We start from the raw sequence: 72,089 nt of genomic DNA, 5'->3' as shown, positions 1-72,089 counted from the left end.
AAACTGAAGCCCACTGGAAAAGTGAAGAGAATCTCTGCACTAAAGGCAACAAGACCACCATACTTGGCAAGTTGGAGGCATCCTCACCTCCCATCAGAACCTGGACTATCTTCAGGGAAAGGGCAGCTGGAACCTGCAGTAGAACCTTGCAGAGTTCAACCCTGCAGGAGGACAGGGAGCTCAACTTGGGACTTGCATCAGAAATCTACCTGAATCTCACGGGTCTGTGACTGGCTTACTGAGACTCATTCACTTATATCTGCACATGGCTGCCCACATTGTCTACTGTGACAGCAGAGACATACCCTGAAGGAGGCCCTTCATTTTTATTTTTTGTTATTTGCAATTTTTTTTTCTTTTGTTAAATTTTTATTTTTTTTCTACTCTTTTCAAATTTTTATTTTTCTCTTCTTTTTTTTCTTTCATTTCTCTTTTCTTTCTCTCTCTCACTCATTCTCTCACTGTCCCACATTGTTCTTCATATCTTTCTTTGTTCCTGTTCTGGACCTAATTCAGATTTCTTCTTTACTTTTTTTTCTTCTCTTTTTCCTTCTCTCAGTTATCATTAATTTTAAAGGAAAGTAAATACAATACCTAGACTCCCTATTGCTGTTAGATGGTTCTGTTCTCATCTTTGTTCTTTCATTCTATATTTTCTGCTTGTCTTCAACAGTGTCTTAGAGTTTACATCATCTTCCTATGTCCTCTGGCCTCACTGCTATCCTTCCCCTATCCTTCACCCTATCTATCCCTCCCTCCCCAACTCCTTCTAACTCCCCATCCCAAAGGGTAAAGTTGCTATATTGAAGAGTTTATTCACTATAAACATATGTTTGGCTGGTTCTCAATTTTGATGTAATTCACACAGTTAAAGGTGATAGATTAATAACTACCACAAATTGTCATTTTCTAAGCTGTGCTTGATGCTATGGTGTTGCAGATTGTATCATTTGGGCAAAGATGTTGTAATTGCCTTCCTGGTATAATGAAAATGAAATAGGCTCAGAGTCATTAGAGACTCAAAACCTAAAGACCAGCTATGTCTAGAAGACACCTCTGAAAAGCAATCATTCCACAAGGGTTCTAAACACAAGCAACAAAGATACTTACAATAAGCAATTTCAAGTATCAACTCAGGAATTAAACCAAAGAGAGTAGCAAAAACAAAAATAAGAAGACATTTAAGCAAGGCACAAACTCTGACTTCCACCCCACCAAAGGCAAATTCCAGGGGAAACAAGGTGGAAAAGTCTGATAATCAACCACCTGGACACCCTGAAATGATAGCACAGGAAGTAACAAAACAGATGAATGAGGCTCTAGAAAAATTCAAAACAGAAATAATTTCCCAGATAACTGCAGAGATGGTGAGCAGAGTGAAAGACATGATTAGAGGCTCTAGAATAGAAACAGATAAAAAATATAGATGAGCTCAGAACTGTGCTGGAAGCCATGAATGTACAGTATGAGAAAGAAATGGAAACCATGATCTCCCAACATAAGAAAGAAATGGAATTCATGAAACAGATTCAAACGTATATCCAGGAGATTAAAAACTTCATTGAAAGTATTCACAGCAGAGTAAGAGAATGTGAAGATAGAATATCAGATATAGAAGACAGGATTGTGGTTAAGGACCATGAAAACAGAGATTTCTTAAAAATAGTAAGGGACCATGAGAAATCAATCCAGCAGCTGCTAGATGATGCAAAGAAGAATAGCATAAGACTGTCAGGAGTCCACAAAAAAGTAGGAGAAAGTACAATTGACATAAAAAAAAAAATGTTCACAGAAGTAATAGTGGAAAACATCCCAGACAGAGGTAGGGAATTAGACATGCAGATAAGTGAGGCATATAGAACTCCAACTAGCCATGATCAAAAAAAGCTACACCTAGACATATAATAGTCAAGATCTCAGAAATGCAACAGAAGAACAAAATCCTGCAAGCAGAGAAAAGAAACAAATCACCTACAAAGGAAAGCCCATTGGAATCACAGTAGACTTCTCAAAACAAACCCTCAAGTCAAATAGAGCCTGGAGTGAAGTATTTCAAGCCCTAAAAGAAAATAACTTCCAACCTAGACTGTTGTATCCTGCAAAATTATCTTTCAAAACTGATGGGAAAAGTAGACACTTCCATGACAAAGAACACCTGAGAAATTTCGTGAACACCAAACCAGCAGTCCAAACAATTCTAAACAATATCCTAGAAAAAGACAATGAAGGTCACAGCTCCATGAGGCCCAACAGAGGGAAACCACCAGGCAAGGTAAGACACTAAAGGGAAAGGGGGGAAAATAAAAAATAAAAGAGCCAACAACAGTAAAACATCAAGACAAGGATGAGTCAATATCTATCAAGTATAACCATCAATGTTAGTGGCCTCAATTCACCAATCAAAAGAAATAAACTGGCAGAATGGATTAAGAAGCAAAATCCAACAATATGCTGTATACACACACCTAACTCAAAAAGAAATTCACAGACTGAAAGTAAAAGGATGAAAAACAGTTCTCTATGTGACAGAAACCTGGAAAAAAGCAGGGGTAGCAATCTTATTTTCAGACAAAGTAGGTTTCAAACCAAAACTAATTAAGGGAGACAAACATGGTCACTACATCCTTGTGAAGGGAACAGTCCAAGAAGAGATGACAATATATATGCACCAAATATGAATGCCCCCCAGCTATACAAAACAAATATTAACGGGCATGAAAAACCAAATAAGCACTAATACAATTGTAGTGGGGGACCTCAATACCCCACTATCACAAATAGACAGATCATCTAGACAAAAAATCAACAATGAAATTCTTGAACTGAGCCAAGCTATTGAAGAAATGTACTTAATAGATGTTTACAGAGTGTTCCATCCCACAAAATCAGAAAACACATTCTTTTCGGCTGAACATGGGTCACTTTACAAAACAGACCACATGCAAGCTCATGGGACATGTTTAAGTATATGTAAAAGAATTGAAATTAACCCCTGTATATTATCAGACCATAGTGCAATAAAATTGGAGATCAATAGGATAAGAAACCGCAAAACCCTCACAAACACATGAAAATTGTATAACACCCTCCTGAACAGGAAATTAAAGAAGAAATTAGACAGTTTCTACAAGTAAATGATAATCCCAGTACAACATACAGGAATCTATGGGACACAGTGAAAGCCGTTATATGAGGGAAATACATAGCAGTTAATCCCCATATTAGGAAAACAGAGAGAGCTCAAATAAACAACCTAATGCTGCACCTCAAGCTCCTAGAAAAACAAAAGCATGACAAACCCAAGGCTTATACAAGAGGAAATTGTAAAGATCAGAGATAGAGAAGCCCGGATGTTGCGCTGTGGTTGGTAGGCTGCTGCGGGAGGCGGTGGCGGTCGGAAGCCGAAGGAGGAGGGGGACTGAGGTGGAAAGTATTTAACTCTCAACAAATGAATTCTACACTTGAACTCTGCTGCATTCCTGTGCCACCTCCTCCTTCAGAAAACTGATCCAGAACAGAGATAGACAAATAGAAGGTAGAAGATGCTGGGATCTGAACGTGGTGTTGTGGAAGAATGGTTATCAGAATTCAAGGTATTACCTGACACTCAAATCACCAATTCTGCAGCAACTTTACACCGGAAAAAAACACTTGTACCAGCCCTTTATAAGGTTATTCAAGATTCAAATAATGAGGTTTGAAGTCCTGAGTTTTCTCATGCTGTGTTACAATTCTGCTATCGTGTATATGCCCGCCTCATCTTACCAGTCCGTTTGTCGGATGGGCTCCAGGGTTTGTGTGAGTGGGTTTCCACAGCAACATGAGAAACACTGGACAGAACCCTGTGGTCGAATAGCACTGGAGCCTGGATTTATACAGCAGCTTCTCACAGGGGTTTACTACGCCGTGTATAATGGACAGTGGGACCTTGACCAGGAAGTTCTTGATGATATCATTTACAGAGCTCAACTAGAACTCTTTTCTCAGCCACTACTGGTTGCCAATGCCATGGAAAACTCACTACCATTTGATGCTCCTGATCCCTCGTAAGAAGGCCAGAAAGTCCTGAAAGAGGAAGTCACCCCAACAGTGCCGAGGATTTCTCGGACTGCAATCACAACAGCTTCAATCCGTCGGCACAGATGGAGAAGAGAAGGTGCTAAAAGTATAAATGGAGGAGAAGAGTCTGTAAACCTGAATGATCCAGATGAAGGGTTTTCATCAGGGGCCTCCCTCAGCAGCCAGCCAGTTGGGACCAAAGCATCCTCCTCTTCTCAGAGGGGAAGCTTGTGCAAAGTAGCAACTGGGCGTTCAGCCAAAGATAAAGAAGCAACTTCCACCACCAGATCCAGTGCGAGCCCTCGAGAGTCAGTAGTGCGCAAACAGTATGGACAGCAGCCAACTGACCTTAGTGTAGATTCAGTTGAGCTGACACCAATGAAGAAACACCTGAGCCTGCCTGCTGGCCAGGTGGTGCCAAAAACCAGTAGTCTGAGTCTAATCTGGACAGCCAGTGCTTCCTCAAGTAAATCTTTTGACTATGTAAATGACAGTCAAGCAGGTACCAGCATCGGGTCGGCACAGAGGGAGTCACCAATCTAGCAGCTAACAGTGCTAACCGATACTCAACCATCAGCCTCCAAGAAGACCGGTTGGGTCAAGCTGGTGATGGGAAAGAGCTCCTCAGCCCAGGAGCCCCCTTAACCAAGCAGTCTCGCTCCCCAAGTTTCAACATGCAGCTGATATCCCAGGTGTAGCTTCAACAACCTCTCTGCTCTTTCTGCTTTCCTTGTAACTGAACGTTTCATTGTGCAAGAAGACACTTCATCCTGCGTTGTGAAAATACTGGTCATCACAATCAGATTTGAATTGGTTTAGTTAGATATTCATACTGTATTTTGTATGGAAACAGCAATAAGGTTTATTTTCTCTCCTTCCCATGTGTCCTGTGCCTGTTCCTTGTAAGTGTGTCGTGAAGAGGTGTAAAATGTTTGCCTTTCCATGCCTTCTCTTCTCCTTGGGTGATGTGCAATCCATCACAGGTGGATCAGTCCCATTTCAACACTGTGAGACTGAGGGTACGTTAGAGGAAATACTGGATATGATCCCTATGAAATGATTCTTTGGCTTTTGTTTAAAAACAAAACAAAAACGGGTTTATTCACATACGCTATAGAACTATGAAGATGACTGGATCATATTTTTTCTCTTAACCAGGAGTGTCTCAGAGATTCTTCTGTGACTTTGGACTTCTCTGAGTCTGTGCAATCCTTTTCTCAAGAAGCATGGGAAGGTGGTGGACTGTTGCACTTTTTCATTAAAATGAGGGTGGCACTTTTTTCTCCCATTTTCTTTATCCCAATGATATAAATGTTCAATTACTAAGACATTTAAATCAATTTGAGCCCCACCTCCTTTGAGGGTGGGGCTCTTAAGTTGATTGTGTAATTGATATGCACTTTCTCAATGGCTCTGTAGTCATTAACATGTCTTCCCTCTTCCCACAAAGGTTTAAGGTCATTTTTCTCCTTAAAGTTTGAACAGCTGACAAATCAGAATCCAAGGGGCATGTTCTGCTTCCAGGAATAATTGACTAGGTTTTGTGGAGGGACAGGGTTTTGTTTAGTGTGTGAGGGGAGGTTTTGATTGTTTTGCTTTTTTCTCTTTTGTGAGCTGATGATGACTGAAGTAGAATTGTACATCTTCAGGTAAAGAGAGGGATTTCTCAGTCCATTTTCTGTGATGTCAGACAATTGGAGAAACTCTTTCAGCTGCTTTCTAGATGTACCTAAATTCAGTCAAATATTTTGGATTAAGAAACTGAAGGTCCTGAAAGATCATATGTTCCAAGGAAATATATCAGGGACAGATAATTGGCTGAAAACACTGATGCTTCACTGTGACACATTTTTATAGAACATTTCTACCAGGGGGTACTGACTTGATTTCTCCTGTAAAGACCACACTGCCTTTGTGTTTAATGTGATGCAATCTGTGTATCTTCTACTCATATAGCTGCAGAGTTTCTTGTTTTTATAAAACTTGGAAATCATGCCAGGAAGCTAGATATCGAATGTATGTGAGTAGCATTGGTACCTGCTAAGAAGCTCTGAAGTACATTACTGGTTAAAAAAGTTTTAATTTTGATTTGGGTAGATAGCACTTTATTTATGAGACTCTTCTGAGTCTCAGGCTCTAATGTTTGGAAAAAGAAGGGAATATATTATACTTTGGGATATCAGTATTTAACTTGAACTTCTGTAAATTATCCTTCCACAAATTACAATGGAGTGCTTTGTACACTTAACAGTTTCACTTTATTATTGTGAAAGAAAAAGTGTATAGAAAGCAAGTATTCTAATAAAGTTTAAATTTTTATCTCTACCAATTAAACTTAGAGTAGGCTTTGGTAATAAAATAACCAGAAAAATGTTTTTTGCCTTTTCATACTTAAAAAAAAAAAAAAAGATCAGAGCCAAAATCAATGCAATGGAGACTAAAAGAATGATACAAAAAAATCAGTGAATCAAAGGGTTGGTTTTTCAAAAGAATAAATAAAATTGATAAACCTTTAGCCAACCTTATCAAAAAAAGGAAAGCAAAGTCTCAAATCCATGCAATAAAGAATGAAAAAGGTGAAGTCACAGCAGATCCAACAGAAATCCAGAGGATCATCAATACCTACTTCGAGGACGTGTAGTCTAATAAAATGGAAAACACAGAAGAAATGGACAGATTCCTAGATACATATGAAATGCCAAAGTTAAATGAAGAAGATATAGAAATTCTAAACACCCCAATTGCAGTGAATGAAATCGAAAATGTAATTAAAAATTTACCAACAAAGAAAAGCCCAAGTCCTGATGGCTTCACTGCTGAATTCTGCAAGACATTTAAAGAGGAACTATTGCCATACTCTTTAAGCTCATCAAAAAAATTGAAAGGCAAACAATATTTCCAAATTCATTCCTGGAAGCAAGTGTTACTTTCATTCCTAAACCAGGGAAAGACCCAACAAAAAAAGAGAACTACAGGACAATCTCTGAAATGATCACAGATGCAAGAATCCTCAACAAGGTACTGGCAAACAGAATACAGAGGATCATCACGAAGATCATACAACCTGATCAAGTTGGATTTATCCCAGGGATGCAGGGATGGTTCAACATACATAAATCAATAAATGTAATACACTATATTAACAGAGCCAAGGACAAAAACCATACAATCATCTCAATGGATGCAGAAAAAGCATTTGACAAAATCCAACACCCATTCATGATAAAAACCTTACAGAAAATTAGAATGGAAAGTCTTTATCTCAACCTGATTAAGGCTATCTATGAAAAACCAATGGCCAACATCATACTAAATGGTGAAAAACTGAAAACTTTCATGCTAAAATCAGGAAAAATACAAGGATGCCCACTGTCACCACTCCTGTTCAATATTGTTCTGGAAACATTAGCCACAGCAATCAGACAAGAGAAAAAAAATAAAAGGAATAAAGATAGGAAAGGAAGACATTAAACTGTCATTATTTGCTGATGATATGATACTTTACATAGAAGATGCAAAAAACTCAGCCAAAAAACTTCTAGACTTAATTGACAGATTCAATAGAGTAGCTGGATACAAGATCAACACTCAAAAAACAATAGCCTTCTTTCTTTCTTTTCTTAAGATCTTTTATTGATACATTTTAGATATACAATTCATTTACATTTATCACTGGGTGCTTGTACCTGTACATGATGTATCTTGGTTCTTATTTTTTCCCCATTACCTGTGCACCCTTCCCTATTTACAGAGGCATGATTTCCAGTTCTTTTTCTTTCCTCATAGTTTTTTCTTTCCCTCCTTTCCTTTCCCCTTCCCCTCCCTTCACCTCTTTCTCTTTGGACCTTTTCTCCTATTTCGAATTATCAATTATTCATTTCAATCATATTAACCCTTGTGTACCCTATCAGTTTCTCACACTAGAGAAACTATTCAGTATTTACACGTGAGTCTTATTTATTTCACTTTAGAGTATGGCCTCAATATGCATCCATTTAGCTATAAATAACTCTAGCTTTTCATTCTTTATGGTTGAGTAGTACTCCATTTTATAAAGAAAACCACATCTTCTTTATCCAGTTTCCAGTTGATGGGCACTTGGGCTGCTTCCAAGATTTAGCTATTACAAACTGTGCCGGTATGAACATGGGTGCACATATATCGCTGTGGTATGATTCTTTTGATTCTTTGGGGAAGATACCCAGCAGGGGAATAGCTGGGTCAAATGGGACCTCTAGTCCTAGTTCTTTGAGGTATCTCCATACTGATTTCCACAGTGGTCACACCAGCCTACACTCCCACCAGCAATAGAGAAGGGATCCTTTCTCTCCACATCCCCGCCAGCATTTGTTATTGGTTGATTTCTTGACAGCAGGCATTCTTTGTGGGGTGAGGTGAAATCTCAGTGTTGTTTTCATCTGCATCTCTTGAATGACCAGTGATGTTGAACATTTTTTCATATATCTGTTTGCTGCTTTTACTTCTTTGTGTGGGAAATGTCTGTTTATTTCAGATGCTCATTTTTGAATTGGGTCTTTGAATTTGGGGGGGTCTGATTTTTTTTAGTTCTTTATATATTCTCGATAGTAGTCCTTTGTCTGAGGTACAGCTGCTAAAAATTTTTTTCCCATATTGTAGGTTGTCTGTTATCTCTGTTAGTGGTTTCTTTTGCAGTGCAGAAGCTTTTTAATAAGATGAGATCCCAGTTGTTGATTCTTTGTGCTAGTTCCCGTGCTACTGAGGTTTTGTTCATGAAGTCTTTTCCTAAACCAATGTCTTCAAGAGTTCTACCTAATTTATCTTCCAGTAAATTTAGTGTTTCTGTTTTAATATTTAGATCTTTAATCCACTTTGATCTTAGTTTAGTGCATGGTGATAGGTATGGGTCTAGTTTTAATCTTTGGGAGGTTGAAATCCAGTTTTTCCAACACCATTTATTAACTAGGCTATCTTTCCTCCGATGATGGTGCTTGCTTCTTTTTCAAAGATGAGGTGGCTGAGTATGTCTGGAGTTGTTTCTGCATATTCTAATCTATTCCACTGATTCTCAGGTCTTTTCTTTTGCCAGTACCATGCTGTTTTGATCACAGTAGCTTTGTAGTATAGTTTCATGTTGGGGATTGTGATACTCCCAGCCATGTCTCTGTTGCTTAGAATTGCTATAGCTATTCTAGGTCTCTTATGTTTCCAATTGAATTTTTGGATTGTTTTCTCTCATTCTGTGAAGTATATTGTTGGAATTTCAATTGGCATTGCATTGAATCTATACAGCAGTTTTGGAGGTATGGCCATTTTCACTATATTTGTTCTTCCTACCCAGGAGCAAGGGATATCTTTCCATTTTCTTGTATCCTCTTTGATCTCTTTTTTCAGAGTGCTGTAGTTTTCAGTGTAGAGGTCTTTTGCTTCCTTTGTTAGATTGATTCCTAGATATTTCATTTTTTTGGATGCTATTGTAAAAGGAATTGTTTCCCCTGTGGGGGAAGAGGAACCCTGCTCCACTGCTGGTGGGAGTGTAGACTGGTGCAACCACTGTGGAAATCAGTATGGAGATACCTCAAAGAACTAGAATTAGAGGTCCCATTTGACCCAGCTATTCCCCTGCTGGGTATCTTCCTCAAAGAATTAAAAGAATCATACCACAGCGATATATGTGCACCCATGTTTACAGCAGCACAGTTTGTAATGGCTAAAGCTTAGAAGCAGCCCAAGTGCCCATCAACTGGAAACTGGATAAAGAAGATGTGTGTTTTTTTATAAAATGGAGTACTTTTCAACCATAAAGAATGAGAAACTAGAGACATTTATAGCAAATGGATGCATATTGAGGCCATACTCTTAAGTGAAATAAATAGGACACACATGTGTAAATACCGAATGAATAGTTTCTCTAGTGTGAGAAACTGAAAGTGTAAGTATGGATTCAATCGATTAAAACAAATAATTGATAATTTGAAATAGGAAGAAAAGGTCCAAAGGGGTAGGGGTGGTGGAGGGGAAGGGGAAAGGAAAGACGGGAAAGGAAAAATTATGAGAAAAGAAAAAAATGGAAATAAAGTCTTTGTAAATAGGGAAAGGTGGAGTGGGTGAAGGGAGGTCAGAAAATGAGGAAAAAACAAGAACCAAGATATATCATGTACAGGTACAAGTTCCTAATGATAAGTGTAAACATACTGTATACCTAAAATGTACCAATAAAAGAATTTAAGGGAAAAAAAGAAAAAAAAGAATAACAGGGTTCAAAGAGAATATTGACGTACAGGCTAGTGCCCTAAAAAATCTATTTACTGAATTTGTTGCAGAAAATTCCCCCAAGTCTGGAGGATGATATGGATACCCAGGTAAAGGATGGATTTACAATCTCAAATAGACATGATCTCGAAAGAACCTCTCCTTGAAACCTCATAATCAAAATGTCAAAAACTCAAAACAAGGGAGAATATTAAAATGGGTTAAAAAATACCAAATCACTTCTAAGGACGTAAAGTAATGCACTCAAAATTCACTGTTGCCTGCTCATTGCCACTAAGCTGGCACAGCGAGTCTCAAGAGCTTCCTGCCCTTCAAGTCCTGGCAGGAGAATATGGATGTGTGTCACACTGACGGACTGCTACCCTGGGAGAATTGAGTATCTCAAATGTAAGGCCTTGGACTCAACCACCTGGTCTCAATTTCAAAACCTTCAAGTTAGTAACTGAAAACAAAAGCAGAGTTTCAGACAATGAACCATACAGACTGAGCTACAGAAAAGAAATTAAAAAAGGGAAAAATTCATTCATTTAATATTTACAGAGCTTTATTAGCATAGAAATAGTGCTCACATATAAGCCTTAAGTGCATCTCATCTCATAAGATTTTCACTTTGCTCAATTTTTAATATTTGTTATTATATTCTTCTGATTACATGCCAGTAATTTCCACTTAGGTTGAAATAGAATTGTATGATTATATCCTGTGTCCAGGACAAATTTGGAAATCAAGAAGTAATAAATCCATAGAAGTGAAATTTTCACAGGCCAAAGAGTGAAGGAGCATTCTTCCCATTAAGAGGCAGCACAGTAATTCTGCACTAGATATGCAGATTGCCTTAGAGGTCAGAGCAAGACCTTGCAGGCAATCTCACAAACTGAGAAGAGCAGAACCTAGCTTCCCTACAGTTACTTCGCTACAAGTCTCTGCGGTATTCAGAGAAATATCAGAGCTGACATCATGAAGCTAGAAGGCTCAGGATGGCAATGTTACCTTGGAGTATCAAGACTGCAAGAGTGCTTTGGAGAAATGCATTCCCCATCTGTCTCCCAGCACACAAGAGACATGATCGAGCACATTTTAAATTTCCTATTTAATGAGAAGAAAGAACTATTGCAAATTCAGATCATTACAACAGTGTATCATTCTAAAGTTTGTATCTCTTTAACCTTGTCAAATTCAGTTAATATTTTTAAAAATCTTCAAATTTAATTAACATGTGACTAGCCAAGAATTTCTGGTTAAGGAAGAGCCATTTATTGTATACTTCAGTGAAATTTGTAAGCAGAACTCAGTTTAAATGGTCCTGGTAATACAGAGAAAGTAAGATATTTTTCTCTCTTCAATAATTGCACATCCAGCAGGGGAGACACTGTCTGATCAAACAGTTGAACTGAAGAGTTATATATGCTGTAAAAGATATACTGTAAGACACAGTGGTCATGTAAAGACTGTGACCAGTGCTTCAGAGAGGACAGAAGAAAATTGAAGTGAGTGTTTAGGGCTGAACATGAGATTTCCAGACTGACATGAAGGATAGGATGTTCCCTCCAGCAAAAATAGCATATTTAAAAAGCATGAGGCATAGTATCCAAATGACACCTTCAGGAAACTAAATGTATAATGTACCTAGAGCAAGAGGGAAAGGGGGGAGGTGGAGAAATAGAGCATGCATCTCATCATGCAAATAGTGGGGATTGACTGAAAGATTTTTAAACAGGTAAAGACAAATTAATTTCTGATTTTAAACTAAGTATAAATTATGGATGGTATCTTAGTGTATTTTGTATTTCTATAAAAAGAAATACCATGAACTTGGTAATTTATGAAGAAAACAAACATTTTTCACAGTCTTAGAGGCTGGAGAGGCCAAGATTGAGGGGTTGCATCTTGTGAAGGCCTTCTTTTCTGCTTTATCAAATGGCTGTAGCCCTGGACAAGCAAGGATTGAGCAGTCGAACTCACCACCCAAATCCTTTTAGAATTGGTGTTAATCCCTTCCTAAGGACCTGCCTCATAGCCTAATCACCTCTCTGAGATCCCACCGCATAGCACTGTAGCAGTGGAGAGTAAATTGCTGTTACATGCTTTTGGAGCACAATTTCAAACTATAGCAGGCAGAAATATATGGTTACTAAAATTGAAATTTCCATAATGGCTCTTTCAGCAACTCCTTTTCTACTCAAAGGCCCAGTAAGGGCCCTGTGAAGGTTTAATTTCTCTTGAATCTTATTGCATCTAAGAATCTCTTCTAGTTCTATGTTCCAAACTTAAGTATCTCATTTGTCAACTTTTGCTTTAATATATTTCTTGTTCTCTTCTCCCTTTTTGTTTCTTTGTCTCCCAGACCATCAGAAAAGCAAGAAAAGCTGCTAAGATTGAGAGGGAGAAACCAGTTGGAAGTCTATCTGTCTAGCTGCAAACTAAAAACCCACCACTGCCAGAGTTATCAGAAGTACAAAAGTTTATATCAGGAGACTTTTCCTTCTCACCCAGCTTCCCGGGCTCCTAAGAGGTCAGAGTACCCCGTGCAGTTTCTGGTCTTTGAATTTAGCTTGGTCAAATCCTTATGTAGCCCAAAGTCTTCAGAGCCAAGCTTGAATCAATGGAAATCATATTGACCAGATAGCTAATATGGAGTAGCACATATGCTCACCTGGATAGTGTGTTCAGAGAGGAAAATAAATTGAATGGTAAATATAATACAACAGTAGATGGAAAGGAGCCCTTGAAAGTGTCTTGAGAAGAAAAAATATGAGCATTAGGAAGAATTCATAAAACAAGTCATCATAGTAAGCACATTGCCTATCAAAATTTCTTCCTCATGGGCTTCATGAAAAACCAAACAAGGATAAATATTCAAATGTGTGTAACGGTAGGCTGGGTGTTACATATCTTGGAGTTACAGAGATTCTATAATAGATCTCTTAATTATAGTGACTCTGAACAACACAGGTGCTTTATCCTCCTCACCTTAATATTCCCAGTACCTGACTACAGTTTAGACATGTATTTCTCACTATTTGTGGGATTGATTCCAAGGAGAATAAAGCCAGTAACATATTTTGGTTACATTTAGATCTACTTTTTCACACATATACAATCTGAAAAACAATCCAGAAGTGCACACACACACAAAACCAGAGTATAAACATTTCAGAGATTGATGGCACAGTAATCCCCATATACTAACTCATGATTTGCCTTATTCACATGGCGTTAATCAGAAGGCTTTTACACAGTCAGAGTCAAGGCACAGAGATAATCTCAGGAATTACGTTCCAACCGAAATCCTCCTTCTTTGTCGGAATTGGAGAACCCTGTTTGTCAACCTCTAAAAACGACAACGTATATGAGAATCAAGTTATAATTGGAATCTGTCAAGTTTGATTGAAGTTTGTGATGTTTTTAATATCTAAATCTTAAAAATGCATATGAAATATAATTTCTCTATATATTTATTTTTACATAAAGTTATCTCAATGGTCAGTGGTAGACAACAACATTTGTGTCTCAGAATTTCTCTGGGTCAGGAGTCTGAGTGTGGTTTTTCTGTCCTTTAGCTCAGGGTCTCTGACAGGGCTGCAATTAAGGTGACAGCCACAGCTCTGTTCTCATTTTAAGGGCCGAGTGGGGGTAAATCCACAAAAGCAGTTTTCAGCCAGACTCAGTGTTTCATAACTTTTGGCAGAAGATCTGCTTAGTTTCTGGCCATTGGGACCTCTCCACAGTGCAGGTCACAGTAGGATACCTGGTTTTCCTCAGAGTGAGTTAACAAAGGACAGGATAGAATGGGTGGGAACAAGACAGAACTTAGCTTTCTCACATCCTGTATGTACTCTTGGAAGGGATGTCTTAACAGTTTTACCATATTCTGGTCATATGAAGCCACACACAGAGGAAAGGATTACACAAAGGCATAAACACCAGTAGTGATGGGCAATTGGGAGCCATTTTAGATTCAACCTATCACATTATGGATAACAAAACCTCACTTATTGAATTTTAAAAGTAAAATTATTTCCACAGTATTTGCAACCTTCTTCTTGTAATTTGTAGAGGTTCTTTAAAGATTATTGACTTAGAATTCTGCACTTGGTTCCCAAGCCCAGGTAATCCTCTGGAATGTTCATCTATTCGGAATGTAGACTTTAGACTTCTTCCGGAGGCACTGCACTCTTTCTTCACATGGAATCATATCAAATGACACCTCAGAGTTGGGTGTAGTGGCACACACCTGCAATCTCAGTACCCTGGGAGGCTGAGGCAGGAAGGTTGCAAGTTCAACCCTACCCTGGCCAACTTAGTACAACTTCCCTCTATCTTCCTTCCTGCCTACTCTTTTCAGGTTCTGGTAGAAAAACAATAGCTAGAAGATAAGATTTTTAATGTATTCAGCACCAACTAATAATAAAACTATGAAGTAATAAATGTGCTAATTACCGATTTGACCGTTACTCAGTGTATACTTGAATCAAAATATCACACCAAGCCCCCCAAAAGTTACAGTTACTATGTGTCAGTCAAAATTAAATACAAAATTTTAAGGTATTATTGAACTGTTCTATCAGGTCAGAAGTTTCTGGGTGGTGTGGCATGTGACAAACCAGTAGATTCCTCGGTCCTCTGTGATTGCTGCACCTTGCTGAGTTTCTTAGCTTCTTAGTTTCTCTCATCTGATGTTCAGGACTTAGTGTCAGTTCAGAGTCTGTTGAGTCCTCACATGTGGTCCTGGCAGCAGAGGAAAATGAATCATGGAAGATTTGTCAATTTCAGTCAAGACAAACTGCTTCCAGGATAGCAGGGGTTGAAGAGTCAACTGCCACCAAATCGGCCTCCTCAAGATGTGCTACTGCCCCTGCTGGGTGAGTTATTCTACGGTGGTGAGTGGGATTCTTGGTGAAGGAGTGCACGCTGTTGGGTCTGTGTGCAGCCTCCATCTCCGTACCAACATCTACCGCATTCATTTCCCTAATTTGCTAGCGATGACTGGCCACTGACTCAGTTGACTGACTCTTTGATTATTTAGTGCTTATTTGAAATATGTATTGGAGACAAGGTAACTTTTTTTTGGACTGGGCCTTGAACTCAGGACCCCGTACTTGCGAGGGAGGCACGGTGCCACTGAGCTAAATCCCTGACCCAGGTGACACTGAATAAATATTCCCATTCAAAGAGAAGAAAAGGAAGCACATTGAGGTCATCATTCCATAGTCCATGGTTCTGTGGCAACTCAGAATTCAGTTATTCAGGTGTCGCTACATCCCCTTGCTCACTCACCAGGTAAGGAGGGTTTCTTGGTTAGGGCCCACCTCTGCTTTCTAGGAGTGGCTCTCAGTCCATGGCTTCCCATAGCTTGCATCTCAATACTCTGGGGAATTAATCATTTTAAATCAACTTTGTCCAGTTCTAAAATGGATTTTAGAGACTATGCCCTCTGTGGCAACCATGCAGTTGGTTTAGCCTAATTTCTACTGGAAAAAATTGTAAACTCTGAAGTCATTTCAGATATTAACCATCTCAGTCTCTTTTAGGCTAACTGATTGTGCTTTAGCTATGTATCCCAAAATTCCTGAAGGTCATATGCGCTTGATTATAGTCAACCACATTTACAAATGTGAAAAAAATATATTCTGTTCTTAACAACAATTATATATTTATAAAAGTCACAAATCTTTGGGTACTTTAAGTACTGTTGGCTCATCAAAATTCTGATGGGACCGTGGTTCCTAGAAACCCTTTAATCTCCTGCGAGCATGTAATAGGTGTCACCTTAATTCTTTCTAACATCTTCACAAAGCACAGGAAGATTATTCCTTGATTTGATGTATGGCCCTAAATTACATCTCGAAGACCCTTGATTTTCTCTTTGCTCTAACTCTATATCTTAATTTGATATTATTCTACTGACTGGAAAGATGAGAAAAGGAGAATTTTAAAAAGTCTTACTGCTCAGCACATTTTAGAAGCTCCCTATTGTTTCTCCATTCTTTTTACTAACTGGATAGTTTTCTGACCTCATCTCTCTCTTTTATTACCTTATTCAATCCAACTAAATGGAATTAGATCACTGGCCCTGTACTCTTCTTGGAATCCTCCTTACCCAAGTCCACGAATTAAATTCGATGTCAACCTTCAAGATGATCATCCGTGACAGTTTCTACAGATATTTCAAAACGACATCCTTAAGCTCTCATTTTCTGAGCCTCCTATATCAGCTCTATGCAGTTCTAACATTAATGCCACATAGTTTAGTTTTTGTTTTATTAGCAGTCCAAGTATAATTTTTGCTTCAGGTAACTTTTTCTGTACAACAACCACAAAAATCAATGACATACCTAAAGGAACATTTATTTCTCAGACATTTCCTCCCTGAGTGAACTGCTTTTGTCAGTTAGGCTCATTCTCATGTCTGTGGACCTACACAGTTGGTTGGGCTCATCTGAGTAACTCTTTTCAAACAGGTCTGTGGAGTTTTCAAGAAGCTGTTTTGGATTAGTCTTACAATATTCTCAGACCAGCAATCTAAACAGGCCATGATATTTTCATGTCAATAATAACTCTTTGAGACATGTCCACCACACACCAATTTCTGTCCCTTTATGCTGAAAAGAAGGCTAAAAAGCTTTTACTTTAAAAATCTTTTAACATCCTATTGGCCAAAGCAAGCAATCCCATTATCCAAGCCTGGAATCTAAAGATGGGAAGGCATACTTTGAGTTTTGTGGGAGAAATTGCACAATTAAACGGAAATAAATAATGAGGAAAAATGCAGTTTGCTTTACTAATAAAATATTCTTATGAAAATGATAACAAATTTGATGCATTTTATATTCAAAATTGTTTGTAAATACCCTCAGTAAAACCATGATACAACCGAGAATACAATATTAGTGATATGAAAGAGAGAATTAGATTTGGGCAACATTAGTATATAGTATGTAACAATTTGTCTGTCATATACTATGAAAAGGACAGAAAGAAATAACAACTTAGAATACATGCAACTGCATGGAGAGCAGAAAGCAGAAAAGAAGTCAGTAGAGGGGCTAAGAAGGAGCATTTATGTTTGAAGCAAAACATGACTGAGTCACATGGCAAATACCAAAAGAAAACAATCTGAAGGGCAAAGTAGTAGTAAAATGTGCAGAGAGGTCAATAAGGCTGAAACTTGAAAATAGATAATTACATGTGGCAATTAAGGGATCTTATATCCATGTCGTAGATATATGAAGCATTCATAAAATGTGTACATTGTTTAATGGGCTCTAAAGATCATGGATCATAGCATCTAACTCCAAAGTTACCAGCCTTCAAACCAATTTAATAAGAATGAAACCCTCACTGACAGGTTCCTAGGGGCAAATTAAATATTAAAAATTCTTTGATATCTACATCTAAGAAGTTCTTACAACTGGATGCATATGGAAGGAGAGTAATCCAAGTTACAAAAGCTAAAAGAAAAGTTAGTTTGGAAATGCCTCTTCAGTCTATCTCATTGACAGTATAGGTAATAAAAATATAATTAGAATAAAACACATTAAGAATAAATTTTCCAAGCCTACCTTACTGACTTTGACTTTGTGTTCTAGAAGAACTTAGCTAAATGAGAAAAGGAAAAATGCAACCCTTTGGAAACAATAAAATCATAAGTAGTATCAGTAAAGTTATCTTCTTCCCACAGCTAGGAGAGTGCCTAGCAGTTCAAGCTAGAATTCCATACATAGAAGATATAACAGTGTGAGATTCAAGCCCATTAGGAATAATTTGCTTTCTATCCAAATGTAATATTTTCAGATAGAGTAAGTGCATCGAGAAAATGCTACACGCGGACACATGGACTATACTTAGCTATTAGCACAGCTTTGCCCACATTTTCTAATAAACATGGCAAAACATTAATTGGTTTTAGGAGTTGAATTATATACCCATCAAAAATATATATTGAAGTCCCAGTGTACTGGTCTCCAGCATGTGACTTTATTTGGAAATAACACTGTTGCAGTTGTCATTAGTTAAAATTAGTTCATATTGGTATAGGGTGGGCCCCAATCCAATAGGGCTGAAGTGCTTAATAAGAGGATCACCGTGGAAACATGAAAATGCTCCCAAGGGAGAAAGGGTTACAGTGATGGATCTTCAACCATGGAGCAACAAGGCTTGCTAGCAAACCACCAGAGGCCAGGAGGAGTTAGGGAAGTTCTCCTATGCGTTCCAGAAGCAACATGGCCCTGCACCATCTCTCCTTCAGCTTCCTGTCTTCCAAAACTGTGAAAAAATAAACTTTTGTTGTTTGGAACCACTTGGCACATGGTCCTTCGCTCCAGCAGTCCTAGGAAACCAATGCAGCAAGTGACAACTTGACAGCATGTAATCAACTAAAATATATATTTGCATCCTGTATGAAAAAAATTTAGCAAGCTAAAGGTGCTCATTACACAAAATGATAATTAGCCAGATACAAATTAATTAAAAGGAGTTATCAAAGTTATTGGTGCCTATTCCAAAAATGAAGCTGTAGACTAGCAATCAATTGATTTAAATGAATTAAGAACAAAATGATTAAGTGGCAATTCTTAACAAGGTGTAATGCTTCGAATTCAGTCCACCTGACTTAAATTCCAGACTCACCATTAACTGTTTAACCTCTAGCAGTCCATTTGAGTTTTCTAAACTCCAGTTTCCTCATCTGTAAAAGGAAAATTATATGACATCTTCACTATAGAACTCTTGTAAAGACTAAAGCATGTTAAAAAGAAACTCATAGACTGTAAGTTAAGGGTGGAAAACAATACTCCATGTGACAGGAACCCCCCCCACCCAAACAAAAAGCAGGAGTAGCTACCTTCTTTGCAGATCAAGTGGATTTCAAATGAAAATCTGAAACACTCTCATCCCGAGAATGTCAGATAAGGGATAGTCAACTTGTATGTACAAATCTATTGTGAACATGTATTTTCACTCCTCTTAGGAACTTAAGAACAGAACTGCTGGTTCTTAACAGTAATACAAGAAATTTCTATATTGTTTTCCAAAATGTTTTTATCATTTTACATTCACATTAGCAGTACTAGTAAGTTCTAACTGGTTCATACCTAAGCTGCCATTTGTCCTTTTAAAACTTTCAACTTCATCTCCCTAATGAGTGTATAATTCTACCTTTTTATCGTAATGATTAGTATTTTTCTGATCCTAGTGTTGCACACCTTTCCTTATGCTATACTGGCTATTTATCATCTTCTTGTGTCTATTTTTTAATTGGGTTGTCTATTAATGGCCTGTAAGAGGTCTTTATATATTCTGGTCATAGGTTATATGCATTATAAATATGGTCTGTTTAAGGACTACTTTTCATTTTCTTAATGGTGTCATGTAAAGCTCCAAATTTTGATGGAATCTCATTTATCAATTGTTTTCTTTTATACATCATGTTTTTTATATCCTAGGAAATTCTTGCATACTCTAAATTCATGGACATTTTCCCTTATAACTTCTTCTTAAAGTTTTATAGTTTTAGTCTTTCATATTTAGGTTCATAGATACTTTCAAGTTATTTTTATGTATGGAAATAAAGGGTTGAGGTTAATTTTTTACATATGGATACCAGGTGTTCTAGTGCCATTTGCTGAAAACATTATCTTTTCCTCTGCTCTTAAATTGAGTTTATGTTCTATAAAATGTTAATGTTAAATAATCTTTCAAAACTCAGTGGATCATATATGTGTGGTTCTATTTAGAGATTCTCTGTTTTATTCAAACGATCTATATGTCTTTCCTTACACCAATACTGCCTTGATTACTGTAGCATTAGAGGAAGTCTTAAAATTAGTTACTAAATGTCTTCCAACATTGTTATTTTTTTCTTTTTACTTTTCTAGGTCCTTTGTACTCCTACATAACTTTCAAATTTCAATATCCAATTCTTCATTTATAACAAGTATACATAGACCTGAATTTTTATATATACCTTGTGTTTTTTAATCCTGCTAAATTCAAATACAAGTTCTAGGGGCTCCTAGAGATTTCTTAGTATTTTCTCTGCAGACGATCATTTCATCTACATATAATGATTTTACTTCTACTTTGCCAATCATATGCTAATTATGTCTTTTTATTGCCAGACTATTTTGGTTTGGGCCTATGTTTCAAAGTTTAATGGACAGATGAAGAGTAGGCATAGCTGCCCTTGTTCCGCACCTTAGGGAGGGAGCATTGTATCTTCTCCATTCATATAAGGTGTTTTTGCTGGAAGTATGGAGTACATGGCTTATCTGTTGAGAAGTTTCTGTTCTACTTCTAGTCTCCTGATAGCTTTTACCATGAACAGCTGTAGAATTTAGTCCAAAACTTTTTGTCCAGCTACTGACAGGATCATATGGCTTTTTCCTTTCCTCTGTCTAAATGATGAAATTGGGGGTGGATCTTCCAATGCTGAACCAACACTGCCGTCCCTATAATAAAACCACTTCTACATCCTGCCAGATCTGACTTCTAATAGTTTGTTTTGTTAAACAAATTTCTATCTATGTTCATACTTTTTTCTTCTATTATCTTTAACCAGTTTTAGGATTAGCACAATGTTGATTTCCTAAAATGAGGGAGAAGTGTTCCTCTTTTTTTTGCTTTAATTGTTTGATATAATTTATCAGTTAAAATGTATACGAGCCTGTTGTTGTCATATAGGTAGGTTTTCAAGCTATGAATATACTTTCTTTAATAGGTGCTATTCAAATTTCCTATTTCTTCCAGAGTTAGTTTCACTAATTTGTCTTCCAAGGTACTTCTTAGAAGTTGTCAAATTTATTTCAAAAAAGATATTTGTAATATGCTTTCTATATCCTTTTAAATTCTGAAAAATCTGGTAATGTCTCCTAGGTCTTGATATTGTAATTTAAAAAATGTATAATTGATATTGTGTAATAGGAAGAAAAGGTCTAAAGGAGTAGGGAAAGTGGGAGGGGTCGGGTAAAGGAAAGAAGGGAAAAGAAAAAATATGAGAAGAGGAAAAAAATGGAAGCAAAGTCTTTGCAAACAGGAAAAGGTAGAGGGGGTGAAGGGAGGGCAGGGGAAGGGGAAAAAAATAAGAACCAAGACACTCATGTAAAGGTACAAGATCCTAATGCTGAATGTAACTGTATTTTACACCTAAAAATGTGCCAATAAACTTCATGGGAAAAGAAAAAGACTAAAGCATGTTTTCCCAAGCATAATGCCAGTACAGAGTAGGAGTTGATAAATTATCTAAACTTGTGATTCTTATTCTATAATCAGATGAACTTCTGTGTCCCTTTGGAAATTTTTGTTTTCCACTATTTCAAAACAGCTTATTTTCATTTCGCTTTCTTTTGCCATACAAAGCAGTTGTGTGCCAGTCTTTCTTCCACCTTGGTCTCTAAGATGATGTGTATGCTATAACTTATCGCTCTGGAGATACGTGAAATGGTGGGAAAATGTGCACTCTCTCAGTAGAACTGATCTGGTATTCTTTACCTCATAGCACGAATGACTTAGACAATTTATTTAAGCTGCAGAAATATTTGTTTATTTTGCTGTAGAATGGAATTATAATGTTGACCTTATTGAAAATAAGTACAAAATACAGACAAAGTATCTGACACACAGGATAAACCCAGAACTTGCTGAGCTGGCCTCCCCAGTCCTTCAGTCGTACAGATACCAGGTTTAATCCATTGTCATGCCCACCCTATAGCTGATATTTTCACTTAAGTAGCTTTATAAGCTTGCTCCTCTGGGCTTTGATCTCTCATTCCAATTCTATGCAACCCATATATTGTTTATAGAGTGAACTTCATGATATTATTGTGCTTTTTAAAATTAATTTTATTGGTACATTTTAGGTATACAATATAATAACATTCATCATTGGAAATTTGCACCTTTACATAATCTCTCTTGGTTCTTAGTTTTCCCCATTTCCCTGCCGTCCCTTCAACCCCTCCATCCCTCCCTATTTACAAAGACTTTGTTTCCATTTTTTCATTTTCTCATAGTAATTCCATTCCCTTCTTTCCTTCCTCCTACCCCTACCACTTCCCCTTCCCCTTTGCCCCTTTTCTTCCTATTTCACATTATCTATTATACCTTTTAGTCCTTATTTACACTTTCAGTTTCTCACACTAGAGAAAAGATTTGATATTTGCACTTGTGTGTCCTATTTATTTCACTTAAGAGTATTGCCTCAATGTGCATCCATTTAGCTATAAATGTCTCTAATGTCTCATTTTTTATGGCTGAGTATACTCCATTTTATTTAAAAAAACACATTTTCTTTATCCAGTCTCCAGTTGATGGGCAATTGGGCTGCTTCCAAGTTTTAGCACTACAAATTGTGCTGCTTATGAACATGGGTGCACATGTATCACTGTGGTATGATTCTTTTAATTCTTTGGGGAAGATCCCCAGCAGGGGAATAGCTGGGTCAAATGGGACCTCCAGTCCTAGTTCTTTGAGGTATCTCCATACTGATTTCCACAGTGGTTGCACCAGTCTACACTACCACCAGCAGTGGAGCAGGGTTCCTCTTTCCCCACAGCCCCGTCAGCATTTGTTATTGTTTGATTTCATGATAGTAGTCATTCTTTCTGGGGTGAGGTGGGATCTCCATGTTGTTCTCACTTGTATCTCCCAAATGACCAGTGATGTTGAACATTTTTTCATGTATTTATTTGCTATTTCTACTTCTTTGTCTGAGAAATGTCTGTTCATTTCAGATGCCCATTTTTGGGCTGGATCTTTAAATTTGTGAGGTCTCATTTTTTTTAAGTTCTTTATAGATTCTAGATAGTAGACCTTTGTCTGAGGAACAACAGATGAAAAATTTTTCCCACATTGTGGGTTGTTTCTTCACACAGTTGGTGGTTTCTCTTGCAGTGCAGAAGCTTTTTAATAAGAAGACAGCCCACTTTTTGACTGTTGGTATGGCAGCCCGGAAGGTTCACCTCTATTGTGTTTTTATAAGGCTCACATATTCATGATTTATAATTTAAGTTACTTTCAACCCTCTTTTCTAAATTGCAGAGCCTTTATAGTCCAGTACCATTCTAAAATGGCAGGAACTTCAATGCCACACCTGACTCCATCAGTAAAGGACTTTTTTGGTTGGCTACAGTGAGTACTGACAGAAGGTCACCTTCCACAGCCAGAGCCTACAGAGATTGCCTTATCTGCCCACACTTCTTTCCAAAGGTCATGCCCCTGCTCAGGGTGTCCCGTGTCCAGTGATACATCAATATGAGCAGATGAAATTCTGACCAACTTGATCTGCAATGCTGAAAAATGTCCTTGTAGCTCCTGAGTTCTACACAGGATTGGCTGAGGCCATGCCTAGAATTACATTCTTACCTTCATTTTCTGCTTATTCCTACTTCATCTCTCTTCCGTGTTGATCCGAAGAACTATCCTTAATAAAGTCCTTGCTCATCCATCTCAGTCTATGTACTGGCAAATTGAACCTGCAACACCTACTTAGGCTAGCATTGGTTCATAGAAGTCATCATAAGTGTTTGTCAAAGCAAGGCTTTCCTCTCTTTAGCAAACTGCCAATCATGTGTTTATTCATTCATCCATTTTTAACGTTGAGTAAGGAATGCTCCCTTCCCCGTTGGCATCTTTCCTTACAAACTAGCAGTAAAATATATGCATTTTCAGTAAAGGTGAATAAAGCTACGTGTGGTGGGGCATGCCTGTAAACCTAGCACTTTGGGAGGCTAAGGCAGAATGATCATAAATTTTGCAACTTAGGGAACCCTATCTCAAAACAAAAAAGGGCTAATGTACCTTGGTGAAAAGGCTCTTGATTCAATTCCCATAGTGAAAGAAAGAAAGAAGGAGAGAGACAGAGAGAGAAATGTAAATAAAACAAGACAGTTGACCCTCTACAAGTAGGTCTGAGGCCTAAATGAGCACATATGAGGAAATAGAAATTTCTACTGAGGTGCCAAACCATAGGTAACTCTGCAGTCCTTTTTTTCTTCTCTCTCTGTATAAACCCTACAAATGACCAAGTCAAGGTTCAGCTCTTGTATGGAGCTTCTCCTTGCAAGTCCCACTTTATTTACATAGGCATTCACTGCCATTTATATAAATCTTTTTAACAAAAATAATTACCTTTACTTTTAATTCAAAATATATGACTGTAATAGCCAAAGTCTAAAGAATCCAATCTCACAGAATTAATTGGAAAGACAATAAGTATAAGCTAATTACTTCCCTGTACCTCCTAGTTGTCAATGTGCATAATTTCCTGGAATGTATAGGAATAGCAATAAGAGGTTTTGGGTTAAAAGAAGCAGATCTGCTTAGGACATCCTTCATTATTTTCCAAAAAAAAATATTGATTTCTAAAGTTCTATAAAATCATCTTCTCTCTTTCTCTCTTTCCATATCTCTGGGTAAAGGCAGGGAAGTAAAACTTGAGAAAAAAAGTAACAGTTAACTTATTTACCTGCAAATTTTCCACTGATTTTCCCATTACCAAATTGTTCTACTTGTATTAGAATGATAGGATATCACTTGCCCACAATCAGAGGAACCAATAAAAAGCCTACAAATATGTAAAATGAGCTACTTAGTGAATAAAAATAAAATTACTTGCAGTTTCTTTCCTAATAGAAATTCCAAAATTATACTCTTCCAAAAGCACATTTGCAAGTGTATACTATGAATGTAACACATTATAAAAAATTTCCTCTCAAATTTTAGGGTTAAAATAAGTAAAAAATAGAAATTGCTAAAACAAAACCAGATAGGCAAGTAATAGGACACATTTTTTTGTTCTATGGATTGCTAGCATACCCCAGCAAATTCTGCAATGTCTACAGAACTTCTATTTTGCATTTTCTTCCATGGATGATTGCATTTTTAGAAATTATTTAAAGTTATTCTCTACTATTATGTTTATAGAACAGCTCAGTGATAATTCTCAGTCATGTCTAAATCACCGATCCTGTACAAAGTTGCTCTAAAATTAATGTTATACTCAACAACTGTTCCTATGTTTTCTGGCAGCATTTCAACTCCATGATGTAGAAGATATTTGAGAAATGATAGATATTCTGTTTCTGATGAGCACAGAAACAATCAATTTCCCTTCCCAAGACACTTAAATATAACCTCAAATAAGTAAAAATTCTTGTCTTTTTTATTATAGGTGTGAGTAACATTAATAGCTTTGAAATATAAAATTATAGTGAGATGACTGTTCTACCACTATTAGATGACCATAAATTATAAGAAAGAGTGACTAAAGACTTAACCTCATGTACATTTCAACTGCAGTGAGGTTATTGCTGGTTGTCCTAAACCTTTAACAAAGCATTGATATCATAATCTTTAGACTGAGCTCAGCAGGATTCTGGAATAAATGGAGAAATTAGGCTGACTCAGCACAGCAGGATTTGGGATAAAGCAATGATAGGGATGATAGACTTAAATGTAATTCTACCATTTAAATTCAAATGTGATTCTGTACTAATCTCTTTTGCAGTTTACTGTTTACAGTTAAATTAACCTAGAAAATCAGTCATTAAATGAAGCCACAAAAAGGTGCATTTCTACAGATCCTGGACAAATTGGCAGTGGTTCAATTTTCCTCTTTTATTTACTTCATGTCTATCTTTCTTAGTATATTTGTATACACAGGGAAGAAATAGGATTTCTGAGAGCATCTTCAGATGATAGGATTGTAAGCCGGGTGAAAATATTTAATTTTCTGGTGTTTAATTCCAGAGACCTTGAAAGCAGTATGACAGAAAGAAACAACAAAAACAAAAAGGCAACCAAAATGTTCTTCTGAAAAAATCTTTGGTTCCTCTACATTTTTCAGTTCTAGAGGCTGGAACACTGTGTCTCATTCTTTGGTTAACCTTTTCCCATTAGTGACTAAGCAAGAAAGGTCTGCAGGATGTGTTTTATAGAATTAGAACAAAAACATGAGAAATGGAAGTTCAAACTTGTAAGGAATTCACTATTACCTATATTCCCAAGATTTGCCAATCCTGAAAATGAATACAAAGTTCTTGAAGTTTATAAATGCTTGATATTTGTCATCTCTTCATAGTGAAAGATTTTACTGAGCACAGTTACCTAAGATCTTTCTATGATTACTGTGCTGAAATGCAAATTTTGAATTAGTATAGTATGTGAGATTCTGTCTTGGCCATTTAGAATATATAGGTATGTATTTTATGTACATATAAATGTATATATACAGATATACACACTCCTGCGTGTGTGAGACAGAAAGAGAGAGAGAGTGAGAGAGAGAGAGAGAGAGAGAGAGAGAGAGAGAGAGTGAGATGTTTAAAGGAGAAATGGAGAGGAACACAGAAAAAAAATTGAAGGCACATTGTCCTTTCTCAGGTAATTATCATTATCACAGAAATGAAGACAGAAAGAAAGGTTTAGCTTCTGTATACAAAAAAAGTCTTTATACATTTTTTTTTGAGTTGCAAGATCTTATACACATTGAGAGCATCAAAACAAGAGCTCTTGATGTGATTATAGGAAAAGATGAAAAAGTAATCAATGAATAAATTATAACTTCAGGCACCTAAAACTTGTAAAGACTTTTGTGGGTTGGAAACACAGGAGGAAAGTCAGAGTTAGAGTCATGGAAGGACCTTGACTGTGAGACTGAACAACAGTTACTCCATTTTGTACTCCATTTTGTAATAGGGCCCCAACTTGTCTGCTTCTGTTACGGATCACCAGGTAGACATCGAGTTCCAGGGATGTGCTTGTTGTTGTGCCAGGAAGGTCTGTTGTGTGCGTAGTGTTCCGTCATGCTTGCCCAACTCCATATCTGAATATGTTATCTTAAGGACAATCTGTAAAAGATCTGTTTTATCTCTCTCCTCCGCTTTTGTATTTCTGCTTGCCAACTTCCCCTGCGACCCCCTATAAAAACAGCCTCGGACTCTGAGCCAGTTGCCTCTCTAAGCTTGGAGCTTGGAGAGTGCCATCTGGCCAGACTAATAAAGGTGTGTTTTACAACTTGTCCGGTGTGTTCCCTCCCAGGTGATCTTCGCTGTAGTCAGCTCCTCGGAGCGTTTGGTAAGGCCCACGGTCTTACATTCACCCATGCCTGTCTGGCATGAGTTCTAGAGTGTATCTTCCTCTGAAGGGTAGACTGATCCACAGATGTGTGTAAGATTTGTTGCTTCCATGGGGAGCAACCCCAGGCAGTGTCAGGAGCATCCTCACAAGCTCAGGTAGAACACAGGGAGTAACCAACCTTTACCCCACTCCATGCTCACTGGCCAATAGCGTCAAAGATATGACACCTGGAACTGGTAGGCCTAAAACTGCCCTGTGAGAGTTCTAAAGAAATGCCTTGGTGGACCAAAGAAATCAGTGCAATTGGAGAATGTCCCAGATGGGAAGGCTCTGTTAATAAGCTAACAGGAAAGATGCTAATATTGGTTACTAGAAGATTCCACTTCTCGCTGAATGACAGGATATGTAAGGAACATGAAAGAAAAATGCCCCTAAGAAGACACAGGATTCAAGAAGAATCCTCAATTCATTACTTTTCTTTATTGAATATTAAAAAATCTGAGTGTATATAAATTGATTAAAATTATGTTTTCTCCCACCAAGTGACACAAAAATGTTTGTATTGAAAAAAAAGTAAAGGTTCCCATTTGGGACACCTGAATCATAGCCTGGATCTGTGACCATACTACATAGTTTCTCTTTTTTATGTGGCATTAATCATTTGCTCAGATCACTTTTGAGGAAACTCCAGTAGTCTCCACCTTGTGCAATTTACCTGTCCTTGTGCCTGTGGAATTCAGTTAGCACTCTACAAACAATTATTTAAGGAAGGAAGAGAGGGAAGAGGGGAAGAAAGGGAGAAAGGAAAAGGAATGAAGGAAGGAAGGAAGAAAAGAAGGGAAGGAGAGAAATAGAGGAGGGAGAAAAAATTCCCTTGACTATGCTCCCTTGCAGCATTCTTCCTAAAATAAAAAAAAAAAGGTTCAAATCCTATTCCTACCAGTTAAATTACTTTAACACTCTAAGTCTTATTTTCTTACCTGTAAAGTGAAGATAATGCTGTCTCTCTCACTGAAGTCTTACAAGAATTTAAATAATTCTTGTACAATGTTTGGTGGGGTATGAAATAAAAAATCAGCCCTCAATATCCAGAGGTTGTTATTACTATTGTTACTGCTAATAGCACACACTATTAATAATGCATCACTTATATTTATTATTTTCTATTTCACATTTATTTATTTGCTAGCTTAGCATGTATGTGCCAGGCACATGCTAAGCCTATCACAAAGTACCATAAAATTATAGTGTAGATATTATTATTATTCCAGTTTTGCCGATGAAAACACTAAGGTGCAGAAAAAAGTGAGAGAACCAAGATTCAAACCCAGGCATTTGTATTCCACAACCTACCATCTTAAGCATGATACAATGATACCTCTCACCACATGATCATCTCCTCTCTCTTACTAATTTTCACTTTGCTTGAAAACAAACTTCTCACTTGGAATCTGTTTTTAAAGCCCCCATGACTCCTAACATAGTCTGGAGAACACAGCTGTTACTTTCTAAGCAGTTCTTTTCTCTAATTTCCAAAGTTTATTTATTCTTTTATTGGTACAAGTTTGCACCGCATAATGTTTACATTTCTTGTGTGGAGTTATTACCTGTATATAGCTCATTTTAATTCCTTTTTTCCTCCCTTTTCTCTCCTCTCCCTCCCGCCTCTCTCCATCTGTTGATCTCTTTCCCCTTTGAGGAAGATCGCCCTACTTCCTACTTTGCTTTTTATTTATACCTTGGGTTATTGTTCAATTTCCCTTAGCGAGAAAACAGTACCATGTTTCAGTTATTCAAAAAAGTTTGTTTATAGAATTTACATTTTAAAACATGTAAAGTCAGTTCCTCATAAGACATTATTCACTGTGTGCTAATCTGTCCTGTAAATGCTTTGTCCTGTTTGATTGTAGTTGCCAGGTATTTTTTTTCTTTTTGTTAATAGTCAGTGCTAGGTGTAATAAAGATGTTTCTGTACTGACAATTAGGGAAATTCTATTTCACTGAAATTTCCAAGTGTGCTTAATATAACTCAATGGATCTGAGACAAGAGGATTCTAATTCATCTCTAACTACTGGAAGGCTGAATTGTTAGTCTACAAGATTCTGCTAACAGATAAAGGCAAATTAGCAAAATCTGACAGTGTACAGTGGTACCTTGGCTCATGAACACTTGTTTGTGACAATTTGGTTTGTGAACAAGTGTTTGGCAAAGTTTTGTTTTTGTTTGTAAACTCTACATTGGGTGACAAACAGGAGTGTGGCCATATTTCCCACACAAACACAAATGTGGCTATTTTTTCCAAAATCATGGAACAAATTAAGTTCGTGAACCGAGGCACTGCCGTAATTCCTATGATGTGCAGTTTTGTGCCACCTTCTTAAGAAATACCAAGTAGCAGACATATGCTGTCATGTTTACTTCACCAACTGACCAGTTGCTTTCCCTGTGACAGTTACTAAATGCTTCACTGATTTTGCTGAATGCCAAAGATAATCCTATTGAAAATTTGGATCTGTAAAGTACTGGGTAAAAATTATTGGGGAGATGCTGACATCTAAAAATAGAAAACAGAAATAAATTTCCTGCCACTCAGTGACCAGCTAAAGTGGCTACCTCTAGATCATCTCAATCCAGGCACCTGATAAACTTCACATGAAACTCACCTGTCTCGCATTTTATAATTAGATTCTCTGTCATTCTCCAGCATGAGCCACATCTAGTCATAGGCCTGGACACATCTTTGTACTTAAACCCCTCTCCTTTTGCACCACATGCTATTTTGACACCCCACTTGGACTTTGTTGCACATTCAGGTATGTACTTGTTCTTTCCCTTCATTGGTCATAGTTGCCACTTCAAGAGTAGTTACACACTGTTACTAGCTGCTCCCTCCTCCTCCTCCTCCTCCTCCTCCTCCTCCTCCTCCTCCTCCTCCTCGTCCTCCTCCTTCTCCTTCGAGGCAGGGTAACACTTTGTATTTCAGGCTGTCATTGAACTCTCTATGTAACCCAGGCTGACAGTGAACTTGTGGCAATCCTCCTGCCTCAGCCTCCCAAATTCTGAGATTGCAGGCATGAGCCACCATGCCCAGGTTGCTGGCTTCTTTGTTAGATGTTTGCCGAAGTTGAGATTTGGTGTCACACTTATTATCTCCAAATGTGTTGGAAGTTGCTACTTATTTTGCTCTTACACTTGTTATATGATCTTGTTCCACTTTAAGAAGAAAGAGTAAGCATATTAGTATGTATCAGAGCTTCCATAAGGGGGCATCTGATTCAATCACATGTGTGATGGTTTTCAAAGGTACTAGAGAAATCTTTGGATAAATATTTTGAAAAGATTAGAAACAAGCCAGAGGATCATTAAGAAAAATAATTTAGATATGTAACAACACAGACAATTGAAACGTATACTGCAAGCAGAAGAAAATATTCGATTATTGCATTAGACAGAGATTACTGCAATGAGATGAGTAATGAGAATGTACTACATATCAGTAAGAAGTCAGTTTAAAAATAGTCATTTAAATTGGATGAGTTTTTAATTCAAAAATCAGTTTGTCAAATAAAAAATTGAAAATAAAACGTAGAAAGTGGCAATAAAAATGTGATAACACTTGAGTGTGTCCAATCCAACATTTTGGAAGGTGATTTGGAGATATGCAGGACAAGTTTAAAGCACAGATGCTTTGACTTATAAATGGCACTTTTGAAAATTTAACTGAAGGACAGACATTTTTATGGTAAATGTACAAAATATACACAGATGACTTGTTTATAGTATTGCAAAACAACATTTGCTTAATGATCATTTACAGTGCTGCATTATGTAGTCAACAATGAATTTGATAAAAATATTCAGCAGCAATAAAAATCATCTTCACTTGGCTTTTAGATTTATCCAACATACATTAGATGAAAAAAAAAAAAAAAAAAAAGAAGAAGCCTGAAAAAGCATATGCTCTGGCTATGCGGTATGTTTGTTTTAAAGGAAGATTGGGAGGAAAGAAAGAAAGGACAGAGGCATGGAAAGATGAAGGGAGAGAGAGAAAGAAGACCAACAGAAACTAGAAAGATACTCCACAAATAGATTGAAAACAGTTTGAATAATGAATATTTATAACTTTATTCTATAACCTTTCTACTTTTGAAAAGGGATTTGGTATATACACACCAACATTTTTTTGGTATGGGGTAGGGGGCTCAAACTCAGGACCTTGCACTTGCCAGGGAGGGCCCAGCACCACTGAGCTACATCCCCAGCCAACACCAGCATTTTTATTGCAATTAACACACCAGTAAGTCCACTTCTAGGAAACATCCAACAGCTATAAAACTGACAGTTTTTAAAACATACACATTCGAAAGTTCATTTAAGTATTAAAAACATTAATATTTAAAAATAGGAGACATCTATTATATTGCTATAATGTGGTATTTTGCAGGATTGACATGCAATGTTACAAAAAATGAGGTCTGCGCACACCCTACTGAGGTCGCGAGTCACGCGGAACATGCCGAATCAGCCCGCGCCCTGGCAACAATACACTGGACACCCCCACCCCCCACCCCGCTCCTCTGTACAGCCACCTGGTTCCACATTACAAAGACTCAGAGGACACCAGACCACCAGACCACGGTACTGAGTCCTGCCACTCCCAGCCCAGAGGGCAGAGAAGCTCAGCCAGTCCCAGAACCCAGAAGGAAGCTCCCCGCCTCCATCCCGGGCTCCTAGGGCAGAGAAGGTGAGCTGGTCCCAGCACCCAGAAGGAAGCTCCCTAGGGAAGGTGAGCAGCGTGGGCACAAGAAGCCCCCCCCCCAATGGAAATGAGAAAACACATAAGCAAGCCTCAAAAACAGAGTTCCAGATCACCTACAGCAACCCCAAAGGGAAATGAGATGGAACAATCTGATACTCAACCATCTGGACTCTCTGAACTGGCAACAAAAGAGGATCTGGGAAAAATGAAATCAGAAATAATTACTCAAATAACAGCAAACATTTTGCTCATAGTGCAAGACATGATTAATAAATCCAGAGAGGACACAGATAAAAAAATAGAAGATCTGAGGAACATGATGGAATCCCAACATAGGAAACAAATGGAATCCATAGAACAGATACAAACAGATTTCCAAGAGATTAAAAACTCCATCGAAAGTCTGCACAGCAGAATGAACCAATGTGAGGATAGAATTTCACATATAGAAGATAAGATTCCAATTAGTGAGGGGGAAAAGAAAAATTGCTTTAAAATTGTAAAGACACGAGAAATCAATCCAGCAGCTGCTAGGCGATGTGAAGAAGAATAACGTAAGACTGATTGGAGTCAATAAAGAAATAGAAGAGAGTGCAGATGACATAAAAAAATCTATTCACAGAAGTGATGGCAGAAAACTTCCCAAGGAGGGGAAAAGAACTTGACATACAGATAAGTGAGGCATATAGGACTCCAGCTAGCCTTAATCAAAAAAATCTACACATAGGCATATAATAGTTAGGATTCCAGAAATCCAACAGAAGAACAAAATTCTATAAGCAGTGAGAGACAAGAAACAAATCACATACAAAGGAAAGCCCATCAGAATCACAGCAGACTTCTCAATGCAAACCCTCAAGAAGAGCTTGGAGTGATGTATTTTAAGCCCTAAAGGAAAACAGCCTCCAACCCAGATTGATGTACCTTGCAAAACTATCTTTCAAAATTGATGGAGAAATAAGATACTTTCATGACAAAGAGCACCTCAGAAACTTCATGAATACCAAACTGGCACTCCAAAAACTTTTAGACGATACCCTAGGAAAAGACAATGAGAATCACAACCCCAGGAAACCCAGCAGAATGAATCCATTGAGCGTGACAAATTAAACGCAAAGGGAGAGAATCCAACATAAAGAAAAAGTCATGACAAGGCTTTTAAAACTTTTAACTTCATCTCCCTAATGAGTATATAATTCAATCTTATTATTGTACTGATTAATATTTTTCTGATCCTAGAGTTGCACACCATTCCTTGTGCTATACTGGCTATTTATCATCTTCTTATGTCTACATTTTAATTGGATTGTCTATTAATGAGCTCTAAGAATTCTTTATATATTCTGGTCATAGGTTTTATGCATTGTAAATATGGTCTGTTTAAGGACTAGTTTTTATTTTAATGATGTCATTTAAAGTTCTAAATTTTGATGGAATCTCATTTATTATTTTTTTTTCTTTGATACATCATGATTTTTGTATCCTAGGTAGTTCTTGCCTACCCTGAATTCATAAATATTTTCCCTTATAATTTCTTCTTAAAGTTTTATACTTTTAGGCTTTCTTATTTAGGTTCATAGATCCCTTCAAGTTATTTTCATGTATGGAAAAAAAGGGTTGAGGTTAATTTTTTATATACCAATACCAGGTGTTCTAGTGCCATTTGCTGAAAACACTATCTCTTCCTCAGCTCTTGAATTGAGTTTATATTCTATAAAATGCTAATGTTAAATAATCTTTCAAATCTCAGTGGACCATATATTTGTGATTCTATTTCCAGATTCTCTGTTTTATTCCAATGATCTATATGTCTTTCCTTATACCAACACTGCCTTGATTACTGTAGCTTTAGAAGAAGTCTTAAAATTAGGTACTAAATGTCTTCCAACACTGTTTTTTTTAAAAAAAAAAACTTTTCTATGTCCTTTGTACTCCTACATAACTTTTAACGTTCAATATCCAATTCTTCATTTATAGCAAGTATACACAGAACTGAATTTTTATATATACCTTGTGTTTTCTAATCCTGCTAAATTCAAGTACAAGTTCTAGGGGCTCCTAGAGATTTCTTAGTATTTTCTCTGGAGATGATCATTTCATCTACATATAAAGATTTTGCTTCTGCCATGCCAATCCTATCCTAGTTGTATCATTTTATTGCCAGACTATTTTGGTGGGGACTAGGTTTTAAAGTTTAATGGACAGATAAAGACTAAGCATATCTGCCCTTGTTCTCCACCTTAAGGAGAAAGCATTGTATCTTCTCCATTTATATAAGGCATTCTCGCTGGAAGTATGGAGTACATATCTTTAATCTGTTGAGAAGTTTCTGTTCTACTTCTAGTCTCCTGATAGCTTTTACCATGAACAGCTGTAGAATTTAGTCCAATACTTTTTCTCCAACTAGTGACAGGATCATATGGCTTTTTCCTTTCCTCTGTTTAAATGATGACTTTTAGGGGTGGATCTTCCAATGCTGAACCAACACTGCCATCCCTATAACAAAACCACTTTCTACATTCTGCCAGATCTGACTTCCAATAGTTTGTTTTGTTAAACAAATTTCTATCTATGTTCATACTTTTTTCTTCTATTATCTTTATCCAATTTTAGGATTAGCACAATGTTGAGTTCCTAAAATGAGGGGAGAAGTGTTCCTTCTTTTTTCTGCTTTAAATGTTTGATATAATTTATCAGTTAAAATGTTTATGAGCCTGCTGTTGTCATATAGGTAAGTTTTCAAGCTAGTAATATACTTTCTTTATTAGGTGTTATTCAAATTTTATATTTCCTCCAGAGTTACTTTCATTAATTTGTCTTCCAAGGTACTTCTTAGAAGTTGTCAAATTTATTTCAAAAAAGATTTTTGTAATATGCTTTCTATATCCTTTTAAATTCTGTAAAATCTGTGGTAATGTCTCCTAGATCTTGATATTGTAATTTTAAAAATGTATAACTGATATTGTGTAACAGGAAGAAAAGGTCTAAAAGAGCAGGGGGATTGGGAAGGGTAGGGGAAGGGAAAAAAGAGAAAGGAAAAAATATGAGAAGAGGAAAAAAATTGGAAACAAGGTCTTTGCAAATAGGGAAGGGTGGAGGGGGTGAAGGGAGGGCAAGGGAAGGGGAAAAAAATTAAGAACCAAGAGACTCATGTAATGGTACAAGATCCCAATGATGAATATAACTGTATTGTATACCAAAAATGTACCAATAAACTTCATGGGGGGGGGGAAGATATATAGTACCCACAAAAGATACAGAAAGAGACTAAAGCATGCAGAAATATTTTTAAAACTAACCATAAATCTAATTCCTAAATTTGCTGAGTTGTTTCCTACTCAAATTTTAGCAAATTCCAAGCTGTAGCTTTATTTCATGAAACAGTGACTGACTGAAAATGCTCCACCATCTGTCTGTCTACTGACCCTGGGTAGTAAGGCACTGAATAGCAGTGGGCTCTAAGTCTCATGTGCCAGTGGATAACATTCCATGAACCATTTCTTCTTTATATCCTAGGCACATTCAGACACTGCAAACTTCTGAGAATAACCACAGAAAGTACTGAGCAGTCCTAGCCAGTTAACTGAGAATTGTATCAGAGTAGTCTAGGTACAGTAGTATGCTACTTACTGCCAAATTCATACTATCATCCCACTGAAGACACAAATCCCAGGGAAGGTGGAGGGTGATATTACAAATATACATTGTAATTAGCTTCCTAACAGAACACACTTAACTATCTGTTTTACCATTAGGACAATCACAATAATTTCCAAGAAGCACATAATTTTCCATGACAAAAAAATTAGTGAAATTTTAAAAAATTTGAACTTGTGTTTAAAAATAAACCAGATTATACTAAATATTTAAAAGTCCAAAATTTTCTGTCAAATACTTTAAATATGAATTCCAAGTTACATAGAAATCAATGTCAATGGTAGGATTCATATCAAATTTATGCTTATTGATAAGAAACATTGCCCTCCTAGTAATTATATCAATGTATATTAAACATTGGTAAAATCATTTGGATCTTTTGTTGCCAAAATCAGTGTGACTAAAATGTTGAAAAATAGGCACATTCATGGAGCTGAGGGCATGACATAAATAGGTTTCATGATACTTTGTACAGCTTTTGTCAATATGATTTAAATTTTTTTTGAAAATGCCACTTATTCCACCTATAAATATGTATCAATGAAATAAGCTCAAAACCATGGAAAAAATGCACCTACAGAGATATCTTTTGCAGGGTAATTTAGAGGAGCAAATAATTAGAAACAATTAAAATATTTATTAATAAAAGATTGTACAATATTGATGCACTTATGTAATAATTGTAATATATCCTCAATACTTTGAGAAGAGAATATATATATATGGTATTACGGTTAAGAAAAGTTAATTTGTGTAATACAAGGTATGGTACAATGCTACCGTTATGAAAGGAGACACTTTTGATGGATATAATATCTATAACATATAAAATCTGAAAGGTTAAAAAAAAGTTACAAAAAGTTAGTTGTTATAAATGATTGACAGACATTAAATAGAATAAAGGTCGTATCATAGAATACATGCTAGGAATGATTCCATTGTATAAAATAAGCCATGTATGAGTACATGTTTTAGCATACAAAACTGGCCAAGTGAAGAAGGAGGCCAGTAAGGCTAACATTTAAATTTTTCTTCATATAATATATCCGCTGTATCTTTATATATGTTGCTGTATTATATACTGAAGAATTATTTTACAATGGACAATTTAAAACTGTTTCAAAATATTCAACTTTAAAAAGCCATGCAATATGTTAAAAATGCAAGTTTTTGGTGATATGGTCAGATTTCCATTTCCGTATTTATCCAAAAATAAAAGCTATAATCAAATGGCTTTTTAAATTCAAAGGAGAAATAATCCAATCTAAAATTATAACTTTTTCTTGGTATTTCCAATGTTAAAAGGTATTAAAGTTAAAAATCAAAGTATGTTGTGTCCTAAGAATAGAGTAATTGTTAGTACTTAAGAAATGATAACAATATATAAAATATCTAATTTTTTAGGTTGCCCAAGATAGTAATGTGCTTCATTATCTCATTGAGCTTCATAACTGAACTATAAATTATGGATAAATTTAATACAATTTTAATGAAAATTGCCCCAAGCCCTTATATTCCAGAAGTATAAAAACATCTTAGACACAGGCGAAGTGTTTTATTTAAAAAATTTATTGTAAAGATAAACTGAATCACAGGTTTAGGAAATGCATCTATCTTAAAATTTACCTCAATGAAGGTTTAAAAGAATAAAATGTACCACATTAATACATCCTACGTATAATAGCAAATTGTTTATCTATATTTAAAACCAGTACTTAGAATTAGAATCTTGTATAAATTAAGTCTAGTTTTCCCCATGCACAGTGAATTTAAATAAACTAGGGTAAAAAATAAAATAAAACAGACCTTCCTTCTTTTTTGGCAGCCCTAGGTAAACCTCTGTAACCTCAATTGCCAACTAGAAGGCTACACAAACATGCACGCGCACACACACACACACACACACACACAGAGGACTCATAAGGTACAATAATATACGTGCTGCCAGAGCAAGCACAAGATGCCATAGTAGCACAAATTTATTTTTTCTTGAACTCTCACTGAAAACCTTTAGGACTTAATTATTTTTCCTTTTCTGAATAAAATCTCAACCACAGCACATTGTTCTTCCTATCATTGTCATTTCATAGAGGTCCCCAGTGACACTCGCCTCTCCAGTGGAGCCAGGAGATCCATTTCTGTAACTGTCAATGTTTGATCAAAAATCCCAAGCTTCCTCCCTCTTCTTGGTCCTATCAAGACAGGCACGTGTCAGAGGGAAAGGGCCGGGTGGCTGCCTGGCTCCTCTCTGTTCTCTACTACTTCTTCCTCCTACTCCCGCAGGTTTGGAGCAGGGTAAGAGCGAAGAAGCCAAGGGTGGGGAGAGCTTTATCTCCGTGCTACTTCTGAGAAGATTGCAAATGATCTGTAGTTTTTGTCCCACATCCAGGAAACAAGCCTTTCTGATGTCTTTATGGTGCCCCCAGTGGACTGTATATCACTTCAAAGGACCATTGCAAGGGAACCATCTATTTATTTTAAATTACCAATTTAAAACACTGGGTGGAGAAGCAGAGCACAAGTGGACGAGGATAGGAAGTCCCTAAAAGCATAAAACAAAGGAGACTAATTTGAGAGAAACATTTTATATACCACTACACCTAACCTAGCATCTCTCTTGAACTCTGAAATTTTTCTTTAAAAAATGTAATATCCAGTTTTATTTTAGTCATACTACTTCTCAGCACCCATCATGTTAATTTAATCTGAGCTGTAGTTGTACTTGGATGTATTACTTTTAGGAATAATTTATGCATCTGTATATATTAAAGATGGGTGATATCTTTAAGCTTTTCAAAAGTGAATTTAGGGTTAGTTTTCACACTGAGTGGTGCCACCATTAGGGTCCGGAATGTCCTACAAATGGCCAAGTGTTCAGAGCCTAATCTCCAGCCTATGGCACCACTGGGAAGGGATGGAGCCCTTGGAGTGGGACACAGTAGAAGGAAATCAGGTCATGCAGGGCTGTCCTTGGAGATGTCGGGACCTCAGCCCATCCTCTTCATCTCTGTTAAGTTTGAGTTTTTAATGTTCTAAAAAGTCTTGGGTGTTGAACATTTGTTTCCCAGCTGATGGTCCAACTTGGGAGTTGGTGCAAGTTTTAGGTGGGCCTAGTGGAAAGAAGTTAGATTATTAGGGGAATGCCCTGAAAGAGATCTGGGAACCCTGTGCACACCTGTCTGTGTGCTTCCTGGCTGCCATATGGTGAAGAGTTTTTGTTCTTTCTTTCTCTCTCTCTCTCCCTTTCTTTCTTTTTGTGGTGCTGGGGATCGAACTTAGGACCTTACGCTTGCAAGGCAGATCTATTGCCACTGAACTAATTCCCTGGCCTTTTTTTCTTTCTTTTTAATTTTATTTATTTAGTTTTTTAGTGAACAGTTTTGGTCCACTACACAGTCCTGGTAATGATGTTCTGCCTCCCCACAAATCAAAACAGTAGGACCAACAGACCAGGTACTAAACCCTCTAAAACTGTGAGCCAAAATAAAGCCTTTCTTTTCCTAAACTGATTACTTCAGAAATTTTTTTTTAATGTATGATGGTCTTTATGTACAATTTTATTGGCAAAAGAATAGACAAAACACAGGACACTGTAGCTGATCCTGTGGGGTTAGTATTCCATTTCAAATGTCAATCAAATTGTCCAAAAATATATAATACTGAATCTTCATTTTCTTGCATTCTAGGTAGTCTTTAAAACATAAATGGAAAAAGAAAAAAATAACTCACTGAAAACTGCATCAAACGAAAAGTATTTTAAATAAAAGTTTCTGTTGTTCTTGATAATAACACATGAAAGCCAAAATCTGGAAGAGCAGTTACACTTCCTACTTGAGTGCACATTTTCAGCAGTCATTGTCTGCAATGACCTTTGTATTTTCAGTGTATCATGAACTACTGTGAACTGTGTGATGCAGCCAAAATCGGAAGAGAAGACATAGGCGGAATATTCCATTTTTGGAGCAGAATAAGCCCTCCAGAACCAGCATGGGAAATAACTATCCAGTTGATTCTAGGTGAAAAAAAATTATTAGAGTCAACTTCAACTCAGGCTGAGCTGACTCAATGTTTTCATTAACTTGTTTGTTGTCGTTCTTCTAAATCAAGTGTGTTTATTTCTTCCTCTACTTCATCTAGATCTTTCCCTGTAAAAAGATTTTCATCAACAGGAACAGCCCCAATGGCTCCATTTTCCTGCCCCTCCACTTCTCTTACCTCTTCCAAATCACTTCTTTCACCATTTTTGTCCCTGCCTCCAGAAGTTTCGCTGAATTTTTTATCTTTCCCTAAGACATATGTGTTGAATCTCTCAAGACAGCTGCGCCTGTCTCATCCACATCTCTCGGGATGTACACTGTATTGTTTACATTCACAGGCTCATCAACCTGATCACCACCTACTGCCCGAGTGTAACGCAAAGCATCTGCTTCCTCCTCGTCATCACTGACCAGTTCAGGACAGAATTCAAACACCTCCTAATCACTGATCACTAGTGCCTTCCTTGCTTTGAAGTTAGCTTTCCTTCTTTCCATATCAATCTTTTCTTCCTTCCATACATGGGACGTTTCTAGAGTGAGTTTGGTAACATTTGGACCTAGAGCAAAACACTCTCTTTTGAAGAGACCTCCTAATGAAATTTCATTTCCTTTCTCTACTTTCTTATATTTTTTCAACACGAATCCACAAAGAAGTGTGTGATGATACACACTTACCACCCCTAGGCCACACCCAAACCCAACCATGCTTGTTATTTTCAATAGCTTCAAGGAAATGCTTGCTGAGTTTGGGGTATTTTTCTTTTCTGCCTCACCCTGTTCTTCTTGTTCACCAGTTCTTCTAGTTTTTTCTCATCCCAATTATCTGCGGTATCTTTTTCAAATTCATCGCTTGCATCAATATTAATGCTTCATTTTTCACATTTTCTCTCTGAAGTCAGGTCACAAGAGATCTTACACTTATCTCCTCTCTACACAGCTCTTACTTGAAGAAGGCTCATACTGCAGTTTTGGGAGGTGCACCTACCTTTATTTATGTTTTGAGCAGCAAGGACAGGTTTGAACAGCTCATTGAGCTCCTGCAACCCTTTCTGCTTGTCATCTTCACTTTCATTTCAGCTTTACTTTGTGCTACCCGATGTAGATTTTGTTGAATAAATTTAACTTGATGAGTGACAGCCTTGATAAGCTTCGGTTACCTTGCTCCTTTTTTATTCTTCAGACAAAAGTTTTGTCTAATAATTTTCTCTTTGTTTTACTGCTCTTCCTTTTTTGGTGCCCCGGCCTGAGCCTGTTTCCTGGGGTGTGGGGGTATGGTAGAGAGAGGTACCACCAGCCAGACTGAATGCCGTGGGGGAATTTTTTGGGCATTTGTTACAGTAAGAGGAAGCTGACTAGCACACTGGTATATAATTCAATTTTCAAATCACTATCCTGTTCCAAAAAGATCAAATCACAAGTTGTTTTAATGATATTTCTCCTATATATCCAAACATTTATTTTCTCAAGAGGATCATTAAGTAGAAATTGGCAAAAGAAGCAATTTTTCAAGTGAGAAATTTTTGAATCAAATAACATTGATATTGTCACTTTATACTAAAATATTTGTGAAGTTAGCTGTTTCAAATAAAAGAAATCCAGCTTTCATATAATGTAATGCTTACTTCCTGCATCCCCAGAAATCACCTAACTCTGTGTTATCTAATCAGTAGTTTCAACATCCACATGCTAGAGTCAAAAATCTGTTTTTGAAATTTGTACATATCTAGGGCTGGGGATTTAGCTCAGTGGTTTCGCTGTTTGTTGCGCAAGTGCAAGGACCCAAGTTCGATCCTCAGTACCAAAAAAAAAAAAAAGAAATTTGTACATGTCTCATCTTATTCCTTGTAGGGAAAACTATAAATGAGTAGCTTATCACTCATTTAATGCCTAAGAAATTACAGTGTACATTTCTATTACAATTTGGTAGTTGCAGAACAAGTATAAACATTTGAATTTAAGATTTCTACATTCTAATAGACAAGATTTTACAGCTGATATTTGTCTAGCCACTACTGGGAATGATTCTCTATTACTCTCCCTTTTTCATTATTGGCAAATGATGTGGCACTCTAAGCCTCCTGTGTAGTTGGCATCTCCCAAAGACTGAATAGTTTAAGATTTAGGGTTCCTGATGTGGTTATCAATGAGGAATTATTTCATCTTAATCATATTTGAGAAAACTCATAATGCATGTATCCATCCTTATCTTTAGAGAGGGGATTACGTGACAAATTCCTATATGCTGCAAAAGATACACTGTTGTATACACCAAGCCCTATATTAGCTACTCAGACAATAATTATAAGGTGAAAAGTGGTCCCCGCCTTCAAGAATTTATAGAATGGAGATAGGCCTGCTAACCAAAACTCACAATGCAATGTATTGTTGCTGTAATAAAGTTACACACCTGATGCAGGAGGAACTTCAGGCAGGTTGCTGGTGGTTACCTGGGAGAATGCAAGATATATTTAAGGGGCAGGGGAGCCTGGAGCTAGAGTGACAGGATGAATAGGTGCTTGGGTGACAATCAGCAGCTGGCATGACAGATGGAAAGAATGTCAGGTGCGAAAGCAGGAGGAAGGCTGACAGGGCCTGGCAACACTGAGGAATTCAGTGAGGGGAAGTGGGATAAAGAATCAGGTGAGGCACATCTATAGAAGCTTCATAATAGAGAGAAATGAATGTCATATGCAACACACTGCATTTTATACCCTAATTTCAAAAAATGTGTCTCCATTTTTTGGTAGAGCAGATATTTGTGTTGAAATCTTTCTGGAGATGGCATTGAGGATGGATTAGAGAAAGATAAGCAGAGAAAAAGAAAGATAATTAAGAAGAACAGTACATACATGAGCTCTGAGTTCTTCATAGCCCAGCTTTGAGCCCGAATCTCTGAGGACACCACATACCCCATCTCCTACTATGAGCCCGAATACTACACAGCTAAGGATGGGGGCACTGCCCTCCTGTCTGTGGTCTCGGAGGGTGGCAGTGCTGTGTCTGCCACTAGCACCATCAACCTCTACTTTGGCTCCAAGGTCATTTCCCAAGTCAGCAGCATCCTGTTCAACAATGAGATGAAAGCCTTCACCTCTCCCAATTTCATCAACCAGTTCGGGGTGTCCCCTTCACTGGCCGGTTTCTTCGAGCCAGGGAAGCAGCCACTCTCATCCCTGTATTCATTGATCATTGTGGGCAAGGATGGCAAGGTCCAGATGGTGGTGGGAGCCTCTGGAGGCACACAGATCACCACAGCTGCTGCACTGACCATCATCCCTAATCTCTGGTTTGGCTATGAGATGAAGCAAGCAGTAGAGGAACCCCGGCTGCACAACCAGCTTCTGCCTAATATCACAATACTGGAGAAAGACATTGATGAGGCAGTGGCTACAGGCTTGAAGACCCGGCACCACCAAACCAAGGTCAACACCTTCATCACTGTTGCCCAATCCATCGTTCCAACAGCCAGTGGCTGAGCAGCTGCCTCGGACTCCAGGAAAGGCAGGGAGGCAGCCGGCTCCTTAGTGCTCACTTGGGATAGCCAAGATTGGCCAGCAACCCAGGGGCAAGATACCAAGCCCAAGAGTGGGGCTTTGGGGAATGTGCCTCTCTCAATGAGTGACACAGCAGCATAATAAATGGGGCCACTGCACCAAGCTCTGGGCAGCCTCACGGGCCAGGTTCCCCACTAAAAAAAAAAGAAAAAAAGGAAGAAGAAGAAGAACAATACAAATTATCCAAGTGCAAATGACAAGGGAAGAGAATTAGGGCAGAGGAAAAGAGAATAAAGAGAAAACCAGGAAGAAAGATGTGTGAAACAATGAGAATGTGTAGAGGTAACGAAGAGGAGAAATCTAGGATGAAGTTTTTGGATTGGGTTCATTGAGAGGATGATGTTAAGAAGACAATATAAGTTTTGTTTTAATTTCATTTATTTTCAATTAAAGATTTGAAGGACAGAAATTTCTCTTTAAATTTCATTGAATTGGATGTTCCTATGAAAAGTTATGTGGCTTTTCTTGTTGAATAAAAATATTTTTAGACTATTTGTTTTTCTGTTTTATTTGAGTAGGGGGTTATGAAACCAAACAGTCTGAAAAGGTTGACATCTCATCTTTAATATTTAAATCATTGCTATCAGTGTAATTAAACCAAAGGCTCTATTAGCATTAGTTTAAAGAAAAAATAGAATGGTGGTTCACTGTGCCTCGAAAACAGCCCTTCCTTTGTGTCAGATCATCCTGTTCAGTCTCATTCTCTAAGGATTTGCCCCTCAACTGCTTTTGAACCTGGTGTATCTAATGCACCCTTCACACTTCCTGGTGGAGTGGGGAAAGGGAGGAGGGGGGAATTCAGTGATAATGAGAGAGTTGCCACCATCAGCTGACTTCCAGCAGGGCCAACAGGAAGCTGACACTGCAGTGTGATGGATAGCATCACACTTACCAAAACTCATCTCCAGAAGAGTATTGGATATGGCTGGAAGGAAGAGGTTGATAAATCATGCACAGTTAGGGTAGGGGTTAATGAGAATCCCACAGGCCATTCTTGAATAACATATGGTTGCTAAATGGACCTCCAAGAAAGGTGGATCCTATTATATTCAAGGCCTTTGTGGAAAAGGACCTTGAATTTCTGAGTCAGAACTTCTTTCTTATAGTATAAGAAAGGGCTGACTCAGCCCCCCCATCCTCCTCCTGTGCCTTGATCTCAACTTCTCCACAAATTGCCAAAGTTTGTGTTGAAAGGGTGCCAAAGTACAAGCAGACTATGACAACACCCGATCATTAGTAGTCTCAGAGTGTCCATTCATTTAGTTCTGTTAGTTCAAACACATAAAACAAAAATGTTCTTATTGTCTAGAAAGACAGGGCTTCATGGTCTAAAATTTGTTATTTTTCTTTCCATTTGTCACTTCTAGCTTTTGTTATCTGTAGTTTGCTTGAATAGGATCAAAATGCCTCTTCTAGGGTCAGCATGTTTTATATTGGCATGTTTACCTTTAATATCTAAACTTGAACAGGTTTATGATTATGAAAAAGAGGCAATATGCAGGGGATACTAGTACATAAATCATTGTCAGGAAACCATTCCTGTGTTTCAAATCAGCAAAACCTTTTAGTGTACTGATAAAGGTCCAGCCAAAGGGGCAGGGAGAATTTTCTTTTTCTTTTGTTCTCACTGAATATCTCATAGAGATGTGGCATTTTTTTCAGATACAAGAAATTCAGTTGATTAAACATTTCTATAAATAGGTTCACTTAACACACTGATTAAAGAAAAGATGTCAAAACTGAAATTCTTAATGTTTGTCATTTTATACATCATTTTTTGCTTCAGACCTAGAAATGTAAATTCTTCTTTTAGAACTAGGGCACTTAAGCAAAACAATGACTGAAGCATTTTTCTAAAATAGCAGAAACAAAGACAATCATTCTGATTCGTGTTAAGAATCTGAAGAGGAATAAGGATTTTTTGAGATTGGCCACATTCTAACATACTCACTTATGCTGAGACTGTCAAATGGTGTGTACCTTTAAACATTATTCAGTCGCTAATAAAGTGTTTATAGTTAGCCTATTATTTTGTCCTTTGACATTATGTAGTAAGTTTTCTGGGTGATACAATAAAAAATAAAATCTAAATGACACTGTTGATTGTAATTTTTTATTTCACAGTTAATGTTTATCTCATTAAGACATTTGTACATCTCAGACTATATAAGACAAGCCAACAAGAATGGAATCAAGTGGAACAAAGAGAAAATGACTGCAAATGATTGAATTTTGAAAAAAACTTGAAATTAGAATAAAAAAATTGATATCTGCTTCTTTTAGGGTTGTTGTACCATGACCCTGAACAAGTTGTAAGTTCTTAGATCTCCACTTTTCTCACTATAAAAGAATGGATGGAGAAGCTGGCAAAAATTTGTTCCCATTCTGTAGGTTGTCTCTTCACTCTACTGATTGATTTTTTTGCTGTACAGGAGATTTTTAGTCAAATATAATCCCATTTGTTGATTCTTGCTGCTATTTCTTGAGCTATTGAGTTTCTGTTTAGAAAATCCTTTCCTACGTCTTCAAGTGTTTCACCTATTCTTCCAGAAGGTTTAATGTTTCTGTTTTAATGTTTAGATCTTTGACCCATTTTGATTTTAATTGAGTATATGGTGAGAAACAACAGTCCAGTTTCACTCTTCTGCAAAAGGATCACCAATATTCTCAACATCACTTGTTGAATAGGCTACGTTTCCTCCAATATATGCTTTTGGCCCTTTTGTCAAAGATCAGATAGTTGAATGTCTGGTGACATTTCTGTATCCTTGATTCTGTTCCATTGATCCATGTGTCTGCTTTTTCCAGCACCATGATGTTTTTATCACTATTGTGTTGTAGTATAGCTTGAACTCAGGCATTACTATGCTACTTGCCTTGTTCTTATTGCCCAAAATTAGTTTTTCTATTCTGGGTCTCTTCTGGTTCCATATGAATTTTAAGATTATTTTCTCTAGATCTATAAAGTATGCTGTTGGTATTTTGATTGGGACTGAATTGAATCTATATAACAGTTTTGGAAGTATTTTCACTGACAGTATTGTTTCTGCCTATGCAGAGCAAGGGCATCATAACATGAACTAAGACAAATAATATCAACGAGGATGGAAAAAGGGACAGGGAAACTGTAGGGCAGAGGGGAGGGGGATTTAAAAAAAGAAACAAGCTGGAATATGTACAGGTAACCATTCTCAAGATGATTGTAAACTGCATGAGCTGCAAATACGTACTAATAAAAAAAGAGTGGATGGAAAAAACAAAATTATTTCTAGGCACCTACCTTATTCTTCTGTTCTGCAATGTCATGATAAAATGTTTAATTAATGTTATTGTTTTATTTATTTTCTGATGTCATCTGTCTGAGAAAGTTCCTTAAATTTTCTTAGCCTGAGAACATAAATAAACTTAAATTACAATCACAAGACAATCCTCTTTTCTTCAAGGAGACACAGTGATTCTGTATAACAAAGGTGAAATACACTGACAATAAAATTAGCTTTTGCTGATTATATGTCATAGTTATTTCTATGGAAGGAAAGAAACTGACATTGTGGCGGATTAACTACTGGACAATTTTCAATGCCCAGCTGAACTGAATCAGTGTGATCTAGGTGTGGAAGACCCACCTGAGGACTGTTGCCAATAACATAAAGAGAACTGGAGGGGAAGATCCTAGACTGTTGATTTTCTAGGAGAAACTTGCTGCAGATGGTTTTCCTGATGCAAACTTGACTGTTCTCATTGGGGATGGCTGCTCTTCTCATCAGGGGAGCTCTGATCTTCACCATGAATGTCACTTCTTGGCTCCAATGTGGATCCCTCAGCTTGGTGGCACAGATCCTTCATCCCACCAGCGTAGACTTTCTGGCTTCCACCACTGGCCTTTGGGCCTTCTGGGTGCAGATCCTCAGTGCAGACAAGCATGACACATTGCCCTGGGCGCTAGGCCACTGGCTGGACTCATGAAGGGCATTGCCTTGGACTTTAGGCCTTCACATGGACTTGGGTAGGATATTGCCATGGGATCCCAGGCTTTGGCTGGATTCTTTGGGCCTCTAGTGTGCAGCTAATCTCTTGCACACCTCTGTATTCAATTTTTTGAGGAAAAATCATAAAATAATCCTATAAATTATGCATCCTGTATTAAATGTATTCCCTTAACAAAACCCTGACTACGACAGACATGAAAGAAAAAAGTGGAAGAAGTAGAAATGGAGAGAAAGGGGTGTCAAGTGAAAATATCCCTTGCTTGGAGGAAACAGTACAGCAGAGTGGTTAGCAAATATAAAAATAGACCTGAGTTTGTATGGTATCATAGTTCACTAAGAGTATGATCATATTCAAATAAATTACCCACCACATAGACCACAGTTTCCTATCCTATACAAGGATATAAATAGAAATCAAGTGACTTATTTTGAAAGTTAGAAAAAATAGTGCAGGAAAGTTGCTTAGCGCAGAATTTCTAGTGTTCTTGAAGCCTCAGGGATACTTGAGAAATCCATCTCTAGTTTACTAGGCTTGGAGTCAATACTGGATATCACCAGAAGCTTGGTAGTGGTGACCAAATATGTCCCAGGACCTCCAGAGGAACCATAAGGCAAAGTGACCAAGGATGGGAGAGATGTGCCAACTGTCAGAATCCAAGTCTGTCGGGGTGGTAAGTTCCAAGGAGAATTGAGAGAGGACTGAGAAAATTTCTTCTTCATCTGGAACCATGGTACAGCCATGCTTGCCATATAGGAATTACATCTTTGCCATTAAAAATATTTCATTCTTTGACTTTTCACCACTCATATTTTCTTACTATATTTTAGCCAGGAGACAAGCATCAAATTTTGGATTTCCACTCAGTACATTTACCTACATTGACCAAAAAATCCCAATCTTTGATAGAAAATCTTATGAGATATCTTCAATGGTGGGTCATGAACTGAACCTGCCCAGGTGGTTAGGCTGAGAAATCGTTATCTTTTTGTTTAGTCGTTCATGGTGTCTGTTATTAATAAAAGCAACACCTATCTTTTTAATCAAACATTCTCTTTGGTAGGAAATTCAATTGTCCTTAAATACTTATTTCTGTCATTAAATTGGTAGCAAAAGCAAAATAATATCAAAAGTAAACTTTAACTTAAATATAATGAGCCTGTGTGTATGTGTGAGTGTGTGTGCATGTGTACAAATGTGTGTGTTTGTATGGTACTAGGGACTGAACCCAGAGCTGTGCATGCTGCCATGTGCTGTACAACTGAGCTACACTCCTAGGCTATAAAGAGCTTTTTAATATTACCTCTAATTTTGAAGGGCCAAACCTTTCCAATGATTATTTTATTGTTGTTTAGTTAAGTATTTTTAGTGCTAGTGAGGTGAATTAGGATGATAGTCTAAAATGTTGAAGTGGAAGAAGCTGGGAGAACATAAAGCTAGCATTTTCTAACCAAGGAAGTCTGTATTTTCAAACATTACAGTAAATTTGTAGAGAAAGAGCTGGCAATGGTTGCATTGTGTCCACCTGTCCTTTCTATTATATGCTTGTGATGGTTCTATCCAGTGAGTATTTAAAGACAGAACTTAAGATGTTGGGGGGAAGGAGAGAAAATGTTATTAATTAATTAGAGAAACTTGGTAGAATAAGTAATTTCAGTATTTGTCAACTGTAATTTGCCTGGAAAAAAAGGTATACAGAGGAGTAATAAAATCACAAATAAGAATAAATAAAAAGGCTGATTTGGAAGAGTCTTTTTTGGTGAGGGTGAAGATAATGTATAAGTAACCTTGATGTTACTTATCATCAGAATTATTTTTATCCAGATGCTAGAGTACAGAGAAATGCAGAATGTCACCATGCTTTGTGACCAACCTCAACAATCAAAGTTAAATGAAGAGCATGAAGGAAAAGCTACAGAAATTTAGACTTACAAAGATTTCCTATGTGGATGAGGAGAAGGAGCGAAGTACTGTGTATCATTTCAGGCCACAAGCATCGCAGAAATACATTAGCGAAAATATAAGAGAAAAGTTTTCTTTGTCTACAGGGATAGGGACAAGAGGGTGACATAGAAGTGTAGCATAATTCAGTAAAAGAGGACCAGGGGACCTTCAGCCCCTATTAGTCTTGGGAAGCTTTCTCAGACAATAGCAGTAACTGCCATAGTACAGATTGAGAATTAAAGCCAAAAAACTAAGCTACAACATACCTTGAAAACATTACATTAAGTGAAATTGTCCAGTCACAACAACCAGTTTGTATGATTTTATTTATATAAAGTATCAAAAACAGACTAATCTAGTGATCAGCTAGTTCTGAGGGACAATAAATCTCAGAGAAAATGGGCAGGATTAAATGAAAGGATGTGTTCATACCGCAAGGTGTAGAAAATGCTTAATTATGTCAGTTTTTAATGGTTATCACTTCGGCTTACCTGTCCTGATAGACCATAGGACTTAAAATAAAACACTTTTGTGCACTTGACAATCCAGTGATAGTTACAGAAAATCCTATGCAAGCTATCCAATGATAGGGCTGGGGATTTACAGCTCAGTGGTTCCACTGCCTGCCTTGCAAGCCCAAAGACCTGAGTTCGATCCCCAGTACAAAAAAAAAAAAAAAAAATCCAATGTTAGCACTTGAAGGAAATTCTGAAGTGAACTTCCATTTTATAGATGATGAGATTAAAATTAAAGAGAAAATGATTTTTCTAGGTCAACTTTCTATCTAAAGCCAGTGTTCTGAAATCTATTTTAAATTTCTGTAGAGTGGAATGTAAATGTTATTCACTGTTGTTGGTTTTTTTTTGATACTGGAGATCCAACTCGGGACCTTGTGCTTTGCGAGGCAGGCAGTGGAACCACTGAACTAAATCCCAGTCCTGTAAATATTATTTACAACATTGTGCTGCAAAATGGCAGAATCTGAAGTACATTATTTATCTGCGGCTAAGCACAACGTATTAATGAATCCTTTGTACAGCAAGGTAAGATAGAAGGAGTAGGGAATTAAACTTCTTTGTGGATTAGAGCAAATAGAATGGAGTTCTTAGAAAGCTACAGAACTTTATGAAGGCTTATGACTATGAGGTTGTAGACAAGATCTCAGGATCATGAGACAGAGATGGGGTTAAACAGTTCAGCCCGTAAATATCACTGTCCACCACAACCACCAGGGACCAACCCTGCCGTAGAAAAGGCAACAGATGCAAATATTCTGTGCAAAAATTTTTCTGTTTGTTTTTGGTGGGGAGAATATATTGAAAACTAAGCTGATGTTTCCTATCTGGTTAGACAGAGAACAGAAGAAAGGAAGAAATAGTATTATTCAGAAAATAAATAATAAATTATGCTAATTTGGAGTAAATATCTACATGTATTTTAGAAACATATTTAACTAAAATCCAACAGTAAATGTAGCTGTTGTTTATTATCTACATCAGCAAAAGATATTTTTTAGGCAGACGAATTTTATTAGTAGCATTATTTAGAATTGCTGACATGATAATAATAAAAATATATTTTGAAGTGGTCTTATTATTATTTATGAACCATCCAAAGACAATGTCTGCACCAAGGATGGGCCATACCCATCTCTTGATGCTGGATCTGCCACCATGAGGAACTAATTTGTAGATAAAGAAGTGCTACCAAATAAATGTGCATATATATATATATATATATATGTGTGTGTTTGTATATATTACACATATGAATCACATATATTACATATACACATTAACATATGCAGTACATAATATATATCTAAAGATACATATATATTTCTCTACATATAGATATTTCTATACAATTATAGTTTAACTATACAATTTTTGTTTAAGTTTAACTATAGTTTAACTACATAATTTAAGTTTCCAATTCAAGTTTAGCTATACAATTTAAATTTAAGTTTTACAAAACAATTTGTTTATACAATTAAAGTTTAAATTATAGTTTTATAGTTTATACTTTAAATACTAAAGTTTAGCATTTATCTTAAGGGGCCATTAACCTCAGTAGGCATCTATGTTAGTTAGAAAGTACTGTAGGTAAAGAAAAAGCATTTATCATAAGATAAATAATTTCTCAGAGCTGCAAAAATACCAGCCTGCCAATATAAATACTTTTCTCATGGATATAAATGTTCTTGTTTATACAGAATAATTTGGTTTTTAAAATATAAACTGATATTCTATGCAGTGTTCAAAATTATAATGTTTAAATTTTATATTCAATATCAGATTTCATAGAAAGATAGCCATTTCCCATGATACTTATATAAAATGAATGTAATATAATTTTATTTATACATTATGCAAAATTTATATGAAAATTGACAGAAGATACCCTATGTATAGAAAAACTTTGAAGTTCTCATAGTTCTGTAAATCTGTTTTTCAGAAAGGATAATGATATCTAAGGACATACTTCCTAAACTTCAAACTGTTCTCTTATATTACTTTTCCAATCATATAAAAGACACACACGGAAATAAATACCATGAGTTAAAATGAGGAATTTGCTTTCAATTTAGCCTTAATATCATCTATTTGTATAATTTTTTTAACGTCACAGAACATTCAGTCAATCCCAGAAGCAGTAAAACTTCCAGAATTTTCTTCTCTGGACAGTAAGTTTACTCATGCAGCTCTCTGAAATTGTTCTGTGACTGAAAGACCCGGAGAAGTCTAGAAGAGCAGATGACTACACAAAACGTAGCAGCAGCCACAAGCTAGAAAAAACATTGAACACTTCTCTGAGATAGCAAATTCACCCTGTGCCCAGCAAAGAAGCAGGAACCCTGTTTCCCTTTAGCTTCTAGCTATAGCTAACCTAGTACATGGATCTACAATTCTAATAGATCCGCCGCTTTGTTCCATGATCTTAGTAATATTAATTTGCCATCTGGTGTTAATGCTCGTTTAAGGGTTGTGTGTCCACTTGTAAGGGTTCACATCACTGGGCCTCAAAGTACTCATTGGTAAAATGAGGGAGTTTATGGAATAGACATATTAACATGCTGTGCTAAGTGTGTGAAATGAAATAAATCATTACTGTCTTTGATAAATCAGTTATTGAGGAAGAAGAGAACAATGTTTTGATTATTCATTCACTAGAAGATAAGCTCCACACTAACAGTAGACTTGCTTTTCTTCCTCTTGCCAGTACTAAAGCAATTTCCAAAACATAAGCTTATATCCAGAAGATAAAAAAGAGACATTAAGATAAAGAAAAGAAAAGAAAGTCATCTTCCAGCCCTCAAGTATAGCACATAACTTCTTTTACAAAGGAAAGTTTTGGGGAAAAATAATCTCAAAAACTAGAGTTCTGCTTTCCATTTTGTAATCTAATTAGTTGAATGATCTCTGGTATCATTTAACCTCCAGGTGCCTTATTTTATTCATCTGGAAATTGAACAGCATGCCCTACATGAGAGCAATGTATTGAGTTTAGCCATGAATAACAAAAAATTCCAACCGGTAATAGAGGTTGTATTAGTTAGCTTTTCTGTTGCTAGGATAAAATATCTAACACTCATAACTTAAAAGAGGAGACATTTCATTTAGCTCAAGGTTTTGGGAAGTTCGGCCTAGAGTCACCTGGCTCCGTGGCAGGAACATCATGGAGGAGAAAAGATGTGAAGTTCATGGTATCCCAGGAGCAGAGCAGGGTTACAGGGCCAGGAAGGAACAGGCAAGAGAAAATACACGTATAGTACAAGTGCGCACCTTAATGACCCACCCAGATACCCCTAGGGCTGTGTGGTACTGATCTGGTAAGGAATTTCTTAATCCAAATAAGTTGACATGTCAGTATCAATGGTTGCAGAGGTTTAAATGAATATTTATTTTTATTTTTCTTCAAGTAATGAAAATTCTGTAATTACAACTTTAGGGCAGGGGCTTACAACGCCATAGTGCCATCAGGGATCTCATTCTACTATCCCCCTACTTTGCTCTTCTTAGTGTGGTTCTATTCTGTGTTTGCAAATGGTCACTAGAGCTCCAGTGTCATTGCTGAACTCCAGGCAGAAAAATGGAAAGAACACAAATCAAAGGATCATTCTGGATGAGTTGGCTTCCTTTTAAGAGTTATATTTTCTCTTAGATCTTAGTAGCCAGAAGTATATGACATGTTTTTAAGGGCAACAGCAGAGGTCTGTTATAGAGGAACAAATCTTCAGTGAGAGAATGTTTTAGCCACAAGGGCAGTCTACTTATTTATACAATAAACATATGTTGCATGGGCACTAGGGTTAAGTACTTCGTAGTTCTTGGGATGGGAAGAAAGGAGAGTTCAGCAGTGGATAAATTTCTGCTCCCAGTATCTTGAAAGGAGAAATAATAAAATGATATTTATAAATTTTGTTCCAGCAGCATGGTGTAGATTGAAATTTCTAATAAAAACCTGATGCAGTAGTCACAAGGTGAACCTGTCCTCAAGGGATGGGGAAGTTGACTCTGCCTCTGGATAAGAACATTGCAGGAATTGCTAATACCACCTTTGAGGACAATTTTCTACACTTCATAAGGTCATTGACTCTTCCATACCTAATCACAGACTTCACTAAAGTAGGACTCACTAAGAAATAGTCTCCTGATACTATCACAATTCTAAACTTTCCATCTATATTTTTCAGGGCTAGTTGTCTCCATAGAAAACATAAAATTCTCCATGCTGTACTCCAGTACTATTTTGTACCATTTCACCCAGTACTGTACATTTTAAATTAGGTATTCTAGTTATGTTGACTAATATTTTTTGAGTTCTCATATATTTAAAATTAGAATAATACTGCTTACTTTATTAATAGAAATTTCAGAATCAGATAAAAAAATGGATATTTAAGTTCTTTAGTAGCTGCAAATTACTATGCAAACAAGCATGGTCCTTACGGTTGTACTCTGCTTTAGCTGATTTTGCACCTGTTCTAACAACATTATCCTTTCTCCCATGAAAAACCCCTAGCTAATATGCCACTTTATATAAAATATACTATCTTCTTTTGCCCTGCCAATCCTTTATAATTAAAGTAAAAGTTAAAAATTTAAATAAAGAGTCTTCCCTAATTTGCCATCTTATGTATTACCCTCACTTCTCACTGTGCTAACCAATCTAAATTTCAAAGTTTATCTTACATTATTTATCCATTTTGATACTTCATGTTCTTTGTTTTCCATTTATAACTTTATTCAAACAATTTATTTAAAGGCAATTGAATTATTACTTATAATGAAAGAAAGTACAATATACATTGACAATCTATAAGTGTGGTAATAGCAGTTTTTCATCTGGTTTTGCAATACATTTTGTCAGAAGATTTGCTTTCACAATTATATATCTTTCACTAGACTCAAACATAATTTGCATTTTATTGGCAGGAGTCCAGGAAATACTGCAACAAATGTGGAATACAGAGAGATGTTCTCAATAAAAAAAAACTCCATCATGAAGACACACAATTTTAATACTGATCATTGATTCTGTTTCACCACCATATTAAAAAGTTCATGAGGAGTAACACCAATTGTCAATCAATTCTATGAGGATTAGAGGAAAATATATAATACCAAGCCCTTAGCATGAATATAATCAATTTTAAGTGATAACAACATAGTTACCAAATACTGCAGCTAACCCAAAAGCTAATATGTTGATGCCATTTTATTGTGTCTTATCATCTCTTTTCTGATAAAATTGTGTATGTTCTTCTATCTCAATGAGAAAAAGAGAGACAAAGTGATGAGGGGTGGAAGAAAGAGGAAATAGAAGTAACAGAATTAATTTTAAAAGGAAAGCAAATGACGTTTCAGCTGGTTTTTCTTTCAGGCCAAAATTCACAGTAGCATTAAGAGAAGGTTTCATGAGAGACAAACAAGATAAATATTTGAAACTTATATTTCATAAATACGAATTGATTTTAGAGTTTACCTCAATGAGTATAGCAGGAAACTTATTGCTTTTATTTAATTTAAAGCAGGATATGCACTAGCTGTCTCTTAGCTAGGCTCATTTATAAACTATTAATGATTTAATTTGCATTTTCATCAAGAAAGAAAAAAACGTAGTTATTGCATAAGTCTCTTTGTCTCCAGACACTGAGTCATTATTTAATTAAGTACTGTTTATGGTTTTAGATATCACATTTGCATTTTTATCTGGGTGCTGCATTTGAGTAAACATATATTTAATTTATCATCTCATATATTTTTTAATCCAAGCATATGCAGATCATTAGCTTTTTTGTAATGACACGTTTTCTTTAAATTCTCTAACTTTCTCTAATGATTTCACTTCCTTTTCTTTGAAATAATGTTGTTAATAAGTTAGAGACTGAAAGAGAACTAAAATATTCTGTACAACTTTTCAGTGACCTAGTTCACAGATTCCATTTTTTAAAGTAATTGCATTTTTACTATATACTTTGTGGTATTTCCAATTACTTTTCTTTACACAGGCTTGCTTTTCCCACTGCATGTCTCCTTCTAAGGGCTAAGTAGTGAGCCATGTTTTGAAAATTCTATGAACTCCTTAATAAAGCTTAAGCCAAGATCACATTAATGAACATTATTAAAATGGAAGAAATTGATATAATGTGTAAACTCCTGAGGCTGTGATCATTATCTACAACAATATGAAAAATTGTTTTCAGGAAGCATACACAGAAATAGAAGTACAAAATTATAAAAGTAAAAGTTGATTTTGAATATTAGGGAAACAATACAAAAGTCTTTAAACCCTAGATACCGTTCTGTGGTAGATAAAATAATTCCCTTGCATATAATCTTTTATTGGTTTCTTTAGAGAACAAGAAAGCTAAGAGCCATGAAAAAAACCCACTGTAATTCTCTCTATATACATATATACTATATCTATAGTGTGCCACATTTAAAAAGAAGGCTGAAAAACTTACATACACCTCCCCAGAGTGGCCATATCTTCCTAACCTAAGATTCACTCATTTGTCTCCTAACCAGTGCTAGTCTCAAAGCTCACCTTCCCACAAACAAATAAGCAAACAAACCTGAGCAGAGGCAGAGGAACAGGAATCAGAGCTTCAGTGGAGTTGGAGTCTCAGGAAACTGGACCTGAAAATAAGAAGGAGAGGCTGAAAGGTAGAGGAAATAAATGAGGGGAAAATACAAAGCTAGTAGAGAAATGGGACAGACAAACCAACAGTCTGGCCTGAGTTAGATGGCTTAGTCACATAACCATAGGAAGAGGAATTAATAAGGTGATGAAGTGAATCCGAGACTTTAAAGGATGATTTGTAGGTCAAGGTTGGCTACTGTCAGAATTAGTACCTGGAGGAAATGTTTATTCAATATACATACAGGATTGGGATAATAAAATTACTAAACAAAATAGAAGTTTGTTTCCTATGATGATAAACAATAAGAAAAGGAATCATAAAAATTTAGAAGCAAGGACTGGAAATTTTAAAACTGTCTGATACAGTGTATGATAGCTATACAGAAAATTTAAGGAAGTAAATAAAGTTATTATAACAGTTAAGCATAGAACAAGAAGACATGAAGGAATGGCAGATTTGAAAACTAAACTACTAGAAATGAATGATATGATCATTGAAATGAAAATATGTTCAGTAGAAAGATTCAGTGCATGTGAAAAGAGAATTTGTGAACTAGAACACATATGCAAATATTATGTTGAAAGTAATAAGGAAAGATTAGCATGTGAAAACCAGGAGAGAGAAATTAAGAGACCTCAAAGGTATAATGGAAATTCTTATTATATCAATATGGAATTCTAGATGCAAAGACTAGTCAGGATGTTGAAGATGCAGTATTTAAAATAATAATGGCAGAAAATATTCCAAGTGTGCAGCTATAAATCTGCAAATTGAATGCATCACAATCAAGACAAATTTCAAAAATCAGTGAAAAACATACTACAGTAACACTAGAAGAAAAATCAAAGTAAAATATCTTGAATAGAGAGAGAAAAGAGAAAGATCACCTTCAATAGAACGACTCCTAAAAGAAACAGCCAAATGGAAATCAAAAGTTATAAAATATTATCTTTAAAGGATTAAGAGACAATTGTCAATAAGGATTGCTTCTTAGAATACATTGTTTGCTGACATTATACTCATTTTTATAATTTCAGAATAATTCTATGTAATATCAGATAGATATACCTCTACATTTGTGTAAGATATGTTTGCATATGTGTATGTATATGTAAGGGAATGGTTAAAACCTATCTTCCAAGTCGTGTTTATTATAAAAAGAGACGTGGCAAAAGGAAGGAGTATGGGAAAAGCACATTCACCATTACCAGTTACAGGCAGTGTTTCAATTTTTAACTGTGTGGTGGTTTGTGAGTTTACATTGTATCATATATAACAAAAGAAAAGCAGGCAAGCATGAACCAAGATGATAGTATATCACAAATTAAGGACAGGTTAAAACAAGGCCTAAACTAATAAAAAAGTCTCTATCAATTAAATATTTGAGAAAAGAAATAGATTACATGAGACAAACTGTCCACTTGCAATTCTCATTTAACTTCTAGTAATAATGTTCAAAATATTATGGGATAAACATGGCTGTGGAGTTTATGGAAGCAATTTGTGAACAGCCCTCTCATCAGACTCAATTGCTTTTCTTCCCTCAGGGTTGTGATGAAAAGCCAGAAACAGAATGATTTCTTAGCATCATGGATTCTGAATCTCTTTTCCATTACACATGGTAAAGCACCTATAAGGAAAATATGTAGTTACTAATCTGCTTCTAATGGTTCTTCACACAGGCACTCAGAAATAGTACACAGTTTCTATCTCTGCAAGTGAGAACTTGTAAATTACCACTCTGTCCCAATAATACCTACAAAGCTGAAACAAAAACAAAATCATACTTCTTAGATCCATAAAGAAGTGAGGTCATGCGGAAATGTTTGCCCCAAAAATTTCAAAGAATGACTGGTGAAAAATCACAGAGAAGCACAATTTACCAAGGCAGAAATAAACTTCAGGTTCTAAGTAGGGAAGCCTTTGCTGTAATTGAAACATTATAAAGGCTTAATGTGAACAAGTCTGAGACATGAAACTTCTTGCGGACCCAGATGTTGGGAACCTCCATTTTTATTAACATGTACTGTACTAGTTGAAAAAATCAATCAGTTTCATTGTGAGATATCCATACCTGTATATAACAGGTACCAATCATGTCCACCATCCCTTCTGCCATCTTCTCTCATCTCTCTTTCCCTCCCTCAGCTCCCTTCCCAGTCCCTGACCATTCCTTTTATACTTCCAGGTCATTATTTTCAAGCTTCTCCATCCAAGAAAAAAATATATGACGCTTATCTTTCTCTGTCTAGCTAATTTCTCTAAGCATGATGTCCTCCAGTTTGTAAATTTTCCTCCAGTGGCATGAGTCCATTCTTTTTTATGGTTGAATAACAATCTGTTCCACCTATATACCACATTTTCATTATCCATTCATTTGCTGACAGGCAGCTAGGCTGATTCCACATCTTGGCTATTGTGATTAGTGCTAAAATAACACAGATATGCAAGTGTGTCTTTGGTATGTTTGTTAACTTCATTTACTTTGGGTATAAGCAAGATAGAATTGCTGGATCATATGGTAGTTCTATTCTAGTTTTTTAAGCAACCTCCATACTGTTATCCACTGTAGCTATACTCATTTACTTTCCCATCAACAGCACATAAAATTTCCTTATTCTCCATATCACCTCCACCATTTGTTATTTTTTTAATAATAGCCATTCTAACTGGGATGAGATATATCTCATTTTAGGTTTGATTTTCATTTCCCTAATGGCTAATGATATTGAGCGGTTTATAAGCCAGACACAGAAAGGTAAATCCTACATGTTCTTTCTAATGTGTGGAAGCTAAAATAATAAAGTCAACCTGAATGCAAAATAGTGATTACTAGCAATCAGGAAGGAGAGTAAAAAGGAAAAGTGGGAGGGTCAGGTGGAAATAGGGAAGTTGGATAACAGGAACAAAAACATGGTCAGACAGAAGGAATAGTGTTTTGCAGCATCATGGGATGACCGTAGTTCACAATAACCTATTATGTACTTTATGAAGCTAAGTAAAGGGGTGATAATATGAAAATCTAATGGCAATACTAAAAAGAAAAGTGCAAGGAGATATCTGAGGTTATTTTGCAAAATATCAAGTGGTATTATTGCAGGAACATGATGCATCATCCAGTATGATCTCTAACTAATGTTGCTTCTGTCATCAGGAGCCTCCTTGTGTCACATTGGCCTTCTGGGGTTACATAGACAGGTGATTTGGATCACAGCATTCTGGCCAGGTGTGTTGATGACATGATCACTACTAACATCTTAAGAATAAGGCTGTACATAGACTCAGCCAAGTTCAAAAGCTGCACTATCGACCAAAACTTTCATTAGCTGACCGCATATCCATTTTTCTCATTTGTTTTTTATTATAATAGTCATGTCTTTTTTGAGAAATTCTATGCTCCAGTTACTACTTTTATCTTAGCTCTTTTTAAAATTTTGGTTAAAACACTTAAGATGAAATCTATTTTCTTACATTTTTAAGTGTTCAATTCAGTACTGTCATCCACAGGCACTATGTTATATTTCAGGTCTCTTGAACTAATTTATTTTACATAATTTAAATTTTGTTCTTGTTAATAACTCCTTTTTTTCTCCTCTCTGTCTGTGATGACCAGCCCTATATTCCTGGCTTCTAAAGGTTTGACCACTGTAAACACTTTATATAAGTGGGATCAAGCAGTGTTTATCAAGCAGTATTTCCGTTAACTCACTTGTACAGTGCTACATTTTCTTTATCCATTCATCTGCCCGAGGACATTTCAGTTGTTTTCATACCTTGACTATCGTGTATTGCCCTGCAATGAACATGAGAGTGATACAATAATTTAAGATCCTAATTTCAATTCTTTGGTATAAGTGCCCAGAAGCAAAATTGCTGGATCATATCATAGTTTCATTTTTACACTGTTTTCCCTAGTGGCTATACTATTTTGCTATTTTGCATCTCCACCAATAAGTGTTTCCAACCAGGCTTCCAGTTTCTCCACATTCTTACCAATACTCATTGGTCCTTTTTTATAACAGTAATTTGTTACTGTTTAGATCTAAATTGTTCCCCACAAGTCTCATGTGTTCAGAGGTGGGGCTTTTAGAAGGTAGCTGGATTATGGGGCCCTATACTCATTAGTGGATTAATACATTGAATTCACATCTGAATGTGTTGTTAGGGAGTGGGACCCAGTTGAAGATGGGTCACTGGGGGTGTTTTTCTTAATAGATTGATCCTTACATCTTTATTTAATGTTCTTTTTAATTTTTGACAGTTTTTTTATGTAAGTTCTGTTTTGCCTAGGGATAACCATGTCTTATTTTATCATTTTCATGGAATATCTTTTTAAATCTCTTTGCATTCAACCTATATCTGCCTTAAACTGAGTCCCTTGTAGATGTCATGTAGGTGGATCTTTGTTTTCAAAGCTTTCAATTACTCTGTCTTTTGATTGAGGATTGAATCCATTTGCCTCTAACAGGATTACTGATAGAGAAGTATTTACTATTCCATTTTGTTAACTGTTTTCTGTTGATCTTGTTCTTTTGTCCTATTTATCTCTTCCTGAATTTCCTTGTGTTATGTTTTTTGTTTGTTTGTTTTGCTATGCTTTGATTTCTTTCTATTTCTTGTGTAACTTCTTTTTTAATTAAATTCTTTTATTGGTACATTGTAGGTATACAACACAATTACATTTCTCATTGGGAACTGTACCCCTACATAATACATCCTGGTTCTTATTTTTTCCCCATTCCTAGCCCTCCCTTCACGCCCTCCACCCTTCCCCATTTACAAAGACTTTATTTCCATTTTTTCCATTTCTCATCATTTTTCCTTTCCCTTCCTTCCTTTCCCCTGCCCCTCCCACTACCCCTACCCCTTTGGACCTTTTCTTCTTATTTTACATTTCAATTATTCATTCTAATCATTGGTACATTTTAGGTATATGATATAATGACATTCATCATTGGAAGTTTGCAACTTTACATAGTCTCTCTTGGTTCTTATTTTTCACCCTTGCCCAGCCCTCCCTTCAACCCCTCCAGCCCTCACTATTTACAAAGATTTTGTTCCTATTTTTCCATTTTCTCATATTAATCCCATTCCCTTCTATCCTTTCCTCTAGCCCTCCCACTTCCTTCCCCTTTGCCCCTTTTCTTCCTATTTCACATTACCTATTATGCATTTAGTCCTTATTTACACTTTCAGTTTCTCACACCAGAGAAACTATTCGGAATTTATTCATGTGTGTCCTATTTATTTCACTTAAGAGTATCGCCTCCACGTGCATCCACTTAGGAATCATCCTAATGAAAGAAGTCAAAGACCTCTTCTCTGAAAACTATGGCACTCTGAAAAGAGAGATTGAAGATGATATCAGAAAATGGACAGACATCCCCTGCTCCTGGGTAGGAAGGATTAATAGAGTGAAAATGGCCATACTTCCAAAACTGCTATATAGATTTAATGCAATTCCAATTGAAATCCCAGCACCATACTTCATAGACCTTGAGAAAACAATCCAAAAATTCATTTGGAACAAGAGGAGACCCAGGATAGCAAAAGCAATTCTAGGTAACAGAGACATGGCAGGGGGGATCACAATCCCCAACCTGCAACTATACTACAAAGCTACTGTGATAAAAACAGCATGGTACTGGCAAAGAAACAGACTTGAGGACCAGTGGAACAGATTAGAAGATGCAGAAACAACTCCAGACACACTCAGCCATCTCATCTTTGACAAAGGAGCCAAACACCCTCACTGGAGGAAAGATAGCCTCTTATGGTGCTGGAAAAATTGGGCTTCAACTTGCCAAAGATTAAAACTAGACCTATATCTCTCACCATGCACTAAAGTAAAATCAAAATGGATTAAAGATCTAAATATTAAAATAGAAACGCTGAACCAGTTGGAACAGAGGTTCCTTGAAGATATCAGTGTAGGAAAAGATTTTATGAACAAAACCTCAGATGCCCATGAACTAGCACAAGCAATCAACAAATGGGATCTCTTCTTATTAAAAGGCTTCTGCATTGCAAGAGAAACCACCAACAGTGTGAAGAGACAACCCACAATGTGGGAAAAAATCTTCACCAGTGTTCCCTCAGACAAGGGTCTACTATCTCGAATCTATAAAGAATTTAAGAAGATCAGACCTCCCAAATTTAAAGACCCAATCCAAAAATGGGCATCTGAAATGAACAGACATTTCTCAGACAAAGAAGTAGAAATAGCAAATAAATACATGAAAAAATGTTCAACATCACTGGTCATTCGAGAGATGCAAATGAAAACAATGCTGAGATTCCACTTCACTCCAGAAAGAATGGCTGCTATCACGAAATCAACCAATAACAAATGCTGGCAGGGCTGTGGGGAAAGAGGAACCCTGCTCCACTGCTAGTGGGAGTGTAGACTGGTGCAAGCACTCTGGAAATCAGTATGGAGATACCTCAAAGAACTAGGACTGGAAGTCCCATTTGACCCCGCTATTCCACTGCTAGGTATCTTCCCCAAAGAATTAAAAGAATCATACCACAGTGATATATGTGTGCCCATGTTCATAGCAGCACAGTTTATAATAGCTAAAACTTGGAAACAGCCCAAATGCCCATCGATTGGGGATTGAATAAAGAAAATGTGTTTTTTTATAAAATGGAGTACTACTGAGCCATAAAAAATGAGAAATTAGAGACATTTTTTTTTTTTTGTACCAGGGATTGAACTCCATACCTTGCACTTGCAAGGCAGGCGTTGGAACCCCTGAGCTAAATTCCCTCCCTCTTAGGTAACTTTTTTTGGACAGCATCTTGGCTTCAGTCACAGACAAAAAAAAGAGTCACAGACTCTTTCTTCATATTATGGGTTACCTATGTCAAAACTGATATCTGTGTGTATTTAGAATTTGTACTTATAAACAGAATTTTAGATACGATTGTTTTCAATACTTTTGACTTTTAACTTCAATATTAAAATTAAAATTAATATGTTGGCCACTGTCACAGTGATATGATATTTTACATCCTATATATTTAGTATTACTCATGATTTTTATGCTTTCTTAGACTATCTTACACTACATCCAAATGTAGCATGCTTTCATTTCAACATGAAGAATTATTGTATGTATGTATTTATTTGTTTATTTAATTGAAACAGGGTCTCACTGTGTAGTTCAAGCTGTCCTTGAATTCTCTATGTAACCCAGGCTGGCCTCGAATTCACAGCAAACCTCCTACCTCAGCCTCCTCAGTATTGGAATTACAGGCATGCACCACCACACACAGCTATCATTTCTTGTAAGACAAGCGTGATGATAATGAAGTCCTTCAGCTTTTGTTTGTCTTGGAACGTCTTTATCTCTACATTTTTAAATGTTTTGCCAGGTAAATTATTCTTTGTTGGTACTTTTTCCTTTTTTTCCCCAATACCTCTCATTCCTCCCTACTATACATGGCACTTCTACTGCACAATAAACACTATCAGAGACATGTATCAAACTCTTATGTTTGCTATATGGCATTTGTATTAAATTGAAAAATTTTTCTTGAGAGAAAAATGTATAACAAATATTCATATTACATTGGAAAATCCTTAAAATAAATAATAGACATAAATATGTTTCTAGAAGACAAATATATAGACTCTTTCAGAAAGCAGTGCCACTTCATATAAAAAGATTTCAAATAAGTCTGATAAATATATAGTAATATTTAATAATACCTGCTCAAATAATAAGAATAAGGTTATAGGAGTGTTCAGCCCAGCTCAAAGAGAGCACTTCCATAATACTGCTTCCATCATTTCTTATCTTATGTCATTAAGGGTTTCAGAGTAACAACCAATCAATTTTATAGCATTACAAGCATTTAGGTGGCACTAATATAATATTTATAAATGTAATATTTAATGTAATATATATTTAATATATAAAATTTGATATATAAATACATTTAGTCATGTAAAATATAAAAAGTATGGGCTCATGGATTAATGTAATATGTAGTACAGTTTTCAGTGTAGGAGCATATCTAGCCTAAGTTTAGCCCTACTTTTCCCCATAAGCTTTCACATATACTCCAAAAGTTCCACATTCATTGAATTGTGATTACTATATTCATTATAGAGCACCGTAAAGGTGATGCAGCATCTTTGAAGATATGTAAAATATACAAGTTTGCAAATACAGAACTTTAAAGCAAACATCACAATATCTGTGTGTACAAGTATCTGAGAAAGAATTGCATTTAAAATTTGACTCATCTATGTCCGTGTTTGTGATTTGGGGCAACTGCTTTTCAGAAAATGGAAATGGTAACTACATTAAAATAGATCTTTAATATTAAATAAAAATACATGTAACAGTTTGGCAAAACATCTGTCATTAATATTCAATAAATGACCATAGTGCCCACTAATATATTTTAAAACATAGCAAAGAAATATAGATAGAAAATAAATATTAAACCAAGAACTGATAATCTAAATACAGTGGTGAGTTTAATTAAATTAAGGATTTGGTCTGGAAAACTTAATTAAATATAGCCATTCTGACATTCCCTTTCTCATATAACTCAATTTTCAAAGAAATATGATGTTTTTCAGGAGACGGATTCTACTTTTTTTTGTAAGCACTTACTTTAGCATCATGATGTGAAACAGAAAAGCAGAAATGATGCTAGGAAATATGAATTGAGAGAGTGCAAATTTGGTGCGCCAAATAGGATTTCTATGGGTGTAATGATTTTTAGAAAGTGACAGCAAGCTGTCTAATACCATATTGCCATATTCATCCTGGAGTAACATGAGTCACAAAATTCCTAGCTCAAAGCCTTCCTGCTTGGCTGGGTTATAACTTTGGGAAGCTTTATAGCTGAATTTTAAAATAAATCCACCTGATTTGGGGCTTTAAATTCAATTTTTGGAATATTAATCTAAGAGAACAACAGACATTTATTCTGTCCAAATGCGTTATTGGCACCCTGAAAGCCATGCTACACAATTCTTCTGTGAATGATTGAGAACTTTATATTGCCTTCTTGTCATTCTAAGTTCCATGAAAGGCAGTAACTCCTTAATGGATATTTGTTCACCTGTCTCATCGATTCCCATAAAAAGCTGAAATAAATATACACTTGAATTGCTTGAAGGATTTATTCACAGAGAAATTATCTGTCAGGAAGTTAGATATTTCCGCGAAACATTCCTCTCTTCTCTGTGTGTAGCAGGCCACCAGATGGTAGCTCTCCACAGCTCTTGGGGACTTGAATTGGCACTAACTGAAACATCAGCACTCACTTCAAGGCTCCTATAGAGGAACTACATCCCCAGAACTCAAAATTCTCTCAACCATAAATTTAGAGAGTAGTGCATTATATGTCATTGTTTTTATTTTGAAAAAAGTCAGTAACATTCACAGGAAATGTTATACATATGGCTAGGACAATCCTTGAAATTTTATTATTTATACTGTATGCAATTGTTTCCTGATTCTAAATTGTTCCAAATAACTTTCTTAAGATGGTATAAAACATTGCCTGTGACAAGTTTTAATCTAGGAAGGGTGTTATTTGGAATTGCTTTGATATTGACAATATACACACACATGTAAAAGTGTATATTTGTAGTTTAAAGATTCAGAATTGCATTCATGAAAATATCACCTATTTTGTGAAATTAAACATGGGTTTTACCTTCTGATTCTTCTGCATTCCCTTCTTCAGAAGAAACCACTCCCCCCTGAATTTAGGGCTGGCTTGTTCTCTTGGATTTCTGTTTACTTTTACCAAATGAATATACATTTCCAACTCTTACAAATTGTGTATATATAGCCACCTTTATATAAATAAAACAACACCACCAGTATTTATCTAAGACTTGGTTTTTATACTCAATATTAAACTTTAAGATTTAACCATGTTGGTTCATATCACTATAATTAAATTTTCACTGATATATAACCATACCATTATATAAATATTTATTTGTTTCTTCTTCAGAAAATAGACTTTTATGGTCATTTTCCACTAGTTTTCTGTTTTGGACAATGTTATAAAAATCCTTATCCAGATGTATATTTATTGCAAGAATTTTTCTAGGTAATATATTTAGATTTGGAATTTTTCAGTCAAAGAATATATACACATGGTCAGTCTTATTACCTGATGTCAAATTCTTTTAGACATTAGCTGTATTAATTTAAATACTTACAAGAAATAGACAAAAAGACCCTAATTACCCATATCTCTTCCAACATGTGATTTTTTGGATCGCTTTTTTTTTGGAACCTGGATCTATATTCTCAAAGAGATTCATATCTACTGAGCAAAATCAAGAGCTTAAATTTACATGATCATAATATTTCAACCCTAGTCAATGGGAAATTTCTTGTTATTGTGATTAAGTCATGTTTAGAAGGAAGTTGAAATGACATGTATTTATATTGTACTTTGTCTTTTTCTTGGGGGGGTTACTGGGGATCAAACTCAGGGCCTTGTGCTTAGGAGGCAGGCGCAGTGCCACTGAGCTAAATCCCTGGCTTTACTTTGTCATTTTTATTAGCAAGTATATTACAAGTAATCAGCTTCCTAATATTTTCTAAGGAGGAAAGAATGGCAGATGCTAGAAAGAGAGCACAAAAAATCCCCAAGTGAATTACACGTGGTCACAATAAACACAATTTTCCCATATTTCAACAAATGCTCACTTGCACAACCTACCATGCATAGCCCCCCATATGATGTAATAATGGATTTAATCATTTCATAAAAACAGTCAGATTATATGACAAAATGTTTATAAATATGTCTGAAAAATTGCATGTAGTATTAGAGGTTTCTCATTGCTTAGCTTTGTAATTCTTTCAATTAGGGTGCAATAAATGAAAATATCAAAATGACAGAGACTTTATAAGTGTTATACTTCTAGTAACACAATTTAATTCTGAAAAAATAAAATATTTTAAAATGTATTGATTACACAAGCCACAGTATATCTTAGAAATCTAACATATAGGCATAGGATGTTAGGAAGTTAGGGAATAGTTATTAAATTAAAATGCATTGAGCTCATTTTCCATTTTAGATCTCCTTTATACGCTTTTGTTCCAACACAATGTGAAGAGAGAATAACTATTTAAACCTTTTATTCCTTTTTTCTCTCATTGTATAATGATTTTTAAAAATGATGTTCAATGTTCTTTATGCACCTCAATGGAAAAATTTGCGTAAATGCCTGTATTGTTCACATTACTTCAATGTATCTTTCTTGGTTCTCATTGCCAAAATTAGGACAGAATCTATATAACTCTATAAAATTGCTGAATCATTAACATCATTTCTTCTGGATATAAATTAATTAAATTCCATGGATATACCAATGAGCTTTAATATAGATCCACAAAAAGTCTTAAATGTAATGGTCCTATATGTCTGGATAGTGTGTGTGCCAATTTGATTGAACCATTTTTTAACAGTTTGATCCAAGGAAGGAAAGAATTTGCTTTTTCACACAATGCCAAACCTTGAATAGTTCCAATTTCAGCCTAATCATACTGTCCTTAAAGTTTCACTCTGCTTGAATAATGAAAAAGGATGATATGAAAATTGTATGAAGCTAGCATGCCCCAGGACAGGTAGGGTAGGATGTAATTACATATGCTTCAACAGCTGGAGCAATGTGCTGTAAGAAAGGCTTTTAAGGTGACAGAAGTTAATTGCACAGACTTAGGACAGAAGGAAATGTATATGAGGAGCAAAGGGAAAGGGTGCAAACCCTGAGAAGTTCTCAGATTTAGAAATCTGAGAGAAAAGGAATTTTTCCAAATTAGAAATGGAGATAAAAAAGCTAATGGTGAATCACTTTTTCCTACAGAAGAAGTAAAAAGGAGAATCTTGGCTGAATGGAAAGCGTATTTCTTGCTAGCCTCCCAAGCATAAAGCTCTTTATGATGTACCTGCATATAAAATAGGACAGCTTCTCATAAACCAGGCTGTGATATTTCCCTGGTGACACTGGTCCACAAGGCAGCTCAGCAAGAAATAGCACATTTTCTTGCAATATCTGTAATGACAGTGGCATCTATCTTGGGCTACATATTGTGGGACCATAGAAACCATGATGCATTCATTCTTGTCTCCAGCTGAAAAACACAAAGCTTTTGAAAAAGACCCTTTGGGTGGCATTTCTCTAATGAAGCCTGAATCACTTTGTTTGCAAGCTGTGTGCTTTGTCACAAAGAGAAAGGGACTGTATATGATAGTAGGTGTCATATTGAAAATAAAAGTTTCAAAAGGGAAAAAGGAGAAAGTTGTGTTATCCATTCGGTCTTATCTGTCTTCGCCAGAGGGTTACCTTTTTGTATAGCTAGTTGAACATGAGGTACCTCATTCACTCCCTGGTGGGTGTACAATAAACACAATGTCTTACATATATATATTCTTCAATTCCTGACTGTTTTCAGAAAGAACATGTGTGAAATCACCTAAAAAAACAGAAATCATCTTGGATTATGTATAATGATGGTCTCTTCTAGAATTGAGAAGTATAGAAGTACTGTAAATTGCTACTACGGGTTATAACACTCAAAGATATTTCCTCTAGTTCATTAATTGATATTAATTAATTGTATGGCAACTGAATTAATAACTGAGGTTTGTTAAGAAAATGAAGGCTTACTATTGAATTTAAATGTATAATTCAAATATATCAATTTAATTTCTCATCCCACCTCCCCCTCTTTTGGACACTTGATGTTGATTAGCTAAATGTGTTTTGAAGAGATTTCTTCGGTTTGCTGAAAAAGCCAAAATCTTTCCTAAGCCAGAATGTAAACAGAAACACTAAATCATTTACTAAATATCTGTCAGCAATTTACAATCCCATAACCTCATTTCAAATTAAAATCTCTTAATGTGCCATCATTCTCCCTAGGGGAGATCAGCTTGAAATTCTCTGAGCAAATACAAATTTCTCCTCCAGATTCGACTTAATCCTGATTTCTCATTAGAAGTCTTATTTAGAGTAACATGATGTAATCTACTTTCTCATTATAGACAGCTGTGTTTATCAGCTGCCAGACACATTAAAAGCACAGATATATTCATTTACAATTTTAAAAAAGCATAAACCAATTCTAGTTATTATTTTTGCCTGTCTTCTACATATATTGCATGATAGATTTTACCGTAATTCTGTATTTGGTCAATTCCGTACTCATCTAACCAGTCTGTTATTTAAAACAAAAACAAAAACAAAAAAACAGTGTATTGAAGAAGGACCATATAATCTAGGTTTTATTTATCCTTGAAGTGTTTTTAGGGATGAATTATACTCATAGTTCCAAATAAAAAGGACCATGCTGTACTTATTCATAATATATGTGAATATTTAGGAGAATCAGGATAAATGATTAGGGAGAATTAAAATTCGCTTTCAGAATAGTTCCCTAACTTTGGACAAAACCGTCTTTAAGTTATATCATGGAAGTTTTTGAAGAAGCTTTTAAGAATAATCCCAAAGAAAGACACCAAAAGACTTTTTCTTATACATACCTGAAATCCAAAACATTGTAACAGACATTTTCCTATTCTTTCCTTGGTATTGATTTAGAATAATGAACTGCAATTTCAGAATAATAGTCTTCCTCACAAAGTGGATCTGGGCCCAGTTACATCCTTGTGTTCATCACTGTTGATTGCCAGCTCTATTCTAGATTGTACAGGGGCAGAGAATCAATTAAGAAACAGACTCGCACCCCTAGTGCCTGCAGGAAAGCAGGGAATGTCCTCCTTTCATGCTTACATGCTCTGACAGCAAGAAGCAGTTGACAGCAGATAGCTCTCCATTGCAGAGGAACAAGAAGAAGACAGTTGCTTATTGTATGCCTTTTGTATGTTGACCTTATTTTTAACACCTAACCGATTACTGTGATTCTAGAATATGTTGTCTAATCTTTAAGTGATTGTTAATATTTAAGTGTGTATAGCACTATCCCTGAGTATATAAATGTAGAAAGATTTCTGATTTCTTTCTATAGTAAGATTCTGAGCTCCTTCTTTGATATTATTCAAGTTGATTACAAACAAATAGCAACAACAAAAACCTTCTTTCATATTTACCTGCTTATAGTAGTCAAAGACTGTCTGAATGCACTGCTTTTTACACACAATATCATTACTTCCTAAACAACTATTTCTTGAATAAATATTGAAATATAGCCACATGACCATGATGGGGGGAGACATTTTGGGGATCCCAAGGAAAGAAGAAAAAATACTGCTGTTACTTCCTTGAAAGAAACAATTTGAAAATCCATTATAAGAAGACATTATAAATATGTATATATGTGCAGACTTACATTTATGGATATATATCCTGAAAAATAAGACATTCTTGAGTGATCCAATATGTGGATTAGACATTTCTTACTGATAAGAGCTGTAGATGGACCAGAAAATCTTTTAACTCAAGAATAACAAAAATGAGTTTCAAAAGAAAAGGTAGAAAGTAAATTAAAGTATCTAAATCAGTTCTCCAAGCATCACTGTTACTCCAAATTCAAGTGGTATCTTTCCACCAGAGGAAAACAAAATGTTTGACAAAGGAAGAGGATAAGGGACTTAAAAGGAGCCTTGAGTTTAAAAACAAAATAACTAAAAAAAACCCTGTAAATCCAACCTTTTATTTTTTCTTAATCCATTATGAGGTAAATTAAAATTTTAAAATAGAATTTAAAGACAACTTTTAAAAATTAATTTTATTGGTACATTTTAGGTATACAATATAATACCATTCAGCACTGGAAATTTGCACCTTTACATAATCTCTCTTGGTTCTTATTTTGCCCCATTCCACTGCCCTCCCTTCAAACCCTCCATCCCTCCCTACTACAAAGACTTCGTTTCCATTTTTTTCCTCTTCTCGTAGTAATTCCATTCCCTTCTTTCCTTTCCTTTACCCCTCCCACTTCCCCTTCCCCTTTGCCTCTTTTCTTCCTATCTCACTTTATCTGTTATACCTTTTAGTCCTTATTTACACTTTCAGTTTCTCACACTAGAGAAAAGATTTGATATTTGCACTCGTGTGTCCTATTTATTTCACTTAAGAGTATTGCCTCAATGTACATCCATTTAGCTATAAATATCTCTAATTTCTCATTTTTTATGGCTGAGTAATACTCCATTTTATTTAAAAAACCACATTTTCTTTTTCCAGTCTCCAGTTGATGGGCAATTGGACTGCTTCCAAGTTTTAGCTATTACAAATTGTGCTGCTATGAATGTGGGTGCACATATATCACTGTGGTGTGATTCTTTTAATTCTTTGGGAAGATACCCAGCAGGGCAATAGCCGAGTCAAATGGGACCTCCAGTCCTAGTTATTTGAGGTGTCTCCATACTGATTTCCACAGTGGTTGCACCAGTCTATGCTCCCACCAGCAGTGGAGCAGGGTTCCTCTTTCCCCACAGCCCCACCAGCATTTGTTGTTGGTTGATTTCATGATAGCAGCCATTCTTTCTGGGGTGTGGTGTAGTCTCAGCATTGTTTTCATTTGCATCTCTCAAATGACCAGTGATATTGAATATTTTTTCATGTTTATTTGCTATTTCTACTTCTTTGTCTGAG

General features: G+C 36.1%; 3 pseudogenes; 2 read left to right on the top strand and 1 right to left on the bottom strand.

Annotated features, from left to right (window-relative positions):
• Positions 1-3,362: 3,362 nt before the first annotated feature.
• On the top strand, positions 3,363-5,086 carry LOC101699945 (hyccin 2 pseudogene; annotated as a pseudogene).
• Positions 5,087-39,861: 34,775 nt separating this feature from the next.
• Positions 39,862-41,469, bottom strand: LOC101704470 (zinc finger CCCH domain-containing protein 15 pseudogene; annotated as a pseudogene).
• A 1,218-nt stretch (positions 41,470-42,687) lies between these two features.
• On the top strand, positions 42,688-43,473 carry LOC101704114 (glutathione hydrolase light chain 1-like; annotated as a pseudogene).
• The last annotated feature ends 28,616 nt before the right edge of the window (positions 43,474-72,089 follow it).

Source organism: Heterocephalus glaber, unplaced genomic scaffold (assembly GCF_053883595.1).
Source record: "Heterocephalus glaber isolate CG9 unplaced genomic scaffold, H.glaber_assembly_v1.0 deba00000331, whole genome shotgun sequence".
Lineage (NCBI taxonomy): Eukaryota > Metazoa > Chordata > Mammalia > Rodentia > Bathyergidae > Heterocephalus > Heterocephalus glaber.
Note: the sequence above shows the minus strand (reverse complement) of the source record. Positions and strands in the feature narration are given on the sequence as shown.